The following is a 68695-nucleotide window of genomic DNA, read 5'->3' on the forward strand; positions in this document are numbered from 1 at the left end:
AGTCAAGAAAAATATACTTACAATGTAGCTCCGGAGCATACAATGAAAAGATAAGTTTTTTTAGATATATTTCTTTATATGACTGAGTGATTTGTTGACTTCAGCATTGGAATCCAGACTATATAGTTAACCACAGCTTCATTTGGGCCCTATTTTTTCTGCATAATGACCTTCAAATATCCTATCAGGTTTTAAAAAGACATTTTTCCAAGTGAAGGACATTCTTTGAGTAACCGTGGCCTTTCAGAAGCCAGTCACATTTTCTCAAAGGGTGTTAACTTCCCCGAGCTTGTAATCCGATCCCACCTGAACCAATGGCAGCAGCGGCGGGGGCGCACCTATTCGTTTCACTCGAATTGCTGATTTTGTAACACTTCCAAGAAGTCTACAGACAAACAGCAAAGGCAGGTGCAAACTGCACACCCACCAGTGTCTTATTAAGTTGAGAGAATGATGCTTTTATTAAAGCTGTGGTGACGTGGCCAGTGTGGGTGACACATCGTCAGCTAAAAATACAGCTGGTCCAAAAACCGACAGTTTGTAAGATGTTGCAAATGGCTGCTGTGGTTGTTCACAGAAGTGGGTGTGGGTGCTGTGGTGGGAACATCAGCCACTGAGCGGGGGTGGGGGGTTGCTTATCCATTTACTAATTCATGTAAAAGAGTCATCTTTTACATGATGAACTAAACGTTCATCTGAGCTGTTCAGGAGGGGCAGAGGAGGAAGCCCTTATAAAGAGAACTGAAATCTGACCATCTTTGGGACAGCATGATCAAGCTACTTCTTGTGCAGTTTCACTCATTTCCTGTCTGCTTGAATCATCTTATGAAACTGCAGGTCCTCTCTTTTCTTTATTGATTTCAAACACATTGTTATATGATAAAGTATGTCTCCTTTACTTATCTGAAATTGAAAATCATCAGTTTTACAGTGGAAACAAAAAAAAGTGTTAGGTTGTTACGCTATGATTTGGCTGCACGCAAATCCTTTTCGGGTACGTAAAGTTGACCCGGTCAATGCAAATCTCCCTGTTGCCTCTGCTATTGTACTCTTCTTTCAGGCCAAGAACAGGCTGGATCAGTCGGCAGATCATGTGTGACCGAGACAATCTGTCTTTCAATACGAAGACCAAACGTCAGGTTTCCTTCGGCTCGTTTGCTTTACGAGGGTTGCGACACAGTGTTCAAAAACTGTCGACAGCAAAAGGAAATGATGCAGGGGTCAAAGTACAAACTAGATGATGTGTGCGGCGATAAGAAACAGAACAACAACAAAATTCGGGACTAGGAGTACAAAGCAAATGTTTTACTTTTTTCACAACAGACAGATTTGTTTCTGTATACATTTGATAGTCTTCAGAGAAAAGTTTTTATCTTCCATTTTGCTCCCCATCTTGCATCAAATCTTAATTATTTTTAGACTGATGTCACAGAAACAGCTGCCTCTTCACAGCTCAGATGTTGCAGTATCCGTTTCTTGATCCCTTATCTTTACACAGAACACTTAAAATGGACAGCTTCACACATTTCACCGAGGCGGTTTAAATACATCGACTATGGAATGAAACTGAAGAGCTACAAGTGGTTAAAAAGTCGTTTGGACATACACAAAATTTTAATTCAACGCATATTTAGCTGGTGTACACATACAGTCAAGTATAGTCACTTTTTTGTAAACTAATCACACGTTTTAACGACAAAAACTTGACACATTAGGACGGAAGCGACTGGGAAGGTTTTTCAGTGCAGCTACAGAGCATGATAGAGGGGGCCGCTGAAAAATCTGCAGACAAACAAACATGATCAAACAGGACACATGGAGCGGATGTGTCCATCTGAGAGGATTGTACGTTTACACATCAGTTTCCTTCCTCCTTTTGGATTCTTGTAACTTCGGGTCCAGTCTGGTTTTGGAGAGCGTCTGACGCCTGAGTTTATGGCCAGAGACAGGCGGGGAGTTCTCGTTGGTCTCATCGTCGCAGATCGCGGCTGAGATGGCAGAGGAGCGGCGTTTCGTCCGGACAGGTTCCTCCTGCTGAGCTCTGGCAGGAGCCCCCTGCTGTTGGGCTATTGCGGTGCGCAGACAGTTGAGCCACTGCTGCTTGCGGTAGACGTCACTGACATGCAGAGTGTGGGACTGGCCGTGGGATGGATCCACAGAGCTCACGCGGAAAACATTCTTGGCTAAAGATGCAGAAAGCAAAGAAACAGGCCTGATGAAACAGAGTTTAGGCTGCATAGTTTGGAAAAACCTCCAAGAGAAAAAAAAAAAAAAAAAAAAAAAAAAAAGCTTCATAACCAAAAGCTGAAAGGATCATAAATTCTCAAATAACAAACAAGAATATGCTTATTCTTTCTTCGTGGTATTTATTGTTATTCTTCCCAGCAGCAGGAGGTCCAGTCAGCGCTCTGCAGGGTATGAGTGGCTCTGATTTTACAGCCTATAGCTTGACATAGTCAAAGCATTGCTGTCCTCCTCACCACTGTTGTTTTAATGGCACTCCGTGAAAAAGCTCTAATGAACACAGAGTACACTGCCTGCTCTGCACCAAACAGCAGGTAACATCAGTAACTGGCTGATAAACAGAAGCACTGAGCAAATGACCAGCTCAATACGCAAACCTCATTCACTGGAACATTTTGGACACTTTTGCGGCGTCTTTCAACATCTACGGCGCAGAATATCGTAAAAAGATTCAGGGAATTTCAGTGGGTAAAGGCCAAGGATGATAACTCCAGTTGGATGTTCGAGCCCTCACTGCCTGACCCTCATACTTCTGTTATCTGTAAAGGCGCCATCTCTGATGGTATTGGTGTGCATCAGCGTCCATGGCATGGACAACTTGCATATGTGTGAAGGTACCGCTGAAGCAGAGGCATATATTGGAAAATGGGGAGGTCCGTGGTTATTTCAGCAGCATAAAACCACATTTTGTTCTGCACGGCTTCCATCTACTGGCTTCATAGACACCGACTGTGTTTGCTGGACTGGCCTGTCTGCGGTCTAGTTCTGTACCCTATTGAGCATGTATTGCACATCATAAAGAGGCGAACAAGACTCTAAATAATTTTGAAGTAAAAGCAAAATGTTACAATTACTTTCATCAACAGTCTGAGAATCAGCAATAAATCCAACAGTGATCACCGACAGCTCTGTGGTTCACTTGATTCATTTGGATTGCTCAACAGCAAGTTTAACAATGCGTTTACTGTTGAAGTCCTTCCATCCCTTCATAACTCCCACTCACAGCTTAGGCATGTTTAGACGTACTGAGCGCCGGTTTAAAAAACACTGACAATCTAAAGCATGGGCAGGACACATTTATACTGTAATGATAAATCACGTTCAGGCAGAAATACGTCATTATTTCAGGGTGTGGATTATTTTTCTTTAGTCTTGATAATGTCAATGAAAAATCTCTCAGGGCCCAAGGGTACGTTTTAGGATTAGTTTGTCCAACCAACAGTCCCAATTCTGAAAGATTTCAGATTTAGATGGATGTATTACTTAGCTCACATTTGCATGTTGCGCTGGACCTTTTCTCTACTTCGTATTCTACAGAATGACAGACAGATCATGACAGAATGTTGTGCAGATTACGATAATGGCGCCGTGTAAAGCTGACCATCACAGAGGGACAGGGCACCACTTCTGTTTAATCTTGTGGAAAACCAAACGAAAATAGAACAGCATTAACTTCTGTGTAGAGCATTTCTTAACTCACCTTTCTCTCCATTGTTGAAAGCCCCCCTGAAGGACCCCCCCATGCGGACCTCTCCATCCTGCAGGTCCTCCAGAGCCAGGTCCAGCACCGGGATGGGCTGTCGATACACCTGGAAGCAGCTCCTGTCGTTACGCGTCACCGGTCGGGTCAGGACCAGCAGCTCAGAGAAGAGGAACACGTGTAGCCTCTGAAACAGCATGTTCATAGAGAATGAAGAACGGGGTTAAATGATATAAACAGCATGCAGATAATACATTTACTACATGATAATGGTGATAAGGAGAAAAAAAAACCCTAATACTCACAGAACCGCTCTTGGTCCGCAGCTCACCGTGACATAGCAGTGTCTTACAGTTATCTATGAGAGGGTCCCGCTGCTTATCATCCAGAAACTCCAATTTGTCTATGTAATACTGGCACTCAGACTCCCCATTTCTCACGTTGATATCAGACAGAATCTCCTGGATTATAGTGATCTGGACAATAAAAAGAGGACTATTTGGCACAGCACCAACAATCAAATCATAAAAGTAAAATGTGCTTTAAAATCAAGCTCTGTTGCTGTGGATTATGTGGGATATTGATAACATACAGCTCTCTCCAGACTGGTGACGTCGGGGTGATCGGGAGGAGTGTGTCTGAGGATCTCTCGCAGCAGCAGTGGGTATTTCACCAGGCGGGAACGCGGGATGTCGAGGAAGCTCCAGAGGTCCAACTTCCTGCTGAAGGGTGACTCCAGACAGCGCTGCAGGAAGTCCTGGACCCGCCTGTCCTGTTTTTTCTGGTCCAGCAGGGCTTTGGCTGCAAGCTGGTTGCTGCAGTAGTTCTTGTAAGCGTTCAGACCAGGCAGCTGAGAGGACGAGGTAACATTGGCAGAGTTTTTAAAAACGCTTTTGCATATGGTTATGCTAATTTACAAAGCGTCTGCGTTTTACAAAGCTGCTAATTCAACTTGGAGAACCCTGCAGAAACTCGGTCTCATCCAGTTTATTTGCTTTGACTGAATACACACCCAGTCTATTACTATCTGCCCGATCTGAGCCACTGTTCCATCAGGGCCAGTTTCCTCTGTCAGCTTTACCAGTAAGTCTGCAGATTAGAAAAAAAAACACAATCAAACTGGTTAGACGCACTGTCTTGACTATACCACTTTAAGGCAGACACCGGTGCGGAGCAGCTCACCCTTGTGCAGGGGGATGTACGCATCCAGGTCGCCGAAAATGTGGGCTAGTTCCTCCTCCGTCATAATGGACAGCTTTAGCATGGGATCATGGTAAGCCTGAATGGGAGAAACACAGCAGTGTGGTTGCAAGAAAAGTATTCAAAGGGAAAATTAAGTTTTTTTTTTGTTTTTTTTTTTAAATTAGATGTAATATTCCCAACCTTTCTTGCCAGCTGGAGATCCTCGATGAGATCATGCTCTCCCCTGAAAAGTTCATAAATTGCCTGGAAGATGAATGGGAAACACAAGAGAAGTTACTTTTTCCTGCTCTCATACTCTTCAGACTCTCAAAAACACTGAGCTGCGTGACCTCTTGTCTCTTGATCTCTTTAGTGGAGAAGGCGCTCTTCTGATGGACGTCCAGCGTCTCGGACCACAGCGTGCTGTTTCGGCGTTTGGTGGGAGTCGGCCCTGAAGCCTTGCTGCCGGTTTTGAGAGTCATTCCTGGTGACTTGGTTTCACCACGTAATGACATTGACTAGAAAGAATAATATTTTTTTTTAAAATCTGTACATTTTATGGCAATACACATAAAAAAATTCACGTTTTTAGACTAGGTGTCACACCAGCTGGTTATGTACCTGGATGGTCTGGCCGAAGCGCCGCACGGCGCCATTCTTTGAGGGAGATATCAGGTTGACGAGGGATGAAACTTTGGCTAGTGGGCGCACACGCTTGTTATTGGGTTCCTGTAAAGTACAATAACCTTTATTCAGTTAAACCTTTACTGAATAGTATAGTATCCTGTATTTCCACAGAAATATTAAATAATAACAAATAGAAAAACACTTTATTCATACCCCAGTGGGGGGAATTCAAAAACTGAGATGTTCCCAAAGTTAAGCTGAAAGAGTGATATTAATGAAAGAGGCACTGATAGGTTTTCATATATATGCAGTTTAAACTATATATTTTATTAAACTTCTTTATAGTTACGTTTTCTCCAAAAAGCACCGTAAGCAAAATGATCCAACCTCAAACAAAACATTCACGACCTCCAACAGATATCGACAGTGAGACCAAAAGTGTCTCGCTCTCAAATATTCTTTCTTTCCTTCCTTGGATGTTGCCAGAGATTTTAATCTGTGAAATAAGAATTTCGCCAACACAATTCAGGAACGTCTCGTGAACCAAACCGATTCATGAGCTGAAAAGCACAATAACTAAATAACCGAGCTTTAGTTTATGTGCCGAGGTCCTCAAGATTCCCCTCATACAGATTTGGTATCTCAAAGAAGCCTAAATGCCCGTCAGCTCAAGTTCACTCCCTCACAACAGGATAGACATACTTCCATGCTTTACTGTAGGGACGGTTCTTTTCTCAATCTACTTTGTCCTCTGTTACCCACCTTAAACTACCTTCATATCTGGGATTTATATAAGAAGCAGCTTCTCTTTTTAAAAGTGAATGCCCGACAGCTTAATGGAATTTTGCAGCCATTTGGTAGCCTTTCAAACAAATAACATGCAGCAGAATTGATTTGAGTAAACTTTTAATGCATTAACCCTCAGATACTCAGCAAGGTTTAATCATTTTCACTGAGAAATTATTATGATGTTGTAAAGCCCTGCTGTCTAGCTGCCTATTCAAATTCAAATAGTTTATTCCACTAATCTAAAACATAATATATATTTTCAATTTAAGATTTTTTCTTTTGCATTCAAGCAAAAATGCAAGTTGGTGATATTGTGAGGAAAGTGAATAAGCCCCTTTCGAAGATATACTGAGCTGAAACCTGGATTCGTCACAATTTCCGCACCAAGAGACTTGTCATAATACTGAGGGATGACGTGGCTCGATTTTTTTTGTCACCATATTTTTCTCAGACACGGAGCGCTTGTGCCAGTCTAAGAGACAGCAGGATTATCCTGAGCTCATCACAAACGAGAACACTCATGGCTGCCTGTGGTGAAACCCTGAGTCATGCAGAGGGATTAAAGTTTATTGTGCGGATGCGTTTGAGGGTGCTCGCTCGAGCTGCCGCGCACAGAGAGGAGGCGGTCTCACCTTGAGGTCGAAGCTGGAGAGACTGACAGTGTCGTCCTCCTTCTCTTTGCGCTTTCTTTTCTGCAGAAGCAAAAGCAAACACACCGGGTGAAAAGCTGCTGAATATTCAAGCAAACATTATGCAGCAATCCCAACACTCGTGGCATGACGAAATGCTGAGCAAACTCTAAAATACAGCTTCAAATGGAGAAACATGCCCGACTCATGGCAGTATTCCAGTTTCCAAATATTGTGTAAGACCACAATTATTAAAATCAATAATAATGGAGCTGGAGCATTAACTCACTAGGCTGAAATCCCACGGAGTCCCAGGTGTGAGAAAGGTGAAGGAGCTCCCCCTCTGCAGTGGAGGTCTACAAGAGATGAGATAAAAGCTTTATTAGCCTCGCACAGTGAAAACAAGTAAAAAATAAAAACTATTTCATGAGTAAACGGCTGCTTGCTGTATTCTGGTTTGTCAGCATCAGCAAGTCAATTTGATCTAAAAAGGACAGAGGCACACAAAAGAAAAATGTAGGCATTTCTATAAATTGCTTTTCACATCATCCGCAGGGGCTCACAGCAGTGACAGTTAGATTGAGGCCACATTCAGGACATTCTTCTCCCAGTTATTTCATGTTATGTTTCAAATATGACAGATACCGTGGTGTGACAGAGAGATTGAAACATTTGAATCCATATAAGGAGCTGCACTGCTGCAGGAAAAAAAAAGTAGATTACATTATATTGACGAAGCAATGAAGCTACAAAGTGTCACGACACACAGAGGGGGGTGTCAAGGCCTGCTGAACACACAGCTACACGACTTTATATTTGTGCTCATCACATGAGGACATGTGTGCACTTTGTACTTGCAATGCATACATTTCTGCCATATCTCAGCAGGGGACAGCACATCAGAAATTACTAGCTTCTACATCATTTGTGGCACACTGTTGATTTTCCAAGCCGCTCCATGTGGGGAATGCATCGATATCGCTAAGGAATGTTCAAACATATAAAGTATTTTTTGTAACCCATGTCTGCTGCACTGTTGGCATTGCTACAAGTCTGCAAGTACAAATACAACTGCAGGGCACATCTGAAAATAAAAATACATCTACCTTAGGGTGAGGATTGAAAAAGAAAAACATGTTAACAATGCAACTGTATTCAGCCAAAACCCCCATCACAACAACACATATCGCAATTTATATTTGACATGTTTAAAGGGATAGTTCGCCTCTTTTGACATGAAGCTGTATGACTTCCCATATTAGCAATATCATTAATGAACATTTTCTTACCCCCTGCTGCGTCCTGTGAGCCGAGTTCCAGCCTCGTTTTGGGGTCCACGAAGGTGGTCCGGCTAGTTGGCTGGGGTCACAAAAATAAAGCGTTTTGCTTCTCAAAACAATATGCGTTCAAAAGAGTAATACATTTGCATCACAAAGTAGTTATGCATGAAAAAGTCAGACCTCACATCGCTTGGCGCTATTTTTGCCTCCCTTGATATCAATGCGTGCAGCCACCTGCCGACAGCCGCACCTGTTACGGTGTTTGCTGCTCGGAAGCAGGGGACTGCTCGGTCTGCACTTCGGTCTGCACGGTTTACATTGGACTAATTGATCAAGGGAGGCAAAAATAGCGCCAAGCGATTGTGAGGTCTGACTTTTTCATGCACAACGATTTTGTGATGCAAATGTATTACTCTTTTGAACGCATATTGTTTTGAGAAGCAAAACGCTTTATTTTTGTGACCCCAGCCAACTAGCCGGACTACCTTTGTCAGCGCCAAAACGAGGCTGGAACTCGGCTCACAGGACATAGCAGGGGGTAAGAAGATGTTCATAGATGATATTGCTAGTATGGGAAGTCATACAGCTTCATGTCAAAAGAGGCGAACTATCCCTTTAAGTCTACATGATTTTATACTATTTCGATTTTATACGATTTTTATACTACTAATTTGAATTTTCCCCATTGGGGCATGAATAAAGTATTTTTCTAGTCTATGATTGACGTGAAATATGCTCAAATGAAATCAAGTCCATTTTCATTATCAAATGCACGTGTAGCACTTTATGACGCCTCTTTATGGAGAGACCGTGGTAAATTACTTTTCGGTTACTTTTTAGGGTAAATAAACATTAGGGTAAATAAACATCGGGGTAAATAAACATTGAGGTAATGGTCGCATAACTTATGCCTATAACTTCCGAGGTGTACCTGAACGGCCCATTTGCCGGTTACTACCAGCCCTGCCCAACAGCTTTCTGTGCATCTTTATCTCGTAATAAAACTGATTTTTACCGTCGAAGTATATCCCAAAGTGCTATAAAACGAAAAAAGATGTATTCTTTCTTCCACATTGACGTACTTCTTTGAGTTGTTCCTCCGTAATCTCTGAGGAGACGGCTCTGCAGTGACACTGGTATTAGACGTCCTCGATGACATCCTGCGCAGTTTCTGCTTGTTGTTTTCCGTCGTTACTCCGCCAATTTCTTCGCTTTCATCCATTTTTGCGGCTGGTTCCGTTTCGAAATCACTTGTACCGAAATGTGATTACGAGTAAATGAACAAGAGACGAAGCCCACACGGATAAAAACGGGCCTGATGTACACAAAGAAAGCAGGAGATTGATGACAACAGGGACACACACCACGGCGGAAGTTTGAATATGGCGGATTGTTAGAAATGGGCCAATCACGAGACGAGTCGGAGCTCAGCCGCTAAAATACCAGGAGGTGGGAGGAGCCAATGTGTGAAAGGACCTTGAAAGAAGAGCGCTTAAATTGAAAGTGGCCAAATGGGAATAATTAAAAATATGTTATCTGTGTGGTAACCTACGCTGGACAGTACGAAACCTGTTGCCTCATATTACTTCAGAGTGCAAGACTGGGGAGAATTATCATAAACTGTTCCTTGTGAAACTCACAAACACTTGTTTTTACTTAATTTTATATATGTAATTCCCCATAGTGATATTTTTATACCACAAATAGGATAATTTTGATAAGACAAAAGTGAAATAAAAGTCATATTGGCAATTGTGAAAGTTCTCTTTGGACAGTTTCAACGATAGCATCTCTTAATGTAGAGCAATGGATGGTTTCTGGTGCACACAGGGAAATCTAATGTGGGCTTTATGGTGAAATAAGAGACCAGGGCCTCAAAACATAAGCAAATTAACTGGTAATTATTCATACTATATGGTTTTCATCAGTCATCACTTACTTACAACCTTTGCACTTCTTTTTCTTGTTCTGTGGTCTAAACGTTTCACGTCTGTTTTATGAATATCGCTGCTTCTTTTGTCTGTTAAGGGACCTTGACCACAGTTGAATTCCTCGTATCCTTGAAGTTTGTTTTTGTATTACCTCAGCTGTGCTGAGCTCTGCAGAGCACAGTGAAGTTGACTGTGGGCCTACAGAGAGATGGAGGACAACACAGGCTGTCAGGGTTTACAAGCTAACCCGAAGGACTAAAGAATGGGCGTTTGCTGACAGACGTGATTTAATGCCAGAGGGTAAAATTTCTCACATACTGTAAGTATATAGAGTGGACTTATTTCATCTTAGAGACGTGGATGACATTTTAGAGAAAAATCTGAATGCATGAAGGACGCCAACAGACTGAGGAAACTCATCCGCAAAGCCAGCTAGGTTGTCGGACAGTAGTGTCAGACAGAAGGATGCTGTCCAGGATAAAATCCATGCTGGACAATCCTGCACATCCTCTTCACGATGTGTGGTCAGCCACAGAAGCACCTTCAACCAGAGACTGATTGCACCACGCTGCACCACAGAGCGCCACAGGAAGTCATTCCTGCCTGTGGCCATCAAACTGTACAATTCCAGTGTCTGACATTACTTCACCATGTGCAATAACAATAATAATTAGCCACTGATTAGCATTGTAAAGACTGTTTATTGTTTTTTTGTACATATTGAGATTTTTTTTTATTTTTTCCCTATCTTATTCTTATTCATCTTTTCTTTTTTCTGTAATGAGAGCACTGCAACAAAGGAATTTCCCGCAAGGGATTAATAAAGTAATTCTGATTCTGATTCTGATATCAATCTTACAGCAGGATTTTTAGCTGTGTCTCTTATTTAAATCTCATGCAGATGCTTTTCAAGTGTAACATCCACACACTAAACATGTTTAATCATATAGACAGGGATGTAATATTAAGAAAAAAGGGTTTTATCATATCAATATTACACAGATTTCCTATCTGAGACTCTACTCGTTTCATGCTTACCCTTTCCAAATATATTATTCATGAACTATATTCAAGTTAGTAAATTAAATACAAGTCAACTTTTGAATGAAATGATGAAAATAATCTAGGCATTTCTAGGCTTTTAGCTATACAATAAACAATCTTTTCACCTTCAGCTGAGAACCGAGATGAAATTTTAGGCACCCGAACCACCCATGTGACCCTCATCTATGGGGCATTTCGATCATCAGTCAAACAGGACTTGATGGGAACCTTGAACCTTGCATCTCTGTCCTTCAATGAGCACATCATCGTCTCGGTGAGACCACCAATTTTACAACATAGCCATCATGGGTTTTATAATGAATGACCCCATTGCTGTAGTGTCTTCATAACGTCAAGGTGAAGAGAGCTTTTGAAGTGATTCCTTATGAACAAGAGGACAACAGCCTTTAGAATCATAAGAAAAAAAAACATGAGGAAAACAAACGTAAAGACGTAAAATACTGGATACAGGAGAGGATATTCCTCTAAAAATAAACTGTTCTAATACTGTGCTCCTGGCCCACTGCAGTCTGATGGCCGCTAACTGCTAACCAGAAGAAGGAGGTGCTGATAGGAATTAAACTTTTTTTGAGCTGCTAATATATTTCCAACAGCTTATTGTCCGAGGTAAACCAGTCACGGAGCCAAGAAACTTGAAAATAATGCAGTTATCAAGGAACGTGTAAGGGGTACAGATGAGTAAAACAGTTGAGAGGTAATAATGCAGTAGGTGTTTTTCAGGACTTTATTGCGATTAAAAAAAAAAAAAAAAAAAAAAGAGAGAGAGAAAGACAAGCCCCGTAAAAGTTATACACTCCTCATTAATACAAAACAAAGGTTAATTTACCTTTTAAAAAAAAGGTGCTGCAACTTCAAATCTATTTTGCAGAATGCTGATGAAAGCAAAACAGTTCAAACGTCTGACAACACATTAAGATTAAAACAGCATTAAAAAAACCAAGGGGGGAACATTTCGTCGCAACACATTTCTGAGTCTGACTTTAGAAACTGAAGATAAATAAACAAAGATGGATTCATGAGAAAGGTACATCCGAGCTGAGACACAGGGAGGGAAAAGGCAACGAAGCTGGACGACAGCTGTGGGCAGTTAGTGACAAAGCAGTCCAGTGCAGTAATTCATACAAGTGTGACCTACTTTCAGGCATCCGTTTATTCATGTACAGTCTGTACATGCTGGTAGTCCACCTCCCAGAACACTGATTTCATGTGGTGCTAGAGACTGGGTACAAACATCTACGTCACCAAATGAAATCAGTTTCCGAGTGCAGTTCTTCACACAACAAGACGCACTAAATACTAAAAGCAGTTCTTCACACAACAAGCTCAAAACAGACTAAATACTGAGAAAGAAGCTCCCTGATGTTGTGTATCATGGACTGGTGAGCCTTAAGTGAAGGCAGATGTTAACTTAGAATTAAATGGAGGCACTGTGGGCTCATGTTATAAACGGACAGTAGATGGGGTGCTTCTGTAGTAAGCCACAGCCAAACACTCCTGAGGGTGAAAGAAATTCAATAGTGAACTTGGTGGGGTTCAAAGGGATATTTTTGGAGACACTGCATCAGCAAAGCTTGGTGGGAATTCCACTTCCTTGAGTCAGTTCTCCTTCTGCTATGGCACAAAATGGACAATGTAAAAAATCAGATCAACTTTCAGGATGTAAAAAATTAAGATGTGTTAATTTGAGTCACAGTAGTATGAAAACACTTTTGTATCAGCTTGATAGAGAGTACTTTTTCAATTTATTAAATATAACATATAGTTAAACAAACAAATAAACAAACAAATAAATAATAATAAAAAATAAAAATAAAAATTCACCTACCAGCACCTCTACACTTTATTGAGAAGCCTGGTTTCACTCCCAACATGTCATGTGCTTGGTTCAGACCTCTTGGATCAGATTTCAGCACCTTGGGGACCTTTTCACCCCATTTTCATTTCTGCCCATGGGTGTTATGTAGTAGTTGGTACAGTTTGTTTGTTGGTCTGTTTGTGTCTCAGCAAGATTTCTCTACAACTTATCAACAGATCTGTATCAAAATCATACCACTGACCCAACTTTGACGTCAATCCCTTGCGAGATATACTTTTTTCAATCGCGATTTCAAAGTTCCTTGCATTCCCCGAAATGACCGACTTGTCCCATCCATAGATGCCATTTCTTTTCTTCTTTTAAAACTTTGTATCCAACGATGTTGTGAAAAAACAAACAGAACAAACACATAACAATGAAAGGTACCAAACTTGATACTGTGGAATGTAGGGAATATGCTTTCCCTCTTTTTGCTTAGTTTTACTGAAAGGCAGTTGAAAAAAAAAAAAGCCAGCCAAGAACACTAAAGTAACAATAACCAGAGTGTCTAAAACAAACAAAAGAAACCATATGGAATACAAATATTAGAAATAGTGTTCACTTTGTGAGCTGTATAGAAGCTTGAAGGCTAATCTTTTGGTTTTGGGACAGCACGAGGCTAGCTGTTTGCTCTTATTTACTGTCTTTTTCGCACAGCGAAGTTAATCATTTGTCTGGGTTGCAGTAATGAGGTACATCAGTCTTCTCGGCTGGCTTTCTGTAACAGACTGAATGAGACCAATAGGTTGAGCTATTTTGGCAAGCGTAAGTATAGCCGATTCAAAAAAGAAAAGGACAAACTGAACATTAGCCGTTACAGACGTAGATTGAACACTTGTCTGCTGTTCTTCTCTTGACTGTCCGGCACAGGGACAATTGCTTATTTCAGTTCTGTTTATGAAGTTAAATACTGCACCATCCAAGCAGGGCACAAGGACATTGCTGGCATGAAATCATGAAGAATCAGATAAGTAACAGAAAACAAAACCCATTTGCATGCCAAGGTTGAATAATCACATTCGAGCCATAGGTAAAAAAAAAAAACCTTTAGGAGTAGCAGGTTGGTAACCTTGCTTCAACTGCAGGAGCAATGAGTTAGATTTGCTTTCAGATGGCTTCATTTCAATAGAAACTGAAAGGGTGAAGGTCTATCATCTGACAAGCTGTTTATCATACCTCCTCTTCCCTCTCCCTCCTACTGTGGTCCCTGACCACTTATTTAACGTATCAACAAGCAGAGAAAATGATCATGCTTGTTTTCTTTAAAAAGAAAAAAAAAAAAAAATTAGCCCCAGTGCATCATAGAAAAAAACCCCACAACAGATTAATTAAAAAAGAAAATAAATCGTACCCTCCTCTGGGCTTAATGGTAAATGCTCTGCATTACCAAACTGGGGTGATGACACTGCTAAATGACAGTTGCGGCCCCAGGTGGCATCCAAAGCACCGGTAGTTATCAATTTGTCTCTCATCGCTCCAATATTTTCAGCCTGTGTCATCAGCCGTCTGACACCTCTATGCAGGAGTGAGTCAGTCGGACATCACCGGGATCCAGGGAGCAGAACTCAGTGGAGGCTCACAAGGGAGGAGCAGGATATGAATCTCTTCCTGAAGGTGGTGTGCCTCCAGCCACAGCTTCATATCCTCATCAAATGTTCCACAACGTGTTTCAGAGAGTTCAGACATGGGCCAAAGCTAGCAGTTACTGTCATTGGCAGAAGGTACGACTATTGAATATATGGAAGCATGTGAGATGGCAGAAGGAAGAGACATGAACACAGAGGACTTGTTGACCCAACCAAAGACAATCTGATGTTTGTGTTCTTAAAGCGGGCACTGATGTTGAACTTGATCAGTTCATCGTCAAGCAGATGGGAGTACTTTGGGTTAGATACACTTAAATATGATTAATTAACTAATTATTTAACAGTATTAGTCCTTCTTATGACAAATTGCTGATAGGCAACAAAGCAGATAAAATATTGGTGGATCATTCAAAAAGATTTCCTTCTGTAACATGTGAGTTTGCACACAAGACATACACACACACAAACACACACACATCATGATCAAAGAGATTTCTCACAATGAACACCTTTTGTGTCATGTTCACGGTGAACAAAACCCGAAGCTGGCAAGTTGTGGTTTCAGTGGTTTGTAGATTAGAGTGTCACCTGATGTCTGCAGCGTCATCAATCAGTGTTTTCCCCAGCTTTAGCCACCGGCAGGTGGCTGTAGCTTCTTGTCTCACTCACAAAAAGACAGCAGGTAGAGGTGTTTTCCTAAATGTTAGACTGTTTAAGCAGTGACAGAGTGGGTTCTGGAATAGCAATCTGTGAATCAGGTTCCTTTTAAGACTCTGGACAGTCTAGGAGATGGTGAACTCATTTCTAGCTCTTTAGGAAAATAGAAGGCAATGACAAATATTCAAATCAGCTCTGTGAATTACAGTCCATGATCTAAACGCTTAAACAGGATGTGCGTCATATGCCCAGACAGCAGCACTGCTTCCTGGATTTAAAGTAATGAGCCTTGTGACAAATGATTCATAAAATGGTCTTTTTGTCATTTGTTTATGAACACACACACATATATGTGTATGAAGACCTGGTGTTGATGATGGTTATGTATCAGAATGAATGCAAAAGAGAGACAGTGATGGAATTACTTTAGTCATAAAATGAAAATAACTGTCACCATGTTTGATGCCCAGAGATGACTAACCAGGGGATTTTAAAGATGCGCCTGTCAGCCTTTAATTAGTCTGGACCTTTATCGCCTTGCCTGTGATCAGTGACTGTGCAGACAATGGAGGGTTTAATCACACAAAGGATTTAAAAGACAGAATGGGGTTTGCAGAGGATTCTGTTACCACTGTAATAAATATATATATATATATATATATATATACCTGCACCAATGTAGGACAGGATCAAGGTGTGGTCACTTGGCATTCACAGTTGGGCTATGTCCAGATAGAGGAATATGAAAAGATTATTCATGAACCTAAATACATAAAAAAAATTATTCAGTCCTGAAGGAAGGGCTTTAAACCTTGAGGCACAAACTATCCCGTCTTCTTGTGAGCGAAGACGGAAAGATTACTGTTTAGACAAAGTAGGACTAACTGCATTTGCAATCACAAGGTAGTAACTTAGAGAAACAAATTCTCGTCCTGCTGGTTCTCGTCTTGAAAGGATCGGTGACTTATTACCTCTTTATCACCACAGACTCGTTCTTCTCGTTTATGTTTTTAATGTAGCTTTTAATGCAACCGTGAGGGAAATACTTTTAAAAGTTGGATTTTAGTGGGAACAAACACTCATTAAAGCACGAGGCAGTTGACCACATGGTGGAGACTTATCCCTGGCATATATCAAGACATTGATCACTCCCCTCATTTTTAAGCTGGTGAAGCGACAAAAGTGACGGCAAGTGTCTGAAGATATGATCCACACAGTGTGTCCACAGGTGACTGACTGTGGTTCAAAAATAGACTGAAAGCGAAACTGCTACATTATGCAAAGTGAAATGGTGAGACAGTAAACAGAAGAAACACATTTCATTTCTTTACAAATGAAAAAAATAATAAAACACATCACAACAGTGATAAACACTAACCTGTTGGCAATGGTCTGTCATCTTGCTACAGCAGCCGTACTCCCTCCCAGAAGATGTTTCACACTTGCTGCTCCGACTGAGCACTGGTCCTGCTCCGTACTGCACGGAAGTGTCCTGTAATACTCTAAGCTGTATCTGCTGTAGATCTCAGGGTTGTCTTTGCTTCGTGAGTGAGCGTGAGTGTGTGTGTGAGTGTGTGTGTGAGCACGCTGAGCAGCCAAGGAGTTATGAGGCAGAGATACTGCTAAGAGCTCAGCCCTCTCGCCTATCTCTCTCAGCTCTTTACAGTCAGCATAAGCCTTTCATCCACTGCTCTGCTACAGTCATTATTGTAACTGTGAGTCAACATGCGCTCATGCAAACACACAGAGGCACACTAAAGTGCAGACAGAATGTGCTGTATCCATATTAGTGTAATGTATAGAGGATATAAACAGAAAGCAGACAACATCTGATGTTTTTTTTTTTTTTTAACAAGCTTTTGAACATGTTCCTATAAGATAAATTCCCAGAAAACACAGTGAATGCACAGTAGCTGCTGCCTTAGAGCTCACACACCCACACACAAGCAAACATTACACACCCTACAAGGAAAAGGACCACGGTCTCGTCATTATAGACAGGTAATAAACCCACTAACATCCCTTATCTATACAGTCCTCTATATTAGTTTTGTCCATGCCGCCACATGCCTTTTTTCTTAAAAACTAATTTAACAACATTTCATGGCTGGATTACATATTTAGAGAAAACGAGAACAAGGGTTTGTTAAAATTAGCTCAACATTAGCTATCTGACAGAACAGTCCAGTTTGAACAAACACAGCGCCTGTAACTTCCTCCCTGAGTACAACTGCACAAACTGGAAATTCCCCGGCTGAGGGGGAAAGGGAAGGCTGAAATAGTATCCAGATGGAGGTGGCAGGTGAGAGGGCACGACTCACAGAGCAGGAATCTCACTCTTCATTCCTTTAGTGACGGGAAATAGAATAATTGTGCCTCTGACGTGCACCAAAGGCATAGTACATCCGTACATGTGCAATCATAAGCCCAGCCCCCGTCACCAACCACGTGCTTTTTTTCCCAGAATCCGATTTTTAATGGCGAGTCATCTGACCACACAATGACTTGCTCTCTTTCCTCCTTTTATCTGCACACACCGAAGATGCCAAAGGAAGTGGCTATGAGGGCTGAGTAACACCAAAGTCTCGCCCGGATTTCTTCCCAAAACCCTCCTCTTCCTCCCTGTCATTACAGGAAACATCCAGAGTTCGATGCATGGTCAGAAACCCAGCTTCCTCCAACTGAGTCTATGCACCTGCTGTCACTGGCTCTGCTCTCTCTTTGCTACATCGCTCCATTTGGATGTGAATCGTCAAGCACAACGTCACAAGGATTTTCTCTCTGGATGTCTAAAGTCCCACAGCCAGCAATTTAATTTTCTCGTTTGAACAACAATGCTCACTAGCAGCCTCACCGAGCAAATTCCCATGAAGAATCAGAGATACTGTGAATATGTCTTCCGGCTCTCATTTCCTTCCTTCTTCCCTCTTTGATAGAAAACCAGCTTACAGACATGAAGTTTACTGAGGCCATTTCAGTGCAGATTTCACAGTCATGACCCAAATCGCCGAACTGACACACAATCAGTGCTTATTGAACTGTACCAGGACAGTGTGGATGCTCTTGAATTATAAAAAAAATAATTTGGTACAGAGTTAGATAAAAAGTTTTACTTTTTGCCATCATCCAGCAGATTTTCCAGCTTAGTTTGGCCAATGAACATATGTTTGCTACCAAGTTGCAGGGAACATGAAGTGTAGATAATCTTGTATTATGTAATTATGATGCAGATATAAAATACAATCCTTTTCAATTAAAACAAATAACGTAAATGAAACCAGCCATTAACAGCGATTTCTTAATGTGGACATTTATATGTGCTCCCTCATTTGTTCTTGTTGGAAAACAAGAAAATAAATCGTACATTTTCCATTTTCATTAATGCGCTTATTGATATTCTTGCCACACTTGCCATGTCAGGTGTGGGTTGAGGGTGAAGGGAATGTGGGACACGGATGCGGACTTTCAAAGCAAAAAACTGGATTTATTTCCCAAAAACAAAGTGACAACAAAAGGCGCGGCTAAGCCGGATTCAAAAAAACAAACTGTGACAAAATACGAAACTAAACATGGCATGAATGGAAAAATAAATAAATACTTAGCTTGCAAAAACGTGGAACATGGGGAAACAAGGCAGGCAGGGTCAGGTATCATGGGTAAGGGTAAGAATCTCACAATGAACAAAAAGGACTGAGAACATAAATAGGGAGTGAACGTGATTGGGGACAAGGTGCAGCTGGAGGGGAATAAACAGGTGCAGTGAGTGAACTAATTAACAGGGTGCAGGGAAAACTAAGACATGAACCGAAAAACTAAACATGGATTCAAACTCAAAAACGTGACCTAAAACTAAAAACAAGTCCATGGGCGTGACATGCCACAATTGAAAAAAAAAATTAAATAAAATAAATAAATCCACAACTCTAGTTTCAACAGAAACTAAGAAAAGTTTTGGTTGTGTAAGGGCAATAAAGCATAACAAATGCTACACTTTTTTTTTTTAGTTGTACTGGCAACTTCATAATTTCTAATGAAATATAAGGACACCACTTTTATTAAAAAAAAAAAAAAAAAAAAGAAACTTAAGAGTTAAGAGAGTAGCTGGTTAACACATTGCAGCTTTTAGCGGCTAAAGAGTAGAATATATCCTTTAAGAGTGGAGACTTAAGGAACCTTAAAAAGAATGAGAAGAAAAAATGGGATATGCGTTTGCTAACATGTTTGCATCAACAACATTAGCGGCCAATAACATATATCAGATTCGTTTGAAATCCGTTTTTGCCCCCAAGTGGCCCAAAAAGTCATGGCAGTTCCACAGCAAAATTACCAATGTCCAAATGCTGATGTCAACTTTTTTGGCTCATTGTGTTTTCTTAGAGTTACAGAATTAAGAAATTGTTTTCAAAAGTCAGTAAACAGATCAGAGAGCAGAGAGTAAAGTTAAGGTGCCTTTTCGGGGTTGGGGGATTTGGAGGTTGAACATATGGGAGGAATGACTCACAAAGACAGGATGAGATGTTGGTACAGACAGGGGGAGGAGGGTCAGAGACCATCCCACAAAAACAAACATGGATGTAATCGAATGTACATTTAACACACACTAAACAGTAAGCTGCAGAGCAGGCACAATTTCTTGTTTATTTCATGACTCATATAAATCCATTTGCATCTCAAGTGGATTTTAGCCCGCTATGTGCATGCCCTGTTCCTTGCAGAGTTGCTAAGGTATTATACAATCAGACAACACACTCACCCTTAGGTCCAGTGGGCAATATGACAACACAAAACACACTCTCACACAAAGCAGAGTTATGTAACTATCCTATTCTAGTAGTCTGCAGGTCTCAGATATGTCCTTGGTAATCACTATAGCACCAATAAAGAAAGGAGTGGATTGTATAACAACCTCACCTTCTAAAAGTAGCTTAATGTTGAATATTTCAATCCATTCGTTGCTGATCTTAGAATTTGAGTTTCTCCGTTTCACCTGCCAACATCACGATCAGTGTACTTGGGGCCCTTTAGCTTTTAAACACACTTTTGTTCAGCAAAGCCATAAGCACACCTCCCACGCCAACAGCAGAAAAGATGAGCAGTTTCCTTTTCAAGCAGCAATGCGTCCTTAGACCGTAGCTTTATCCGATGAAAAGTTGTCATATGCTGCTGTTGCAGACATTATATGTGGTTTCTGTGAAGACTAACCAAGTGGGCTATTATCTGTGGAATTGGACTCACACAGCACACACAGTCAAACACATGCCCCCTTTACCTTTTGTTGGCAATTTTATTTGGTACATCATAACGTGCTCTGCTGATATTTAAAAAAAAAATCTATTTATGCTTCACAACTCTACATTTTCATCCTCTGGCGAGCAGAGTGAAAGATTCTGTATATTCGTGTGTAGCAGCATCTTAAATGCTTTCAAGCGATCTGGGAGCGTAGACTATCAGAAAATGAAAAATAAATAAATAAAAAAAGGCAACCGAACATGAGGGCTTGTATGGACTATTTCCCTGAAAAAAAACTACTCTTCCATGAAAAACGTTTTTAGATGAACTCTGTGCACTACACGCCCCCCCCCCCCCCCCCCCCCCCCCATTCAAATATGACAAATCAAATTAATTCAGTTACTTCACATTGAATAGATAATGAAGCAAAAATAAAAATGTCAATTCAGTTTGAATATGTGTTGGTTTCAGTTATGTTTCCATAGCAACCGCCTCTATTGAGGCATCTCTTTTTATCCCCCCCCCAACTCTTGAAATTCCTTGTTGAGCCATCATATGCTGTGATCGTTTTTATTACCGTTTACACTATGAGAAGCTGAACAACGATCTGTTATTAATGCTCACCCACAATATTAACTTACTGTTGGGTGTGTTGTATCTCTCCACTTTGTATTTCTCAAGATAAAGACTGTGTTTTACAGCCTTCAGGGAATTCATTTACTTACACTGCTGATTTTTCTTCTTTTTTTCCCCCTCTCTCTCTGGGGCATCAGAGGAGGGCAAATAATGCAGCAACTTTGTACCCTTAGAACTATACAAATGCCTTTTCTTTTTTTGCCCTTTCAAATCATATTGTTTTCAGACAACATTTTTCAGACGTTACTGGGAGTGTGGTGAACTCATTGTGAATCAGAGTGTCAGTGTTGGTTACAGAAGTGCAAGAGAAGTCTTTCAGCTGAACAAATTGATAGAAACTGCAGCTTTGCACCCTATCTTCTGAGCAGAGATCATAAAAACAAAACAAAAAAAAGCTGGCTTTATAAGTTCAAATGAATTAAAAGAAGGCAAATTGATGGGCTGTTTTAGTTGCGACATATGACAAAGGCATCCAAGATTAAAGAGTCAAACCTCAGATCATCTGTTTTGACTCTTGGCTACATCAAAGTCGTGCCTGTCTGTTAACCAAGGACTATTTTGCCAAACGAAAAAGAACGAAGGTGCATGAAACAAAAAGACAGCAGAGTGACTCTCTCAGTAAAAAGGACGAGCCAGCACATGGATACCTTCCCTAATATCAAGCATGCATTTCTCCATTTTGTGTCTTTAAACCACTTTATCAGTGCACAAGTTGCAAACACATGCTTCAACTTCAACTGAATGGTCATAAACCAAAGCATGAGAGAAGTTATCATTCTTTTACCCAATTGTGCTTCGATTTGGGGCATTTCTCTCGAGTACAAATTGTAAACTTAAATCATGAAATTAAAGTTAAAACAAAAACCAGCTTAATGGTGACACTGGGAGCAAGGACATAATGATATTCCTCAGCATTATGATGCCTTTTCAAAATTTCATGGAAATGCATCCAATTGTTTTGTAGATGTCAAAGAATTTGAGTTCACTTTGAAAGTTATTTATTATTATTATTGTTATTTATTTCTCGTAGGTGTAAAATGTGCAAAGAATGGTCATTATTGTATCCACACAAACAGTCAAGCAGTGAGTCAGTCCGGGATCAAAGCAGAAATCAAGTGACATCAGAGAAACAGCTGTGCAGATAACCATCTGCAATAATTTACAAATGGTTATAATTTCCCAAAGGGAGTTGGAAATCATTGAGTGAGAATAACAAAAACAAAGAAGATCAAACACCCACAAAAACAGGCAGATCAGTGCTGTTATCTGAACCTGCTGCTCTGCACTCAAATGCAATTAGAGTATAGCCGTATTCATCCAAACAGAAAACCACAGATAAACTCTGTGAGCTGGTCACCGTTCCTCTGTGGCTGACCGTGACGTCAGGGCTGGTGTGCAGACCACAGCTTCACTTCTGTTTTTAGTCTTCACTGGTACGAGGAGCGGCTGCAGATGTGTGGAGCCTGCTGCTCTGCACTGCAGCAGGGTAACAAACACTTTGTGTGTGTCTCAGTTCATCAGATTCTGTGGAATTTTCTGAGAGGGCAGAGATGTGACAGGAAGCACTTGCAATGACTGATAAGAAAATGAATCCCATTGGCTTTGATAAACTAACAAAATCAATACATTTGGTTTTGAAGCAAAAAGAAAATTAAAGGGCTAAATGTTCAAAATTTTAAATTGTTACGCACGGTCTCAAAGCTATCATCACAATGGTAAAACATTAAAAACTGACAGAGCCTTTTCACCCGCACGCCACAATACAAATACAGACACCCACTTCCTCCTTTGACGAAGGAGGACACGGTGTACCTACAATCACATGACAACACTTACACATTAACACAAATAGTTCTCGACTTGCACTGCAGTTTTTAACTCAACTCGAGTATCAGAATGACATAAGATTGGAAACTTTTCATGTTGATATCCAGAGACTTGCTTAAATGTAACTAGGCACACCTCAAATTCTTCCGTATGATGCCATTTTGCTGTTCGTTTTCACACCATTACATCTCAAATGAAAATGTAACAAGGTGAAAACAGATTTTGAATGCTTGTTGCACATTCACTTGTATCTTAAAGGTGGCCTTTCAAGTCACTGTTTAGCTCATAGCTGAAGATACTAAATATAAAACTGGATCACTTTGTACATTTTGCAGCAACATATCTCACAATTTTATATTTATAACTTGCCAAAAGCATGTGAAACAGTGAAAATTGTTAGGATCTCAACAAAAAACAGTGTCTCAATATTTCCATCATGTTTATGAATCAGTAAAAGGAGCCAGTGGTACAACAAAAGAGAGCTAATAATGAGCACACTTGCTGAATTCTGCTCGTACTTTAAATCTGGACACACGTCAGAACTTTGTATTATTTTGTACAGTGTATTGACGAGTGATGGGGATATGAATACTTCTTCAAAGACTAAAAAACGTTTAAGTAACTAAACACTTCTGCATATGTACGGCTGAAACCAAAACTATTGTATTCAGCAACAAAATGTACAGATATTAGTAAGGGGACTCAGTTGGAAGTCATTGAATTAGCAACTCGTAGCTGTTGATGACCGTGTTGTGTCTGCAGTGTCAGAGTAATTGATGTGAACTTGGGCCCATATATACATTCACATTTACCCAGTCAGCAAACAATTTTCCTGAGACTAACGAATGATGGACCAGGGGCAGTATGGGTTAAGTATTGTGTCCAAGGACACCTCTATATATAGATATACACTACTCAAAAAGTTAGGGATATTTGGCTTTCGGGTGAAATTTCAGAATGAATCTAAAATGCATTAAAACCTTTACAGGTGAACTTCTGTAAACTATTGAATGCACATGTCTAACTGTTCAGTGTTTCAGTACTTTTTGCACAAGTTGCTGTTCTCTAACAAGGAGCTTAACGGCAAAATTCACAGCAGGTGTTTGATCCATGAATTGACCAAATCATTCCCCGGTTCAATTAGAATTGGTATTTAAACAGTCCTGTAATCATACGGTTTACATTTTGACATGAGACCAAGACAACACCTAACAACTGATGCATCAGTACATCGTCTTTGTGAGGCTTCAAACAGGATGTTCTCAGACGGATGTGGCCACTGAGCTTAGAGTGTCATCAGCAAGTTTCAATAGAGATAGAGAGACTGGAAGAGTCACAAAAAGGCAGAAGTGGATTTCCTTTGGCCACATCCCACACTGATGACCGCTTCATTGTGAACAGTGCCCTGCGGAACCGGATGATGAATGCCACTCAACTCCAGGCACATTTCGTCTTGCATAGGCAAGGGAGCATTTACACTGGCCAAGGGACCAGTGGGACTCAGTGCTGTTCTGATGAAAGTTGATTCACGTTGATCAGAAATTATGGCCGCCAACAATGATGGAGATGTCAAGGAGAGCGCTATGCATCAGCCACTGTTGTCACCAGACGAGCCTTTGGCAGTGGTGGTGTTAGAGTGTGGGCCGGTGTGTCTTGCCAGTACAGAATGGTACAGTGTAAAGCCCATACTACCTGAATAACATCATTAATCCAGTCATTGTGCCCTTGCATGAAAAACGTAAGCCTAATTTCATCTTCATGGACGACAATGCTCCAGCTCATCTAAGTCACATCATTAGGGAACGGTTGCTGGAGACCGGGGTACCTCAAATTGAGTGGCCTGGGCTTTCTCCAGACCTGAATCCCATAGAAAACCTAGAGTCAGCCGAGTCGCCGTGTAGAGACTCCTTACTCTGTACCCCAGAACCTCAATGACCTGAGGCAGATGTCATGCCTCAGCAGACAATAAGTCGACTTGTGAACAGCATGAGACGTCGTTGTCAAGTTGCAATTGATGCTCAAGGGCACATGACAAGTTATTGAGACATTGACATTTTGTCACGGTGGGTTGGTGTGCGGCAGGGTGAAGGAGGACCCGGATGCAGATATTTTCAAATGAAAACTTGATTTAAACAATCCAAACAAAAGCGCGACTTAGCCAGAATACCAAAAAACACCTAACTATGGAAAAAACAAAACAAAAAAAAACCTGACTATGACTGTGAAAAACGAGAACAAACCTGACTTGACATGAATTGGCTGCGACTTCAGTGACTGTGGCTTCGCATGAGGGATGGTGAGGATCCGGCAACGGGCATGACTTAGGTGAAGTTAGTTTTAAGTTGGATATTCGACAGACCTTCGTAAGCCACTCCAACATTTCAAGTGCACCCGTATTGCAGACTTTACAGTAAACACACGGAAAGGACGACTGCAGCGTGTTCCAACTTCCTGTTTTCAAAATAAAATAAAAATGAAAAAAATTTGATATTTAAAGCAAAGATGAGCTACTGTGTATAAAGTTATTGAAAATTATGAACAGAACTGAATTGTAAAAATAAAAGGTGTATCTCATGCAGCCAGTGTAGTTACATGACCCCTCACTGATTTGGAGTCAATTGATCACATGACCTAAGCTATTGAGCAAAAATGCTAATATTTACATGTAAAAATTAATAAAAAATATGAACAGATCTAAAATGTAAAAATAAAAGGTGTATCTCATGTAGCCAGTGTAGTTACATGATCCCACACTGATTTGGAGTCAATTGATCACAATTGACCTCTGAGTTGATCTACTCTGAGATAGAAAACCCTGAGTTTTCGGTTCCAGAAACGCTGATTTGAGTGAGTTTAATCAACTCTGAGTAGGTTCACCTTGAGTTTTGCTTGTGCACCACAACTTTAAAAAGCCAGCATCAATGGAGCCCCGATTGGACGAGTCACCATGGCAACGGGGAAGAGGAGGGGCTACGTTTTTCACCAACCTGGAATTGGAAATCTTAATGTGCTCATACGGCGAGTTTCAATACGTTTTTAGAAATAAGTGCAACACCGCTGCAGCAGCAAAAGTGTAAGTTTAAATGTAGTCCTTTGCAATCACAATAATATTACTGCTTGAATGGTAGCCCATTCATTTATTTAATTTAGGTGCAATCTCGCGGGGGAGAAGCGCAGTTGGCAGCAGTTTAAGATGAAATATAAAAACATTGTTCAAACAGGTGAGACCTCGGCATGGAGGTTCCTCATTTTGATCATGTGTTACACTGTAAAGTAAATATTAAAGGTAGGGTAGGAGATCCTGGATTTTGAGTCCAGCGAAGCTGCATTTTGAAAATACACCGGTAAAAAGTCCCAACCCTTTTCTTCACTTTCCCCCCCGAAGGCACGCCTCTAGAGTACATGAACGCGCACGAGCACGAAGGTGCACGAGCGCTGTTCTGACAGCAAGCATCGATCATTGCCGTATTTAGTATTTAGTTTATGCTAACTATACGTTTAATAATGCTAGGTGCTAGCCAAGCTGGCTCTAGTTTAGCTTCCTGCCAAGCTTCTGGACGTGTAATTCGTTCACGGAGCAGGGTACGCGCACAGGGGGAAGGAGGGGGAGGGAGGAGCAGATTGCAGTTTGATAGACGGCATCAGTATCCAATCATTGTGAACGGTCCGTTCACAATGATTGGATACTGTTTTTCCTAGATTGTACGTTCTAGAGGCCACTAAAACTTTTCATATTTGTGTCAAAACTTTTAATTAATTGGTTGCAATGGGGGTGTGAAGAGTATTTCAAGCAATATGTAAAAAAATGTTCCAGAAAAAGATCCCCTACCCCGCCTTTAAGTGGCTATTTCACTGTGCAGTTATTTTATCCCCAACATAATGCTGTTTTCACACACATAAACTATGTCTTGTCATCTATATCATGTTCTGTTAAATACTTATGCCTATTTAAACTAACACAGACTTCTACTGAGCCAACAGAAAGAAGGCAGATGCCCGTAAAACGGGTGGTGCCCAGCACCACCACCTCTAACGGGAGGGCAGTGGCTGAGGGAATCCACCCCCAAGAAACGAGTACCTTTATAAAATATAATAGGCCTATATATGTCTTTTTTTAAGCCTATTCATACAAATATTTATTTGTCTTTTATGTCTTTTTTTTTCTTTTGTCCCAACAAAATTCTGATGGTGCCGCTCAAAAAGATAATTGTCTGTAAATGCAAAAACATCTATGCGCGGTCTGATAGGCCTAACCATCTCCAGACGAATATTTAACTATCTGCGCAGTAATGCTGCACCTTCATCCACGGGATCGTTATCAAAAGGACATGCCATGTTCGTGAAAAAAGTCGTCTCCTACTGTACCGAATGGACTTCTAGAAGTAGAAGAACTCGCTCTGCTGACTGAATGAATGAGGAAATCAAGTGGCGTGTGTGGCTGAAAGAGGGCGGAGACACGAGACAGAGAGAAACTCAAGGTTTCTTGAATAAAACCTGGTCCCGACCAGGTTAGGTTCAGAGAGTCTGTTACTACGGCAACTGACCGAGAGCTTAAGTTACCTCCCCTTTGTGAAACGGAAAACTCAGAGTTTCCCTCATTTCAGGGTTAATCAACTCAGAGTTTTCACTAAACCTGCTTCGTGAAACGGACCTCAGATTTTCCTGAAAGTTTGAGGACCTGATCAACAGTGATCATCAGATTCTTGGTTACTGTCTCACTCTTACATTCTTCACAGCCAGTTTCAAGAGAATCCTGTGGCCACTTTTCTGGAAACCACAGTTACGAATCATAACCTGTTTTTATGTTTGTGGAAAAAAACAAAAAAAAAAACAAAACAAAACAAAAAAAGAAATATGCGAGAAACATGCAGATTGTATGCAAGTGTTGTATTTAATGTCAGACCTTATATCTATACTGTTTATTTTGAATTAAGTGATAAAAGCTTCACTTAGTTTGAGTTTACCGAGAGGCAACAACCACACATCATCACCACAAGTTTATTGATGCACAAGTTTTTTTGTTCAGGTTAAACGCTGCTTCCTGGACAGTTCTTTCATGCATCTGCACACTGATTAATTAGCTTTCACGACTTCAAAAGGCACACAAAAAGATTCAACCAACCAAAGTCTTAAATCTACCTCGCGTTTGCATTTACAAATCCCATTTGTACTGACACAGTTGGTTTTACAGTGATCGATATTTAGTGTCTCTTTATTTAATGCTAGACTGCGTTTGCGACAGCACAGCCACAGCGGATTACTACACCACACATGCAAGTCTGTGGGCAGGTGGCTCTTCTTCAGTTACATGAAAAGGCTGGATCTCACTCCTCCGTGACTCCTGAAACATGGCAGTCTCTCAGTTTCAGTCCATTTTTGTGTTTCTGCAGTAGTAAAACTGTCACCCTCATCAAGGGGTCCACATTAACCCCCAGTGATCAATTTACTCTGTGTGAGAGAAAAAAAACAATTAGGTTATGATGTTAGTGATTAAAAGAGTGAGCAGTATATTTCAGCAGTGCTACGATGTCAGCTCGTACTTTCTTGGCGTTGTCCACACACTGCATGTAAGCCGATGCGATACCCGAGCAGGACAGAGTCTTCCCTGTGTTCTCCCTGTAGCATTTCAGTATCTGACCCTGCAAGTCTCCACACACTGGCTGGATATCAAAACGCCTGAGAGAGAGAGACAGCAAAATTAAAGAAAAACAAAAACAAACATTAAGTTTAAACAACCCTGAATTTAAGAGAAACATTCAGATCAGCCTTTTATCCCTTATGTACTGCCAATCATAAAAAAGCAGCTTTTACACAACACTGATTACAGCTGTTAATGTACACAGACTAAAAAACAAACAAACAAAAAAAAAACAGGATGCAGACTTACGTAAAACGACTGTGAGTTTCTTCTTTGCCTTTCTGGAAGCTCTCGGCAGACACTTTATAAAAGTCTGCATACTATTGTGGAAAAAAAAACAGAAACAAACAGACACACACATCATCTTAAAAGGTAAAATGCCACAGAAAAGTTCAACTGTTAGTGAGGAGTGAGTTATTTATTAAATTTGCCTGTGGACATATTACTCATCTGCACTCTTTGATACGAGTGAGTTGAAGATTTGGTGACTTTACTGCCCCCCAGTGGGCATAAATGGCCACCAAGTCCATGTTTCTGAGTCTCAGCTAGAAATCAGTGGCACTACATCCATCTCTGTCCCAATCAGAATTGAGTGTAACAATTTGTGAAAATTTTACACCTGGAAAAAATTGGTAAAGACTGGTAAAGTTTTACTCTATTCTTTTTTTTTTTTTAAATAAGACTGAGTCTTGTCATTATTTTTTTTTTGCCATTTGTATTTTCTCTAAATGTTCAGTGTCAGAGACCACCAGTAAAGACTATTTTCCTGAATTTGATATGTTTTCTATGTTCTATTGCAAATAAAACATTGTTTTTTTTGAGATTTACAAATCATTCCATTCTGCTTTTAATTAACATTTTACACAGCGTCCCACGTTTTTTAGGAAATGGGGTTGTAGATAAAATCCATCTCAGTCTGATTTAAGCATATGTCATCAAGATTAATTTACCTTTTCTTCGAGTTTTGTAACATGTTCCTTGTGAAGTGCATCTCGCCTCTTCAACTCCTTCTCTTTCTCCTCCGCCTGATGAGCCTGCGCAAATTCAGCATTTAAGAACATCAACACCACAGTAAGCTCTAACATACAGTGACACCCAGGTTCCAAGTGCCTCCATGATACTCTTTGCTCCGTCTCGGGAGAAATTATTAACAGAAAGTGACATCAGCAAATTTAAGTCTGATATGAGCAAGCTGAAAGTAGAAAAGCCAGGCATGCATGTATGAAGTCTGTCCCGTCTTACCTTCAGCTCCAACCACTGAAACATCAGGGCAAGAAAGAAAAAGAAGCACAATAAGAGAAGGGAAGATTTCATCTTAATGAGAGAGATTCTGACACATAAAAAGCAACGCGTGTCTTCTTGTGCTTACATAAAGTTGCACTTTGAGCCTCTCGTCCTCTGAATTCAGGCGCTCTTTCGCGATGGACTCCGTCAGCTTCTCCACGAATGCCACTTTATCCGCCTCCAGGGCCTTCTTCACCTGCTCCTCCACCTGAGCCTGAGCTTCTGCCTTCGCCTCTGCTTGAGCCTGAGCCCTCATCTCCTCCAGCCTTCACAAGTTCAAACCACCATTGTTGTTTTACATTTGTTTATTTAGACAGACACATTTCAAATGCTCTCATTTAAGTCTCGTCTAGCTTTTTATATAGAGCATCCGCGGCAGAAACTTCTACTTTAGTTCCGTAAAATAAGCCCAAAAGAATAAAAGACTCATACATGATGGGACTGGATGGAAACTCAAGTCAAACTTTCAGCATGTACTTACTTTTGCTGCAGCTCCTGCCTCCTCTGGCTGAGCTCCTCCTCCAGACCTCTTTGCAGCTCCGCTTTGATCTTCTGCCTCAGTTCCTCCTCCACCACTGCAGGAGAAACTGTCTGGACTTCATGTGAACAGAATTTTTTTTTTTTTTTTAATGCAGACAAAAGAAAAAAGTATTTTATTCTTTTATTTACCGATTTAGAGATGTTAAATTTGTTGCAAACTTTTGAGTTTGCATGTTCTCTGGCGTGTGTCTGGGTTCTCTCCCTCAGTCCAAAAAACTTTCACATTAGCTTTAATTGGTGATTTGAATTGACCCTCGGTGTGAGAGTTAGCGTGCATAGTTGTTTGTCTTATTGGTCTCTGTGATGGACTGGGTGTACCCTGCCTCCCGCCTGATGGCAGCTGGGATAGTCTCCAGCATCCCCGCGACCCTGGATTGGATTAAGCGAGTATATAAAATGGATTGATGGAAGTTTGGAAACACCAACAAAACGTAGCGGTCATCTCAAGTTTTTCCATGTTAGATGTAGTTCCTTTCAGAGCAGCTGATGGAATTACCCGTGGCTAGAACTATGTACTTTTATTTTAATCTGAATGCAGAAAATTGTACAATTACCCTCGTGGGGCTGACATGTGAGGCTATGCTGCATTTGGAGCTCAGAATTTCTGATTACAAGGAAGAATAAACATTTTCTTTTAAAAATGCCACCATATGACGGATATCCAACTAGACAAACTGTCCACAGGTCATCCCATTCCCCCACTTGCATAGTGTAGAATTTCTTTGTCATTCTTTATATATATATATATATATATATATATATATTTTTTTTTAAAAAGGGGTACTTTTTGCATTTTTTTGCCCTTTCGTCTTCTCAGTTGAGTGAGCCGATGTGTGATGAAGAGCATTTACAGTTTGTAAAGAAGCAACAAGAAAATGAGGAGGCAGCCATCTTATTTTCCTGTATCCAATATGTGGGGGTGAAAAAAAAAATAAAGCAATAAAGCAAATTATTTTTTAAATACTTAGAAATAGTGAACGCCAATACGGCGCATTCCCATAGTCGATATATGAGATGAATAAATGCCCCTAGACTAATCGCCTCACACCACAGTTACGGCTAGTTTCTTGTTCTGGCAGATCTATGAATACCAGAGTTATCAGAACAACTATGGTTTTATTTACAGGAAAAATAAAATTCCTCCAAAGCTGATCCGTTCGATAAGAAACATGCACACCTTGGCGATTAGAAAAACAGTACAGGGCCAAACCCAAGAGAGAGCATGCTCACATGCACTACAGATTCACAGTGGACACGGTTTACTGTAGATCTAAGTTTTAAATGTACTCCTTCCAACCTCTACGTTGATATTTTCCATGAGGAATGCTCAAAAGCAGGCAACTGCAGGCACCTCTAACTGTGGCCAATGTGACGAACCCAACTCACTTGATACAGGTGGAGGCGGCGTTTTCACAACAGGGACTTCGTCTTCGACAACAGGGGGAGGAGGTGCGGTCATAGTGGGCTCCTCAGAAGGTGGCGCTGGATCAGGAGGAGGAGGTGCTTTGAACTCTGGGGGGGGTTCGATTGCAGGCACATCAGTGGGTGCGACAGACATCTCGTCACACTGACAGGGTGCTGCGCTTTCTTCTGAAGAGGGGACTGCAGCAGGAGTGGGCTCTGCAGGAGGTGGAGGTGGTGTTGAAGCAACAGCTGGAGCCACCACTGGAGGCCCTTCTTCGGTTACAGCAGATGGGAGTGCAGCCTTAATGGGAGTCATCTCTGCTTGTGGAGGCAAAACTACAGCTTCAGCTGGAGCTGAATCAACAGGGGTTGGTGGAGATTCACTATCGGGAGAAAGCTGAACCGTTTCTGCTGGTGGAGGTGATGGAGCAGCAGAGTCAAGAGGCTCAGCAGCAGCGGGCTCAACAGTTAGAGATGTTGGTTTCATGATTTCACAGGGAAGACCTGAAGGCTCAGATGGAGGCACAGATGCTGTGGACGACTCCACAGGTGGAGGGAGGATGACAGGTTCATCGATTTGCTCTGCTATCTGGGCTGTAGTCGGAGTTTCTGGCTTCGCAGGTGGAGATGGTGCTGTGGGCTCCACCGAGGGAGGAGGGGGGATGGGTTTTACAGGAGGAGCAGGTTCCACTGGTGGTGGTGTGGGTAAGGCTTCCTGGGGAGGTGGAGGAGGTGGTGTGGGCTCCACCGAGGGAGGAGGGGGGGTGAGTTTTACAGGAGGAGCAGGTTCCACTGGTGGTGTTGTGGGTAAGGCTTCCTGAACAGGTGGAGGAGGTGGTGTGGGCTCCACCAAGGCAGGAGGAAGGGCATGAAAGTTAACCGGAGGAGGGGGGGTGAGTTTTACAGGAGGAGCAGGTTCCACTGGTGGTGGTGTGGGTAAGGCTTCCTGAACAGGTGGAGGAGGAGTGGCATCCGGGATGAATGGAGGGGGAGGTGTCGTCAGAAGGGGCAACAAGTATTCAACAGACGGCACAGGAACTGGAGTGGCCACTGGCGTTTGTGGCTCAGAAGAGAAGTGAGGACATACGGCATCTGAAGATTGTTTCATCCGATTGATGACTTTGTCTGAAAGCTGATGAAATAGAAATGAAGAAATAAATAAGAACCATTAGTGTTATAAGCACCACACTGCTGGGCATAATGACCATCCATTCTAATTATCAGGATGTCTTCAGGCTTGCAGCTTTGTTTCTATCTAGGCTGAGGGGCGTTAGATAAAGCCGCACTAGTTAAACCAGCATCATTTCAGGAACTCAACACAAAACAGGTTTATTTAAAAGTATCTCAAAGATGTCAATGAAACTTAGTCCACCACATTTAATAAAGATGGTACAGAGGGTCAGAGGGGGTCAATCGGTCTTGAGTGACTTGAACAAGCTGAACCAGGATGAGTTGGTTTCACGCAGCCAAGGAACAGCATGTCAACAGAAGAGCACAGGAAAAAAAAATGAGCTAAACCGGTTCCTTCACAAAGCAGAAGGGAGGCTCTGGCAGCTTGTTGCTGGTCATCAGGGAGGTCATCGCAAACCAACAACAGAGGAGTTCGATCAAGTGCGGTTCAACTTTGTGGGATTGTTGTAGGATTCTGATTCTGAGCGTTCTTGAAAATCAAACGTTCAACTAAAACAAAACAAAACTCCTAGAAATTATTTTTAGATCAGCAGATAATACTTCTTAGTAAAATGAAAAATATATTAAAATGTTGAATCTGGTCAAAAATCAACGGATCAGGCTTAAAATCAAAACGAGCAATTAAAAAGGGCTATTGTGCATCTGTGAAACCCTGTTTTACTTTGCCAGAACGGCTCATCCATGACAGCAGAAAACGTCCATCTTCAAAAAGTTACCCGTTATGTCACCAGTAGAGGTGATGCGATTTTTAACTGCCTTTGATGGCAAGATCCTTCTCAATACACTTGATTAATGGACTTAATTGTCTTTAGGCATGTTGGGGAGTTGGAGTTGAATAAAATGCACAGATGTTAAAGAAACGTGCAGTTTTCCCCTCAGAACTCCAAATGTTCCATGACAGTGACAACCAACCATGTTCCGTCTATATTTATCCCCGGGGTGCAGCCTCTAACATGGTGCAGAGTAACAACAAACACAAGGGCGAGCAGCGCCGGGGTTCTAAAGTCTCATAACCAGGACAGGTAACGTGAGAATGCGAAATCTGCATGAAGCAGCAGTTCCGACGCGCTCTGCTTCAGAGTGCATCTGCGCTCGCATGCTGCTGCAGCTGCTGCAGACGCCTTTAGTCTCCCGCAGTTCACTCACCCGAATGCCCTTCACAAAAGCAACTCCCCCGTCTTCATCCTCCTCAGAGAAGTGACTCGGGCCGTTTCCCCCCATCCTCTCCCGCTTCCGCACACTTTTAACCGGGACTCTGTCAGCACCGAAGTTATTTAATTCACTTCGGATGGGCGCTCGCAGAAATCAACTCCTCGCAGCTGCAACGAGCGGCCCCGCCCACGCGCGAACAACAGCAGCTGCGATTGGATGTAGCTGAGCAGCGCCTCCGCGGATTGGTCCCTGAAGCCAAGCATCAACAAACCGTAACAGAACAAAGTGTCCCAGCAGTGTGTTTCGAGTAAAACTTCAGCACGTAGTGAAATACAACTATTTTGAATGAACATCACCACAGTGGTTTTAGAAACTCTATTTGGAGCCTGATTCAAGTGGGCACGGAGTGTAAAGGTTTATTGGTGACAAAATACTACTCCAACACACCTGAGACAACATGACAAGGACACAGTCACTACATAACCAGCATCAATAACAAACCTTATGTATATCCTGGCTCCTCCAGCTGCTCCTTAAACATGAATGGCCTCAGTTTATTCATCATGAAAATACTGAGCTTAGTGTAATCCTACCGATGACACGGAGCAAGTTAGCTGAAACTTCTAAAAAATAAATATCTATTCAAGATTACAGATATTAGGACAAAAAGTTGCACCACCTGTCAGTGTGAAGGCTACTGAGGTACTACGGCTTAAGAATGGTTAATCCTGGCGAGATTTCTATTTTCTTTTTTTTTTGCCAGCAAACCTTATGAAAAGTCCAAAACCAACCATGAATATGTAACCCCTTCCAAAAAAAATCAATTAGTTACCTTTGTAGTATTTTAGATTAATATAGGGTTTAAGTGATTTTCAAATCTTATTATCAATATCGTTGTATTTCAATCGCAATGTGTTACATTTAATCAATGTTCCAGCTTTTTGGAAATGGGGTCGTAGCGGCAATACAAACATATCAAAAAGGCATGAATCATTTCATCTCAGTACAAATGTACTGTCACTCTTAAAACTGTAAAATGAAACTGTGCTTTTGGTTGGGAGCATAGAGTGCACTGAGGGTCGTTGTAAATCAGTAAGAGTTGACATGATTCGCAGAGTCGGTCGGCCGGGTCCGCTGATCGAACACATTTTGCTTGTAATAATGTATTACCTTTAGATTCTTTCAAGATTTGCATCTGGAGTAGGGTTTGAGGGGTCCCACAGACTGACGTAAGGCAGTGAGAAGTAGATTAATAGCCCACGCATGCATAGGGCTACAGACGTCCAGGACTGCTGTTCTCATTTGTTGTGAATGAGATGAGGCTTTTCAGCCCAGAATCTGAGCGCTACACATCAACGTTAAAACCCTCCGATGCATTTTGAGTGACAACCAGGCCAGGACCAGAGATCAATTTCAGCTCTGAAGCAGGACTGGAATACCGTTCAGACATAACTTGGGTGCAAATATCAAATTCTAACACCCCCACCCAAACTACCAACTAATGAAAGGCCACAACCATTTTGCAGCCATATGCGTCAACAAAGCATAACATTGTGTTGGTTTTGGTCTTTTCATGGGATCTGTTGACGGTTTTTTAAAAACATGTTAAAGATTGTCACCGGGTCCCTCCTTTTAACTGTTGGGTGTTTGTATTTGTGTAGATCGCGAATGACTCGGTCAAGTATGAAAACAAAATGGCCCTGAATATAAAACCACTTCAGGAGAGTTAAAAACAATCTCAAAGTCCAACACAGTGGGATGTTTTCTCGCCATCCAACAGTCTGTGCTCCGTCACTCTGCCTTCTTTTCCTTGGCTCCCCGCAGAGCCGCCTGAATGCTACTCCACACCTCCGTGTACAGCAAGGTGCCCGCGAAGACCACGGCTGTGCCCACCCAGTGCCAGGTAGTGAAGGGGTTTTGGAAGTAAAGGATGGAGAAGATGAGGCTGAAGAACTTTCGGAGTGTCACCACTAGGGTGACGGTCAGTGAAGCGCACTCTGTCGTCAAGATGAACACCCCGCGGATGCACACATACCTGCAGAAATGGTTAAAGTCTGCAACAAGACTCAGAGGAAAATAGACACACTAGTCATTTAAGAACCACAGAATCGTTCTTTTGGGGAACTTTCACGTATAAAGCACAAAGCATGCGCTGTATGGTCTCTTTAAACAACTATTAAAGCACTTTTTTCGCCCTCTAATAATTTCACACGTTAATATGATTTTGTGTGCTTTTTGAGTCTAATCTAATCTACTCTTAAGAAAAAGGCACACTGTAGTCTGACAATGAGAACGAATTGCCATTTTGTTTCACTTAAACAGTTACTTGCTTGAAGGGATATTAAGTGGCAACTATTATCGTCACCAATCAATACTTTTAGTAATGTCTCAAGGATAAATCTTTCCCCTTTGATTGCCTGGCATCTAAAATATCAAGGATATAAAATATCAATCAGAGGCAGACTTTCATAAATCCATACTTTTTGTACAGGATACTGCGTGATGACGTTGATCAGCAGGTAGAGCCACATTATAGGCACAGTTCGTTCGACCACTGGGACGATTACAGGAGCTGTCAGAAAAAGAAAAAAAAAACAATGTTGTTTGCGTCTGTGATCAGTGGCACAAACAGAAGTATCCCCCACCGATTGTTGGAACTCACTGCTCTGACTGAAGAGGATGCAGTGGTTGTAGATGTCTGTGGAGAAAAGCAGGAAACCAGGCAAAGGAAGGAAGTGCTGCAAAGACACCAACAGACTTCTCTGTGTTATTCGACTTACATTATAGGCATGTAAAACATTACGATGCAAATTCCTGAGAAACCGTCAATAAGGGGGATAAACTCCCTCCCACATAAAGGCTAAAACGAGGGTCTGAGCCGAGGGAAAACTCACATTATAGAAGAGAGCCTCTTTGGAGTGTTTTCCGTACTGCTTGTACAGCGTCTCCTGGAAAATGCCCATCCTCGCAGACATGAGCAGAGCAAAAGTCAACATGGCGATGCCTGAATGAACAGCACCCAAACAAAGAGAAGATGAACAGAATCAGCAAAAAAACAACACGAGCTCATGGCGCTGTTTGGTAGCTCTTATCAAGGTTCATTTAATATCAAAGACAGGGAACAATACTGAGTGGACAACCGATACCAAATACCAACTGATTTACCGATCTAGCTCTAGTATGTGCGTAGTCACTTATTTATCAATTTAGTCTTTGCACCCCTACTCACCTATAAGCCAGTGCATAAAGGTGTAGAAGCCTTGGTCTTCTGATCCCTCGCCGGACACATTCTGCACAAACAAGCCAGGAGTATATATCACCGCTCTACTACAAAATTAAACTGATGTTTTGTTAAACAACGTTGTGACCACCAACAGAGAACACGTTCGGCAGAGCACTCACCACTTGTCTGGCAGACATGATGGTGCAGATGAAGATGCCAGCTGAAACTAAAGCTATAGACAGATATTTGCTGGCCGAATACCTGCAGAGAAAGAACGTGAGATGCATTCAATCCGCACAGAGATGCACTGTAAAGCGGGCATGACTTATGCAAGTTCCGGGAGGTGGAAGTTACCTCTTCTTTAGGATGACTATTCCGAGAATCATGTTAGCGATTAGGGATCCCTGAGTGGAAGCAACAGAGCAGTTCAACCGGAGGTCAGACTGAGGTGGAAGAACAGTTATGCCTGGTGTTAAGGAGCAGTGACACTTACAGATCTGAAGATCATGTGTAACGGCATGGCGATGTTGAAGTTGAGAGCGTAGTTGTTGATGACACTGACAGTGAAGAACATGGTCACCATGATGACATAGTTACTGGAAGAAACAAAAAAAAAGACAAAAGACAGAAATGTTGATTTAGCTTTGGCCCCTTAGCTCACCTGAATCAGAATATACAAATCCATTCACCGGACAGGGATTGCTGGTTTCTTCCTCCCGAGGTTCGTTTCAAAGATGAAACCTTCTAAGGCGATGAACACAAACTGAGCGAAGGTAACTATGTTGCCGCATCCTGGAAAATCTCTGAAAGACAAAAAAAAAAAAACAAGCGAAATCAAGAAGGGAACCACCCAACTTTAACAACTTGTGATGGGAAGATTAGAAAAAAAGATTTGGATTATTAGTGAAACAGAAAAATGACCATTTTAAACAAAACCAGGCGGAGACCTATAGTTTACGGCTGTGCCACAAGTGTTCACTGAGTGAAAGTGAGGTTGGTTTGTTTCAGGTAAACTTGGTGTCTGTAATGAGAAATTAGGGATATTCGCAGCCTAATGCTCCACAACTACAATGCTGAAAGGCTCGAAAGATAAAAACAAGTAGATGTCGCGACAGGTCTGAATGGATTATTTGTCTTTAGAGATGCTCAGACTGCCTCTAATTTTTTCTTTTGTTAAAACACCAAAGAAAATACCTGGTCTCACAGGCATACAATCATTTTTTATTTTTTTAAATTGGATAAATTAAATAACTGTTGAGGGGCCAGAGTCCAAACCCAGAAATAAAAATGAACATCCAGAAGTTTTACACCACCTTACCTCTCGAATTAAATCAAGAAACTCATCTAGATAAGTTAGATCGAGACAAACAAGATAATAAAACATCGGACTTCTGGATTAAATCGGCTATGTAAAGAAAGACACCACAACCCAGTGAAAAACTACCAACTTAAGATGGAAATTCTCACTTGAAGGAACGTGTTAAACATCCAAACCTGTTGAGCCACCACAAAAACTGCAGCTGTAGTAAAATATATGAATGTGGGTCGCGTCTACATGGGAAATGCGCTCTGAATTGGTGCATCAAAAATGTGTTACGTGTGCTTTACATCTTTCTGGATTTTCCAATAAATACGGTGTATCAGCTTGATGATATCAGATTAAACACACATTAGAAAATAAATCAGTCTAGGAAAATGTTCAATCAATAAAATTCCACTTTGGTCATGACTTATGTGATTTCCATGTTATTATGGAACAGCCGAAGAGCCAAATGTGGTTTTTAATCAAGCTAAAAACGTAAGAGCTTAATGTGCCGCTCTCATGATTAAAAACAGCAGGCATGTATTAAAGTACTAATTTGCACAGCCAGCATTTTCTGACAGCAGTCCACAAGTTACAGCAGCTATTTCCTTAAAAATATATATTTTCCCATTCATAAAACTTGCTCTTCTTACGGATGAAGTTTTTAACTGTGGGTTTGTTAACAGTTCCCTTCGGTTTGTGACTGAGCTGATGAACACTAATAGAACCACACACAGTTTCCTAATGTGATTTAGCGCAATTGTAACCAAACATAAAAACATGTTTGTGCATTTTCTGCATCACCATGTGGGGAAGATACGGAGCTTGCAATTCTGTGGCAACACACGCATACCAAATACTGTAATTTGGTCTGGTGGGGTTACTGATGTATGTCTCAATGGATCGGCAGATACAACACACACCCCTCTGCTAAGAATCTTTTTTTGCGAATAAGATGAGATGGACCTTTATTCGCCCCACAAGGGGAAACTCTACATACAAAGGACAACCATGAATCCAAAACTCCTCGGCAACACGTTATATCTACAGAACATGTTATGCTGGTGATCTGGCCACAAGAGCCACCTTTAAAACTGTAACTTCAGCCTCAGCCTCATTTCCATCCCATAGTGGTTTCACACTATACCCATCTGAGCAACACGTCTCTGTTTACAGTACTGAAAGGAAGTTGGAGGACTCATTCTACACACTTTATCTTTTAAACTCTTTTTAAGAGTGAATTCAAAAGCTTAAAAGACTGCAGATGTGGATGTGTTATAAGGTGTGGCATGATGATTTAAAGGGGTGTTTACATCATAAAAGAAAACACCCACTGTAAATACACCAAAATGAAAGAGTACTTTAACAACACCTCCCTGCAAACATGCGGCTAAGGTCAGTCCCCGTAAACACTGTTGCAGGTTCATGTGAAATCAGAAATGTGTTGCATTTTGAGAACCTTTGTACTGTAAAGTCGACATGAGTTCATAGACAATCTAAGTTTGTCACTGACCTCACAAGCAGCTCCAGAGACACCACATTGCTACAACATCCGACAAAAACCAGGACAACGGCAAACATGGTCCCCATGATGGTTTTCCTGCCCAACAAACGCGGCTGAAAACGCGTTACTTATGAAAGCAAATGGTCGAGCGGTGCATATTTGAAAATGAGCCGCGGTTTGTGTTTCAGAGGAGGTCTTCTTGTCTCTACAAAGTACTGTATCAGCTGAACACGTCTGAAACTGAGCTTTGACTCTTCCGGTCTCCACGTGCTCGTGGGAGTTGTAGTTTATTTTAGATCACTTCAAAGCTTGACGTATGCCGGTAAAATCGCCGTAAACTGACAATATTTGTTGGATCCACTGTTGTGAAGCGCTTGTAACATCCCAAGATAACGATATACTGACATCTTCGGGAGAATTACGAATTAACGTTCCAACAGCGCATTTCCTGCGCAATAATGAGGCACTTGTAGGTCTGAACGTGCGGGTTGACGTCGATAAAGACTTGAAAACGGAATGACCTGTTACTCTGTCTGAATTTCAGGGTACGGGGAGGGACTAAAAAGTAGTTCACCTAAATCTACTTTTTTAAATAAATGGATGATCGTGACTGGTAGCGCATACAGTTTGGATATAACACATACGGGATGTCAAGAACTCTTGAAATTTGTCAAACATTACCAATAACAAATTGCATAATAACACGTTTTAATGGAAATATGAAACTAGCAAAGTGCAGTATGAAACGTGTTATTTCAAACATCTGACTTTAGTCAAATTTGCTCATTCATCACTGTTTTACTGCTGAATTTTCCCATTTTGGGGGAACTTTACTGTGACACCACTCTTCTCTCAACAGCTGAGAATGCGTTAAAAACTTGATTTCACATCGTCCATTTACCCAGAACTGAAGGAAGCGGAAACCTATTTTTAGATCAGCGCTGTGACTGTCTGCATAAACGATCTCTGATGGAATGCGTGTGTACGTGGCTCCATTTGACGTCATGGCGTAACAGACCGCTAGCTTTGCCTCCGGTGCCACCGCTGCCGTGATAGCAACAGTTTAGTTAGCCTAACATCTTTTGTTAGTTGTAAATTTGCGACGTTACGGCCGTTGTGTGAGTTGACACGTTCTTCAGCGGCTGTCAAAATGATTTCACTCACAGATTCACAAAGTAAGAGCCGTTTCTGTTTTCCCGCTGTTCTTTCTCTGTTGCATCAAACCTGTTTAGCTGAATGTACGAGGCTAACAGCTCAAACACGATTGGCTTAAATCGTCTATACGTCATCGTAGAGTATTTATGATGAAAAGTAAATCTTCGGTCGGTGCATTTACATTATACAATATCGCGATAGCAAACTTAAAGTTTTAAACAGTGCTTCAGTTTGTACTATTGATTTGCATTTCAATGCTAATTTTTGTGATAAGATCCCAGTGTCCTGTTTTTGTTCCGTATTCTTCACTAATGTCACAAGACACGTCAACCACAGTGAGTGATGATGTGATACAAACACATGATTAAAATGTGTTTTTCCCCCTTCAATTCTGCAGAAATTGGGATGGGGCTCACGGGATTTGGTGTGTTTTTCCTCTTCTTTGGGATGATGCTGTTTTTTGATAAAGCACTCCTCGCCATTGGAAATGTGAGTTGATAGAAGTTGTGACTCTGCATCAGAGTCTCTCACATGGCTCGAAAGCTGCTAAGCTTGTGATGTTTTGCGCTCCCTTGCAGATCCTGTTTGTCTCAGGCCTATCTTTCGTCATAGGCTTAGAGCGCACCTTCAGATTTTTCTTCCAGAGACATAAAGCGAAAGCCACCGGCTTCTTCCTGGGAGGCGTCTTGGTGGTTCTGATCGGCTGGCCGATCATTGGAGTTATTCTAGAGATCTACGGATTCTTCCTTTTATTCAGGTCAGCAGAAGGGAAAATGCCTCTTTGTTATCATTATCAGTGCTTGTATCTCATCCCAGTATCACCTCTGTTTGCAGGGGATTCTTCCCAGTGGCGGTGGGATTCATCAGACGAGTACCCATACTCGGATCTTTGCTCAGCTTACCAGGAATCAGTGCGGTAAGACAGTCAATGAGACCAACTCAGACTTTAAACCTTCTGGGCATTTTTAAGTTACCACAAATACTTATTAGCCACCTTTTTAGATACTTGTATTGTTTGCTAATGTGGTTGAGGGACTTCAGCTTTATATCCAGCCTCATACAACCTAACTTCCGTAAAAGGGGACACTGACATAAAACAGCAAGACGCCAATAAACTGCACACATGTAATCATTATAACTGCACTTTATCGACCTTTGTATTTCTTATGATGATGTATTATTATCAAATGTAGTAGTAGAACTAGTAATAATAGTATTGTTATTTTTACAATCATTATTTTAACTTTCATTTAACTTGGAATAAGTCTCACTGAGACCAGAGATTTCTTTTGCAAGAGCGTCTTGGCCTGCCACAAAAACTCAAAAGCATGTAGTCCTTGGAGATACGGATAGTATCAGCTGAAAGGTAGCTTGAGCTTGAAAGGGGCCAACGGCAACAGATTTCATTATAAAGAGTGTGAAAAAGAAGCAGGAGTGAAAACATAGAAGATAGCTTCTCTTGTCTTTTCCACCTAAGAGCAAAGCTAAAGGACCAACAACAGCACCAACGCGGCTGAGAATAGCACTGAATGATACTTTAAACCATAGTGTTTTCTGCTGCTTTCCATACCCTTGTTGATTTTGTGGATAGAAAAAAAATTGATAATTGAATGATAATTTATCCCCAGTTCTGATTCGGCCTTACGTGTAAATAACTCTCCTTGCTCTGTTTCAGCTGGTGGACAAAATTGGCGAGAGCAACACCATGGTATAACAGAGAGCTGTTAACGCGACGGAGGACAGTTCCAGTGTTTATATGGTTTCTAAAGATGACTGTATATTCTGACCATTGCCAATCCGCAGCTGTGAATCCAAACATTTCTCTGCACAAAAGACACAAGTGTGTCCCTGGACATTCCACTGACATCATCAAGTCTCTGTTCTCAGACCGAAATGGTTTCTGACCACCACTGGACAAAAACAAAAGACGGGCCCCCCCCAGACTCCCCCTCCTTTATATATCATTCCTTTGTAATATTTATGTACTGTTTACTTTGGACCGCTGGGCCCGCTTAAAGGGGAGTTATGAGCTTTTGAAAGCGTCCGGCTCTCCCCTGAGTGCGTTTCTTTTTGGGGTTCTGACATGATGCGTTACTGGAAATTTTTTACTTTCATTAGATATGGTTGCGCTAAATTTTACAGAAATGTGCACTGTTGTTAAAAAGAAAAAGAAAATAAGTCAGTCATTTGTGATGGAGATGCTTTACTGTAATTTTTCTAAGTGCATACTTGAAATAAAGTGTTTTTTTTTTTTTTTTTTGTAAATGAATTTGATGTTTTCTGCAGTGGAGATCATCCAGCAGGATTAGTGACAAAGTCGCCATGAAGTTTTGATTTAAATACCCACAAATTATTCTTTCTACTACTGTCTATGGACACAGAGATTTTATTATTCTTTTTATTTCAGAGTCTGAGTCGGATTGAGATGTTCAGATTGCTGCATACAAAACACACGAGGACGTTTTCTTGTTTTTTCTGTTATGGCTTCATTTGTTTACAGCCTGCGAGCAATACACAGGCAAATGACGTTAAAACATTTAACAGCTACTTAAATTCAGTTTTTTTTTGTTGCTTATAAGCATCTTTTCTGACACTTGATAGTCAGATGATGAGAGCCTGAGTCTAAGTTGTTGATGTGCACTCTTGGAGACTGTGTTTAAAGAGAGACAACACCTCTCACCGGGGGGGATTTTTCAGGCAGTCTGCTTTTAGAACAAAAACTTAAAGTGTTCAAGTGACGAAAACGTGTAACAGTAACTCCATCATGGAGCTTTTTTCATTTTATTTTTCATTTTATTTTTTTTAGAAGGCATCAGCACTCTGCTTTACACCCTCAGACCTCCTGCAAGTGTCTGCACCCACACTCTCACTGACACGCTGTCACCATGAGACTCATTCACGAGGTCTCGCCAGTGTCGTCATCCTGCGGTGACCCTGTGAAGACGCTCTGCTGCTCACGAGAGGTTTAAAAGTTCAAAGTTCTCTCGTGGGTGTGCGGCGACAGATTCAACAGCACCCGTCACTCTAATCAGCAAGAATCTTCCCGTCGGTGCGATGTAATTAAATGACCCATTAGCCTGATCAGCGGCGCTCTATAATGAGCTGACATATTTGCTGGGCTTTTTTTTTTTTTAAATGACACGGCTGCAGTTACAAAGGAGGATGGAGGATTGATCCAGCGTTACAAAGGGTGCAACCTGCAGGAGAGCAACGAGGAACAACAGTAAGCGAATATATCGTTATCATTATTATCAGTCATGGTAGTAGTAGTAGTATTCTAATTATTGTTGGTAGTAGTAATGGTAATAGTCGTTATGTGTTGGCAGTTTACTTTTCTCTAAATGTCCAATTATTCAAAGATAAATTAAAATATTTTACAGAATGTGAATTTAAAAATGAATAGCAAAATAAATAATTTACAGCTCACTATAAGACAGAATTCAGCGGGCAAACATTTTAGCAAATGTAACTTATCTGATCAGGACATATTTCCTGTTGTCATGAATGTGTTTCACTTTATTGTAATACAGTTTGCGTTTTTACAGCCTGCACCTACAAGCTTTCTCATACGGAGATAAAATTGTTGACAAAAACTGTTATTATTACCTAAACTTGACCAACAGCTATATTATATAAGGGCTATGAACCACATAGCAAATTAATATATTTATTGCTCGGTAAAACAAAGAAACCTTAAGTATTTTGGGCCAAAGACTGAAACAAGTAGCATTGTTACTCTTCTACTTTAAATTATTAGTGGTACACTTTATTAATTTGTCATTGCAGACGTCAACAATGCCTCTAAAAGTCACTCCGCTTGTGGTGTTGATGTTATCTCAGTGCTGGGCTGCTCCGCAGGTGAGACCATGCTGAGCGTAAATTTGCCATATTTAGAAACATAAAACTGAGATCAAATTGCACTTTCTTTCTGGCTTTCCAGAGGAGACACTGGACTCCTCAGGCCATCTTATATCTTAAAGGAGCACGTAAGAGCACATTGACAGCAGTAAAGATTGATCCAGCTTAAAGCTGTCCGTCCTGTCAGATCCAGATAAAACATTTTGTGTCTGTTGCAGAAGGGCACCGCTCAGCGTTGGAGCGCAGCAGCAGAGAAGAAGGGGACACGTTACATTTAGGTGTGTTCAGTGTGTTTCAGCTTTGTGATCAAAATATGTTGTTCATGGTATGATGACCTGAAAAAGAGTTTGTCATCATTCATACTGATTTGTAAAACTTAAAAGTGTTCCACGCATATATCATATTTAAGTTATAAACCTAACCCTGAATTAAATCACCTTGTTAACATTTCTTTTCAAAGAGCTCTTTGGTTGAAAATTGTATTTAACAACTTGCACGATATCAGTGTGTCGGCAGGTTTTTATCTCAACAAAGTTAGCTCTCAAAGGTGACACAAATGTTTTTCATCAGAGAGATGATGAGGATGAAGATTATCTTACATACTCTACACTTCTCTTTTCCACACTGCTTTGTATTTATATTTCCTGTCTTTCTAAGGCCATACACTCGGTTTCTTTCCCAAACCTCTCTGCTCTGCTTCTACTCAGTGAATCAGCAGATCGATGATGGACGTGGATCATCCTTGGATTCATTCATTCTTCTGGAGCTCCTGCAGCGAGCTGTGGAAAAAGGTAAAACCTCACTCGTCATCACCACACCTCTACCTCACCACCATCTCAGCTGTTTTAAGGTCTCTTTCGATTTGTCTTCCTCAGGTGGGGGGCAGACTTGATAACTACCCAGATGATGAAGAGCTGAATTTGGACCATTTGTAAAGGCCATCTGTGACAACGTCTACATTTTTTTTTCTTTTCTCATATTGTTGTGGCTATATTTCAAACATGTTTCTATATAACACGTAACTTGTTGATGTTTGGGCTTTTCTTGTAATCTCTTCTATATCAGTGAAAAAGAATGGTCTGAAAGCCGTATTTTTAAATTGCGAGCGGGATGATAAGGCCTGGTCTCCATGTGCTGCTTCTTCTGTGAAGCTGACATAGTGTGAAACTTGGAGAGGTTTTACTTTGGCCATAATTGTGAAGTAATTAATAAAAATAAATAAATAAATAAATAAAGAAAGAAAGAAAGAAAAGCCCCAGGCAGTAATTATACCACTCACTCATTTACACTGCTCGCTGATTAACACCAAGTAATACCACTTGGCTGACGTCACTGAAAGAGTCATGTCTGGGTCAAACAGCTAAGGCAGCAGCTGTGATTTAGAGAAGATGAAGTTTCATCTTGTTTTAAGACTGTCAGAAGGCAGGGAATGATTAAAAGAAAAAGAAGCTAAACCTCAAGCACCAATAAGCTTGTTTTATTTTTTAATCAAAGCATCATAGGTGATACACGGTCCCACACTGCAACACAGCTGAAGACAAATGAGCCAGAGCATCTCACTGAGTTTGTGGCACCTTCGGTCTCCTCTTCAGTGATTACAAGAGTGCAAACTGACACCTACAGCTAAATCTGACGGATTAAACTCCCAATACTGTGAATCTACGGAGGAATGTGGGTTGAAGGTGCAGCTGTTTGGTGTATGAGGGCAGAATGATGAAACCGTAAATGACAAGCAGTCATGAAGATGCAGCTATGCGTCCCCCTGGTGGTCGGTTAGACATCCTGCAGGTCCTTCTGGATGTCCCACAGCGTGCTGGCACTGGCCTGAAGCTGGGCCACTTCCTCATCTGTCAGAGTCACGTTGATCACACTGGCCACGCCCCCACCGTTCAACACGCAGGGCAGACTCAGGTACACCTCGTCACTGATCCCATGCATGCCCTGTTGATGTAGAACCATAATGTAAAGGGCCACTGTCACAAACAAGACCCACAGCTAGTGTAGTGGAAATGAAAAGATGTATGTTTTTATGCCTATATTTTGAGTGGAGTGAGAGGGTCAGAGAGAAAATGCAATAGTTATTTTCTTGATCAAGTAATAATACACGGTCTGTGAAATATAAAAGAAATCACAGTTTATTGCAGCCAAACATCATTATGTGACAAAAAGACATTTAAAAGAGCAGAAATTTACATCTTCACTTGAGTGTCAAGTTTCCACCACTGCTGACTTCACATTAGCCAACGAATACCTGTGACAACAATAGAGTCATTTGACTTGGATGTAAATGCTTATTGTGCCCTTTACCGCTGAAGACAAAAGTCAGATGTAAGCAGGGTTGTTCAGTACGTTCAGTGTTCCAGCTGACAGGTTGCCAGTCCATCACACAGCCACTCTCCTAGGGTCAATTTAGAGTCACCAGTTAACCTAACATGCATGTTTTTGGACAGTAGGAAGAAGCCGGAGTACCCAGAGAGAACCCAGGTATACACAGGGAGGACATGCAAACTCCACATAGAAAGGAACCCTCTTGTTGTGAGGCAGTGGTGCGAACCACCACACCACCGTGCAGCCCGGGCATGCAGACAATGAATGAGTGAGTGCGTACGTGTGACCATCCCTTACCTTCACCATGGTGGAGACAGGATGAATCCTGTTCATGTTCCTCATGAGGCTCTCTGTCAAGTCAGCCACACTCAGACCGATGGCCCAGTTGGTGTAACCTTTCAGTTTGATCACCTCGTAGGCACTGTGAGACACAACACACAGCTTAGATACTACGCGGTAATTTTGCACCTTCGAGCTCACTCACTGATTACCTTTTGGCTTAATTCTATTGAATAAATATAAACTGTATGAGAGCAAAGATGTGAGGTGATAGAAATAAACACAATGTCGTTAAAGGCGGATTTTCCTTTGTGACTGCAGCTTCTATCTCTACTTTTACTCTGTTTACAGAAACAGAGAGAAAGAGTGTGACAGAGTGCAACAGAGGAGATGACAGAGTTTGAGAGTCAGATGGAAAGGCCCTATTGAGTACATGAGGAAATGTATATCTCTTCTGTAAACATGAAACAATCTCTTGTTCAATACAGCGGTAGTTGGTGCCGGTGTTGGGAGTGGGCTATATGAATGATTTAGATTAGAAAATGTAATCAACACATTTACCACATATTATATGGCAATAAGAAGGTTCTGGCCCTCATCCAAATGACTTCAGTTGTTAAACAAATCAAAAACAAAATATCTACCCCATGGAATGTGATGTAAATGCATGTTGCACAGCCATTATTACCAGTAGTGTACTTTCCCATTTCCGTCATTGCATTGAGTGACTTTTTGCGCTTATAAACAGCCTGAGGTAGAGTTACAAAAGTCCAAAGTCCACGTCAATAATGGCATTATTCTCTTCCACAGAAGACACTCCTCCTGACATCACAAAGCATGAGCAGCTGCCTCGCAGAGTACAATTTCATTTACTCACTAGAGCAGTTTCTGCAAACTGAACTGTACAAACTGACTACTTTCATTTTTGATGGCAATGTTGTTGCAAAGCTAATATGGCTAACGTTAGCGTTAGCTTTGACATCATGTCCAGACCTCAGAACAATGTTGAAAAGGTAAGGGACAGATGGGATTAAATGTTTTTAAATGTTTTGCTCTTTGACTCCTACAGATGTGGGATTTAACAACACTGTCATGAACACAAATCACTCCGTGAGACACAACCACACACACGAATGATTTAATACGTTGAAGAAGCCAAAAAGATGCTATCAAAAGCTAAGATAAATGTTGAGTGACCGTAAAGCTAAACGGTGTGTTGCAGGGCTGGAAAACAAAGTTGTGAACGGTGGTATTTTTTTATGGTTAAGTGTTGTTTTAACCTAATCCACTTTATTTGCTAGCGTACCCTGACACATCTCTTATGTGGAAACGACAGCACACAAAATCTGGAACTGACAATATTGACCGAGCTTTCCTGCAAAGGAGCCTTAAAGACACAGGAGCTAAAACTGAACATCATGGACAGAGGGTTACAAGAGGTGCTGTTACTGTGTACACCGTGTGAGAAAAATATTGTGCTTTTTAAACACTGAAGCATGTGAACATGTTCTGTTAGACCACAACATAACAAGACTATAAATGAGCTAATTATGGGCTCTTTAAGGGACCTGTAGCATACCTATCCACAACCATTTTGTGGGTTTCTTTCCAGTTCTCATCGTCAGAGTCTGTGCCGATATCTGGGTTTAACGTCTGCAGGTTGACTCCAGCCACATTTGTCCCGCTCCACACAGGCACTAAACACACACGTTAAAACCATCAACCTTCACACAAATATTGTACACCTCACACGATCATTTGTTGATGACATTTGTGCGATGTGTTTTTGTCTGCAGCAAGCTCAGAGCAGAAATTCCACCATCCTCACCACTGGTGTCTCCATGCTCTCCCAGAATCCACCCGTTGAAGCTGCTGGAGTGGATTCCCAGCTTGTCGGCCATCAGGAAGCGGAAGCGGGCAGAGTCTAAGTTGGTGCCACTGCCAATGACGCGGTGCTTAGGAAGGCCGCTCAGTTTCCAGGTCACATAGGTCAGAACGTCAACTGTTGATTGGATATCAGCGACATTAAAAGATGAATACTGCCAAACTTTGCATTTGGGAGTAAAACTCAATTTTAATAGACAGTACCTGGGTTGGAAACAACAATGATGATGCAGTCAGGACTGTATCTGACAATTTGGGGGATGATGTGCTTAAAGATGTTGACATTTCTCTGGACAAGGTTCAGCCTGCTCTCCCCTTCCTGCTGACGCACTCCAGCTGTCACCACAACGATGCGGGAGTTAGCTGTAACCGAGTAGTCTGACAGAGGAGAGAGAGAAGGCAGCGTTTTGAGAAAGAAAGAACAGGGAGAAAATTACTGGTTAGACTTTCAGGTACTATTCCAGGTCTTGATTCATTTCTAAGTAAATGATGCTAGCTGGTTGCCAAATAATGGATCTATATTCCATTCTTTTTTCATAAAGGCGTTACAGTGTGATGCTGCAAAGATGACCCCATTTTTATGGCACCATTGGGACAATAACAGTGTGTGCCTTCAAACTGCTTGTTTACATTGTGTGTGAACGGTTGAGTGATAACATCATCTGCAGTTAGTGTGGCATGTTCCGCCATGCCAGGCCTCCCTTTCACTTCCTTTCTGTGACTACCTTCACTGCCGGCTCAGAGGCGTAAAAAACTTTGACTCCCCATTTCCTCTCTGTACTTTACAAACAGGAAGGTGAAGTGAGTCGAAGAAGCAACAGTCCTGACTTCAACATACGGAACATACGGAGAAAGGAGCTTGCGTCAGTCGAAGCTATGACTGTGTTATATGCCTGAGTTTCTTGGCCATTTTTGAGATACAAACTTGCCTTTAGATGCGACTATTTTGGGTGTTTTGAGGAAGAGGCTGCCATGCTGCAGGTCCATCATCTCTCCTTTCAGCTTGTCCTCCACCACGTCCACCAGGGCCAACTCATCAGCCAACTCCTGCAGCACATGAGAGACCATCAGAACCATCCACTCCACACTGCAGCTGCTTTTGCCAACTGAGGTTTAAATAACTAAGAGATGTTCAAACTGTTTAATCTTAAGCTCCAGTGTGTGAAATGTAATGCATTCTATTGACAGAAATACAACATCATATGTAAATTATGTTTAAATTAACATGGAGTCATATTTTCATCACCTTATTGTGTGCATTTGATACTTAAGACAGTGAAGGTTGCCTTTCCTGTTCTTTCAAAATGGCAAAACAGAAACCTTGGTGTTTGGGACAAACGAACACCGCTTCTAGAGAGGACCTTTTACATTTTTTGTGGTCACTATAGTTTGAAGATAGGTGGATGGTATTCAGTTGGTTGCAAATTTCTATTTGAGCCAATAAGAAGTCACTACTTCCTATTCACTTGCACAATAATAATGGGTGGTTCATTCTCCACTTCCTCGTGTCAGTTTTGGTATAACAGGATGCTGACTTGGTGTAATGGGTGTTTCTTTGTAAGTTAAGGGAGTTTGCACATTGGGGTAAAGCTTGCTGCTCTTATTACTGCCATGATAGAGCTTTACTGCCCATATCAAATAACGACTTATAAACAGATTTAGTAGAAATTCAGTTTAAGTTTTTTCCTTTAGTTACAATTACATATTTCCATCTTAACAAGGACAGAAAGGGGAAAAGATCAAGTTCTGATACCATGAGATCAGTAATCCAGTGTTAGTCTAGGAGGATCCAGGGTATTATCCCACAGTGTGACAGCAGCTGACCAGAGGGTAATCTGAGCAAAGGGATAAACACTGGAACTCTTACCCTGAGAAGGATACTGACGGCACAGGCCATGCCAACCTGGCCCACACCCACAACGGTCACTTTATTCCTGGGGGGCTCAGGTGGACCACTGAACAGTGGGGTGATCAGCTTTTGCAAGATGGAAGCCATTCTCAGTGCTGATGAGGGTAAATCAAAGAAATGAAAGAGATTAGGCAATCTGGGTAGGCAATATGACAGCTGATAGTCGGACAAATGATGGATGATAAAGATTCCACACGGACACAACTGTTCAAACTGTTCTGCATGCAGCCTCACTTGTTCAAACTTCATAAATACTGCAGTCTCTCAAAGTGTAGCAGGGCAAAAAAATTAAGCCTCACATTCATCCCGCCAGCACTCACGAAAGCATCATTCTAAGTAACTCTGAATCCATTACATCTAAAAAAAAAAAACCAAGGCCTGAGCTCTGTGCCACACATTATCGCTCTGCAGAGTTCACCTTGAAACGACATGCAGCCAGACACAAGAACACCAGCAATACTTGCTTTGATCGACGAAGCTCCGAGCTGCAAGGTATAAATACCACCATGTAATCAGCATGGCAAACTGAATGGATGCCTATGATGCGTCTCCCAAAGAGCTGCGTACCCCCTACATCCACAACACCTAACACAGTCGCTGCAATCCAGAGTTAAGGCAGGTATCCGGTCAGCTGCAGCAGTAGCACAGAGAACATGTGACTGAGGGCCGGACGGAGGAGCTGTGAGCTGCTCAGAGCTCCTCTTCTCTTCTCTCCCTCCACCCTCCTCCCGTGATGGAGGACGAGGCATTGTAATCCTATGTCAGACTTGTTTAAGGAGTTACAGTAATCCCTTAACTCTGCTTCCATCTGCTGCACCTGCACTTCAAATGAACACCAACTTTGCATGCCATAGAAAGTCTTTGAATAAGAACTGATTTCTAATTTCAGCCTTAAGAATTGAAACTGCATGTATTATGTCTTTGAGGTATGCATAGAATAAAAACATCTATCATGATACTATGATTAAATAATTATAGGGTGAAGAGACTTTGAATTACACTTTTGGACTCATTATAAATGCTGTTGAGCACATGGCAATGACTCTTATGCCTGAACAAAGATATCTACACAAACAACCCATCTCTAAAAGGACACCAGAGGCACTGACAATACATTCTCATTGACAGTGCAACGGAGAGACTGTCCATTCACTGTCCCTGAGTGAAACTGGATTACCAGCAAAGCATGTAAACAATAGCAGATATCTATTTGGCTTAGCATCAAGGTCAGCCGAGAGGGGGCACAGTTTTCATAAGGTTTTCATGAGCACGATTGGTACTGGATTGGCAAAGAAACTTAAGTATCACCGGAAGATTTCCTTTTTTACTCGCTCTGTAAACAATACATGTGACAAATATCTGTCTGTCAATAGAAAACAATTCAAATTACCCAGAAGATGTTATTTAAATATCTGATGGTGCACAAATGATGCCACACATGGACAAAGGGTACACGAATATACAAAATAAACTCAGTTCAACTTTAAAAAATAAGTCATATCGTAGGGAAAATGTAAAGTTTTAAATATTTTGTTGTTTGCTTCGTAATAAATTGCAGAATTAAATATATTTTGTAGTAACTCATGCTCTACTCTAACGCTAAGCTATCAACAATTTGCTTTCAGTAAATCATTTAGATTAAAGCAACTTTATTGATCCCACAGTGGGAACATTCAGTTGTTAGGGCAGCTCACAGGAAAGAAAGTATAAAGTGCAAAGACAGTAGTTGGAATAAGAAAAAAACACTAGAAAAAAACCATCTAATATCTTGTCAAAATAGCGTATCCTAAGAACATGCTGTTGGTGATGAAGAGGATGTTCCATCTGTGCATCTGGAGATGAGCGAAGGATGCTGTCAACATCCACTTTAAAACCAACTGGAAGTAGACCCACTTACACGTTTGGATGAACACGCGACTCAAGGAAAATGTGACTCGTGTTTTTCGACAAACTAAAAAGGACCAGCGCATGAACACAAGTAGTGAAGAGACATAAAGACGATGGTTCCAAATCAAAGCTGAGCATGTTCTGCTGTCAGAACATGACCAAAAAGATATAATTCCATATTTATCACAAAAAACTGCTTTAGCATAAAACCTGTTATATACCTCAAGTCTACATGAAAACATGGCTGTTTACCTTCTGTCTTGAGGCTCCGGCTACTGTAAGTATAGCTGCTTGTCCTTCCTCAAAGCCACAGATGGACTCGCCGGTGGTGTGCCGTAATGTCTGTGTCCTCCTCTTCCTGCTGGGCTGTCAGCCTGCAGCCTACTGGATTTAATTGACTAAGCCTCTCCATCCCCTTCAAAGTCTCCGTTTGGCACTTCCACAGGTCACCTCAGTCAGCAAGAACGACATTCAACACATATCTAGCTCATCGCTTTTTAAAAACGAGAGATGGTTAAACATTCAGAACAAACTGCAAATTGAGAAGGGTTATAAATCACAAATAGAGCACCAAAGGGAAGTTGATGATGAAAAGGAGTCGAGCTTTTTTCAAATGCAGAACATGAAATGCTCAACTCAAGGCAGATACTACAGGGAGGATGTTTGAGGAGTTTTTAACTTGTGCTTAAATGGGAGCGTTTGTCATACAGCAGAAAACCAGCAGAGGGACACAAAATCTCACAGAGAACATCAGACTGTCGGCAAGACTGAAGTCATTGTAATTAGCCATTGGGAGGAAGCTACACTGGAGACTGTTATTACGGGCAGTTTCATTCTTCCTGAGTTTTAATGAAGTTCAACATTACCCCCGACTGGTTTAAAAGTTGTAAAAATGCTCCACAGAGAGCTGTAACCGGAAGCTTTATGATGTCCTGTTGTCCCGCTGAATGTCAGCGATGACTCTTCTTCAAGATAATTTAATCCCATTTGTTATGAAACTCCCCTCGACTCATGGGTCAAATCCGCCAGGAGGAAATGTAATTACATCTGTCACAGATGTTCACTTAGACTCAAGGATCAGCTGACTGGAATTTAGCTGTCAAAGCACCAGGTGACCTAAAGAAAACATTGGCTCCGACTTACAACTTTCTCATACAACTGTGGCAAGAGCTCGCGTAACAGTCGAGTTGTGCAAATGATGAACTGTGATTTTAAACCCAAGTCTACAGTCAAGTCGTGGATTTAAGAGCCGGCAAAATACAACCACAAGGCAGTAATTCCAGTTTCTCCTCTTGAGACTTATTCAAAGCCAACTTCTAATTCTCCCAAAACCTCAATTATTATTGGCTGAGGTGCTAAAACTCCTAGAAAAAGAATCGATTTAATCGAATTACAATTAGTAATACATACACACGTCACAAAAAAACAAATAAATACAATTTGGCAACATGTAAAAGCACTGATCTTTTAAGGATCCAAGAAGAAAAAAATCATAAAAAATAAAAAAAAAGCTGGTAAGAACCAAGTTTATTTCATGATACACAGTCTACATTATTATCATAAATTAAAACAGATTCAAATCCTTACCCACATAACCCCTGTCATTTCTGTCCTTTGTGGGAGAGCTGCCTGCTGAGGAGTTAAGTCAGCAAAGTTCAGATTGAGATACAGTATTACATATTGCTTTGAAATGTGCTATAAAAAAGTTGAACCCACCACTTTAGAAAAATATCAAAATAGAAATAAAACCCCCTCAGAAATAATTCAACCCCATCATCGCCTGCACCCACCCAGTTCAGAGTGACCTACACCGTCTTCACCTGTGGTAATTTTGTCCAGGTAGATGTATGGTACTGACAAAAATACATTGGGTTAACTGTCCCAAAGGAATTACCCACCCCTCCCTCCTCCTCCCCCCTATCTGTGTCTTTTCTGCAGATCTTCCAAGTCTGGACATATGCAGTCCGTGAGGTGGGCTATGTGGGTGCACTACAACAGCCAGTCCTACGCCGAGGACTGAAGGATCTGAAATCTTTGAACATAATCAAACAAAAGCAAAAGCACAACGGAGCACTAAAACCCAACACATGTAAACTTAATTGGGCATACTGGTAATGATGGAGAGAAAAAAAGAAAAGGGGATATTATCAAATGCTGCTTTAGTTTCCTTGAGGTCTTTCTCACATATGGCAGTTACTTCAATTTTGATACAAAAATTCACAATTTCTACTTGGATAACTTGTCAGTTCGGTGATAAAGATGCTGATTTTTTTTCTTTAGGTCATATTTCGAAGAGCTTTGTATGAGATTTGAGTCATGATCAGAAAGCTGAAAAAGAAAAACAGAAAAAAAAGACCTCCCTCTCTATAATCAGCTGAATTTCCTCATGCAGTGATGTGTCCTGATTACACCACGTGTCTCCTCCCACCACAGACCACGTTAAAAAAAAAAAAAAAAAAGTTGGGGCTGAATCAACCTGAGCACCATAGAAATAATCAATCACTAACCCTAAAGCTACAAAGCAAATTTCGAAGTTCACACAGAAAAATGGAGACATTCTGGCATTAGTAGAAGCGCTTTGTGCATAATTAAAAATAAAAAACATAACACGGGAGGGCACTAAGTGCTAACAATTGTCCAGGCACTTCACCATCAGAAAAACACCTGGCACAGAGCGTTTGATAAAAACTACAGTATGACTGTCAAAAACTACAACCATGCACGGATAAACTGGCCTCTTCTTGCCGCACTCATTTCTACACTTATGGGTTAATACACACAAAGACACAAACAATTCACAGGTTAAAATCGACATCAAATTAGTCTCTCTTGACTGCCACGAAACAGTGTTATCCAGAAGCTACCGAGTACACCCTCCTGAGGAAAGCTGGAGTCTGGCAAATGGAAAGTTTATCATTTCAATTAAATGTGTCCTTTGTCCAAATATGCAGGAAAAGCAGACATGATCCAAGTTTGCTGTTCGAAGTTGGGGAGTGCTGTGGCAGGGAGGTGGTGTGGGTATGGTGAGGAACTGCTGAGGGTCTTTAATTGCCGGTGCTCTTTGTGGCACCTCTGCTACCGATTCCCAGGTAGGTGCCTGCCGTCTCCGCAGCGCTTTGGAGTGGGACGATCACGCTGTCCAGGAGGCCTCTGAGGGTGCTGATCTGATCAGAATCCAGGTTCTGGTAGGCGTAGTAGAGAGCACCACACACCACCACGAGGAGCAGTAGCTTGAGCAACACGGACAGGGCGCCTCGCCGGACGGGTGCTTTGCTTGAGGAGACGGAGCTGCTTGGTCGGGACAACGCCTCCGAGTAATTGCGGGTCTCGGTGTGGACTGTGCGCTGCACGCGGGACTCATCCAGCCAGTACTCGCTTGGCTTTAGGGGTCGACCGACCGCCCCTCTTATTGGACGTCTGCATGTTGCACTGATGGAGCATAATATGACCAATTAAAACGTTCCCCTTATATTCACAAATAATTCAAATGTGTGGGAATCTGAACACACGAAAAAAATAAAAATAAATTGGCGCCAAAAGCACAATCAAGTGTTACCTGAGGCCCGTCGGTGTGCTTATTTCATTGGCAAGAATATCTTCAACCACACTCTCGTTGGCCTTTTTGGGGGTCTCTTCTGTAATGAACTCCTCTGCCACCTGCCAAGGTAATGCACAACATGTTCATGCAAATTCAAACTAAACTCTAATTGTCTAGATTAGGGAATGATAAAAGTGCTTTACCTTGGTTTGCCGTCTACTGCTGGTCCTGACGGTGACAGGAGTTTTCCCTCTGCTCCTCACAGGCTTCTCTACCACAGGAACTGGCTCGGGTTCGGGGGCAGCAATCTCTTCTGATAAACATAGTTCATGCGACCACAATTCAGCAACACGGCAATGTCGTTGCACAAATCAAGACCTTTTATTTCCCACATCTACCTCAGGGCCAGATGCACCCGATATGTGCCCAGTAAGAAATATCTCGACCAAGTTTAAAAGCATCACAAGTAATGCGATTAGAGCTCACCGTCTTCTTTATCACTATACTGGTCCGAATTTGTGTTGCCGTTCTGGTTACTGTCAGCCTTGGGGAGAGTTGTGACATCAGTTGGAGCTTCGGGTTCAGCCGCCGGCTCGACCAAAAGCTTCTGCAGCTTCTTCTCGTACACCTTACGAGTAGAGGCTGAGTGGACAGAAAAAAAGAGCATACGAGTTAAGAAAAAATACAAGATATGACATGCTTTACTTTTACTCCAGTAGTATGCAAACATTTTAGTGAAGTTGCTTTAAACCTGACAAATCTGGTCCATGCTGTGCTGCCTCAGTGATACTTTTTTTTTTTTTTACAACCATGTCTAACTGCTTATTTCACCGTTTTTCCCATGCAAGGAAGTGCCCAACTTCTCTGTTTGTTATGCATTGCTTACGGGTAAGTACCCTCTATACCTGCACATGATCAGCTCATTATTATTACACTGAACTTTTAAATGTTTAAGAGTGGTTATTGCATCATTAAAGTTTGCCCATTTGAACTCAAAAGTTTGGGACATATCTTTAGAGTAAACCAAACTGTGTGCTACAGCTAAGCGGGAGCTAGCAGAGAAAAAGGCACGAGTAAACTTGTACTAACCGATTAGAAATGATCACAAATACAGTCAATCAACAATGACAATTATTTTACTTTTGTTTTTTTTAAATCAAATTTTTTTTTAAATGTCTACATTTTGGGGATTTTTTACTTGGCATCACGCTCACTTTGTTTTGTTAAGAGTTGAATAGATTAATATGTACAAGTGGGTGATTTTCATCAACGTTATACATTTGAGTTTTACTGTGAAGCTGTAAACCCTGAGGAGCAAAACTCTTTTAGTCGCAGGAGTGGAAGACGCGCACCCGGGAACTCACCAACAATGGGCCCAGTGTCCACACCATGCTTTGCCAGCTGTTGTTTTAGATCTTCGTCTGTGAGATCTGTCACCTCCACTTCCTCTGTTCGAGGCTTATCAGTCTTTTTGGTAGCTTTCTGAAGAAATTATGATGAATCCAAAAAAAAAAGAAAGGAAATCAAAACTTCCAACTAGCTCAAACAGATGCACAGCGACAGATATAACAGAATCAAACAACATTTGAAGATCGATGTGGCTTAAAAAAACCCCCAAACAACTCACTCTTCCAGAGCGGCTTTTGTTGGACACCACGGGAGCAGGTAACTCCTCATCACTGGAGAAGGTGTCTACGGGCGGACTCTTCTTGTTGTTTAGTATGGTCAGGTTCTTCAGATACAGCTGCACGTACACTTCTTTTTTGTGCTCTCCGCTGGGAAGTAGCACATTGTTTGCCGTAAGCTCGTTTTTCAGCTTATCTTTCGTGAGAACCGACGGATCTTCGAGGAATTCTGCCATGCTAACTTATTTTAAAATCCCTGGGAGGTTTCCTTCGTCGCAGCTAACGATAATGAGCCAGCTCAGTGAACCGCTACAAAAAGAAAAACAACTACACGGGAACGTGAGCGAATAGCGCTGTTGTCAAACAGAAGTGGCGCCTTCCCGCTGCCTATTCAGCTAGCAGCTCAAACGCGGTTTATCAAATTAAACGTCAAGTTGTGGTTCTTAGCCGAAGAGCGAAACCACTTACAGATAGTTTTGAATTTTCGAAAACAGATCCGAGCATGTGCTGGTGATTAAACTCGTGTGGAATTTTAAAACAACTAGCTACAAAATAAATTTAACTAGCTTAGCTTCAAACCGGTCCACTTGCTTCTCTCTCCGCGGTCGCGACAGGGCCAACAAACAAGCTTATCTGCTATTGGATGAAAAGCTGCAGTAAAGCGCAATCCGATTGGCCTGCTATGAATGGAACGCTTTAGAGTCCCCGCCACAAAGAAACCGGAGGTTGTGTTTCACAGAACAGTTTTATATCAAGTCTGTTGAACATTTTTGGAAAAATGTTTTAAATCTATTGACGTCACAGGCCTCATTATTGTATGAAGTCGACAAATGGCAGTTCAAGTTACTAATATGAATCGCATTTGAGTTTGAGAGGAATGACAATGACGATTTAATTGCACTGAATTGTAAAGTGATCCATATGGCTGCTCCTCCAATCTGTCGGATTCATCACAGGATTTAGGTCTTATCCTAATGCTTGATAAAAGCTAATTTTGAGAGGAACCACATTGTCTTAAAGGGTTATTTAGAAAAAAAAAGCAGCGACGGGCTCTGTACAGTAATTGAATTAAGTCTGCCTCCGTGACAGGAGGGGGCAGCATAACCACGTGTTTCTAAATAAACAGGGTTTTGCCCACGTTAACTTGAAAGTTTTTCTATTATAAGCCAGCAATGAAACAAACCTCATAAATGGAATTAGGTATTTGATATGCAAGGAAGGTTTTCAGGGTTGTTTTAGACATATTCCCTGATTCTCTGAAAATATGTGAGTTCTTATCCCAGTTTATGTGAGAGGGCTGTCCATCAGCATTGCTATCAGTTTTAAACACAGATGCTGTTGTACATCAAGAGTGCAGCTCTCCAGTCAAGAGGACAACGGGAAGAAGGACACATGGTCATTGCCTTTTTCAGCTACACTTCACACACAAACACACTCAGATGGTAGTTGTCAAATGGGAGTAGTTTGGGCTTTTCTGTGTTTTGTTTAGAAAAACGAGTATTTTTATGCTTGGAAGACCTTGAACAACTACAACAACCAAAAAAGGCATTGAGAAACAGTGCTGGACATTATGTGATAGCCTGGGAATCAGACTGAAGAGTCATTTTATTTCTTTTTTCTCGATTCTCTTTAACAAATATGTGATGACAGCAGCAATTCAGAGGTCTGGAACGAGGACCTCTTCAGAATTATCTGTCAGAGTAAATTATTAACTAGGAAAATGTCCTGCCTGTCTTGTGTCTTTAGCCACGCTGGTCTCTAACACTATGCCCTCTGGCTGTGGGGACAGTGGTTTGAGGTGGCACCATGCGGTTCCCCACCTGTCCTTCAGACCAGCCTGTTTTGGGCTTTCTGGGATGCTGCTGCAGAAACCAAGATATTGATCCCCACCTCAGCCCCAAACCACACTAAAACACAGTACTTCAAGTATCGTTCAGCTTTTCCATAGTGGATTTGCAAATGGAGTGTAAGCGTAAAACATGTTGAGCCCTGGAGAAACACCTCTTAAGCTTTCTTTGTATGTAATTTACACAGAAAATAAGGCTCAGGCCAAGAATCATAGAGAGTGCCTCTTTAAGCATAACAGTCATGCCCTCTGAAAAATGATCAAAGCATACTCTTTAATCGTCAACATTCCCATTTTCAGAATGAGTTCATTTAAAATATAACTGCTCCACCTGATGCCGTCCAGTCTATATATATTTGACGACATTTCTTGACAGACGACTCTTCAACAAATCAAACAACAGGCAAAAGCAATTTATTTGAAAATAACAACCGGTGAGCAGTCACAGAAACTTGAAAAGCCAATTGAATTGTTAAATGCTTTGTTGTGTTTGGAAAAGGTGGCGCATCTCAAATGACCACAAACGTCCACGCTCTAAAAGAGGATTTCTGATCATTTAGAAAAATGTTGAACACAGACTCCTCAGTTGAGTTTATCTTGGATTTTTAGACATTTCTAAATCCCAGTTGAGCCAACCACAGAAGTACCTTAGGAAAAGTCAACCTTTACCACCCAGAGAATGTCTGATCCAATTCCACTGACACAACAAAATACATACTTGTGAAATTAATCAATGCTGCACAGTTTCAGCACACTGTAAGATAACAGGCGTGTCTCCTTTTGGGTATACCTCAGTTGCTTGGTCCAGAAGTATTTTTCCGTTCAACAAAATTTACACCTTAAGATTCTTACATAATCAGAGCATTTTGTATTACCTCGCACATTTTTTTTTTCTTTCAGAAAGTCAGTTTTCCTGCACTAATTTATCACAACAATCTCTAATCCTCCAAGGATGTTATTACTCACTGCTAAACTAATTCCAAGTCCGGGGCAGTTTCCTGTGTAAAAAAAAAAAAAAAAGAGAGAAAAAAAAGGAGGGTAGGATGCGGGCAGAGGGAGCAGCGTATTTCACCGGAGTGGAGATTTGTGTGTCCTAGGCTTGGAACAGCCATCTAGTAATTCTCACACAGTATATTTTCATCTGTTGACAATCCAAACTCTACTTAAAGGACACACACTTAGTTGTAGACATTTCTGTCAAAAGGAAAAATGAGACGAACTCTCTGGCCTTGTTGATGCCCATTTGGCCACCTGCCTGTTTGTATCAAAAGCGCTCCTTCATATATTTGTATTACTATTATGATTTGGGCTTTTCCCGTTTTATTTGGCCATTGAGTTAAAGACACACTTGCTCATGTCCTCACTGAACTTAAGGCAAACATTATTGTATGTGAAGTGAATGAAGAAGTCCACACTGAGGCACCCACGGAACATCATGTTGGATGCTCTGAGGGAAACTTACTGTAGGCCATCCATCTCCATTATATCTATGGCAAAGACATACAAGGATTGACATATAACTTATCTTGAAGAGATTTACTGAGTTTCCCGCAGTTGCTGCCGTATTACGTTTCGAAGCTGTATTGTGAAAGTTCTTTAACTGATTATCCGATTAAGATCTTTCTTCATTTGAGCATAGTTAAAGCTGCAATAATTAAATTTTTCCATTTGGAAAAACATAATTAAAAAAAAGAAAAGGCCTCTGATGTATTGACAGAGAAAGAACATTTAGTTTCCTCAGCTCTACCAAGGGTTTTCGCATTTTTCAGTTGTGTTAGGGTTTTACAGCTTAAAGCACAAAGAAGCTGGGAAAAAAAACAAAAATATATAATAACAAGAAATGGATATAAAAGTTGGTTTAGCAACCCTTAGCATATTACAAATAATTCCAAGCAGGTTTCTTCCCTACACAATCCCTGCATGGTTTGGTCTGTGGATTAATAAAGAGGTCTTATGCACTTGATGATTTGACAGTCGAACAGCCCTGAGCTTTCATACACTCACAGTGAAGGTCCCTTAAAATATGACTGTTGAAAAATAATTTGACATAATTGTTGACATAATTTAGATGCAACCAAACCTCTTTTTCAACTAGAGAAGTCTCCCCCTGCTGATCATTGGACAGAATGCAAGTTCGGCACACCAACAATGGCTTTTTTTTCCCAGACACCAGGCATAACCCAAGTCACATTGATTCATATATTTACTGGCAGACAGTATGAGCCCAAGATATCTTATTCTTCAGATGAATTTAATTTGTTACATACACATCTTTTTGTACTTTATACTTGCAGCACATTTTTGTGAAATTGGGATACTTTATCTTTAACCATTTCGTAATGTTGCTATTCCTTCTCACAGCACTTAAAAGACATTGATTTTCCAAAAAGGTATAACTTACCCATAGATATTATTATTATTACTATTATTTTTTTTTCAGCACACTGTCCCAACTTTTGCTGATTGAGGTTGTGTATATGTGCAGGACTCGCTATGTGCCTGCACAACCAATAAGGTTGACCGCTGTCTTGTGAACGTAATAATAAAATTGAAGCCAAATAGATCATTGTTAATATTGTATCTAGATGTAAAGATAAGTAACTTTTGCACTTAACTATGTCCCAAAATGAATTCTGATAGATAATGCCATGTTTACAGCTCATTCTGCTGCTTCCCAGAGGTCAAAATGTATCCACTGTTCCCAAGCGCCCAAGTCCTCCCAGAGTGAGTGATACAGGCACGTTGCAAAATTCTATACTTTCCCATTATGGGATTTCATAGGGTCCAAAATAGCCAGTAACATTAACCTTTTTTCATACATATGCAAAAGGTGTATTAAATGGCACATCCCAAGTGTAAAATTTTACAACAAAAACCTACTTGACTTCCAAGGGTTATCAAGAAGTGGGTCTTTTTGAATGTCCCTGACATGGCTGAACCGAATGGCTGATGGTTCACGACTAAAAAGAGAGGGCGACCTCACACAGGTGAGTGCCAGACTCTTGAATTAACAGGAAAGAAATATTTCCGTGCTTGACGGCTGAAGCTCTCCACAGATCTGGCTCTGCTAGTTTTTCTGTCTGCATGGCTGAGCACTGGTACGTGACCAGTATGGGAAGAGCCGAAGACTTCTCACAACACTCCTGTGGTGTGTCACCTGTGACATCACCATGCCCCTTGACAGATTCATCTTTTTTGTGGAATGTCAGGTCATAGCGAGAAGTTACTATTTAGGAGCATAAAGCTAATGTAATGATTGAGAAATGAACAATTAACAGAGACCCAACAGCACTCATAGGAACAAGAGCCAGATCAGAGAACATGCCAACAGCTCAATGCATTCAGCTTTTTACTGCAATCGTTGGCAGGACTTGAGCTCAATTTACAATTAAGTACCAAAAAAGGAAATGGAGTGGATTTTATCAAAGCTGACAACAAGAGACCTCTTTGGGGATCTTTGTGTGAGGTGCCTCCATAGACTGACATGACTGTGCTTGTAATTTCCTTACTAGTCAATATGGGGGCTTTCTGGTTTCAAGTTATTCTAAGTAATAGCTCTCAGCTTTATATCCACTGCAGCCAAGACAAACCTGGTACTTCAGCTGACATCTTCTTATCTTTTCAATCTTGAAAATGGAAACTTTTGGGCCTCAGTGTCTTGCTGGCAAAATGAAGTGCTCTTCAGCTGGACCCTCCTCAGAAACACTTGGTGAGTAACCAAGGAGGTGCATCATGTGGGGAGAAAGCACTTGCCTTCATGTTTACCATTCTTCCAGGAGGCAGTCTTGAAGTTTGGAATCTTGTAGCAGCTCATAGTTTTGGGCAGTAAAACACCGGGGGCCTATCGATGCTCTGAAGCCTCGCAGCTTGGCTCATCCGTGCCAGCGGTAAAGGACAAATGTGCCAAAGTCTGCTAGGTTTGGCTCTTTTCTCACCCCCTGGCGTCCAACACTGATGTATCCAGCTGAGGTACAATAATTTGACACCTCTTAAGCAGCTGGACCCTTTAGCGTGACAACCGCTGCTTTGTTTTATATTCCTGCCTATTTTGAACGCAATAAAAAATTACAGTCAGCAACATCTAAACTGTGTTTTTATCCACATTGGACTTCTGCCCCTCCTCACCCCCTTCAATCTCCTTTATCCCTCCCTTTCCTATGTGGGATTTAACGTACACTTTGTGGTAACCTTGCTAAGTTATCAGTTTTTTCTATGTTCTCTCACACTGAATAAAGGCTTGTTTCTCTGTGCCTGCTTGTTAAGACTTCAAGGACAGCTCCCTCCATCTGGTATTAAGTATTGCTGGTGCCAGTGTCGTGTTAACTGACACTCCTGCACTTAAACTAATGGCAGCGAACAGTCATCTCCCATGAGGTGCTCACCTTGGAAAAAAAAAAAAAAAATCACCCAGCTCCCTCATCCTCAATCACAGTTGTGCTCTCGCCACCCACTGTATGAGACCATGGGCATGAAAAGGAGGATTGTTTCACTATTCAGGCATATATAAGGGCAAATGAAAATATGTAATACGCATGTCCTGTGTTGGATTTGCTCCCCCCAAGTTCAATGAGAAGTGAGAAGAGAGAAGCGAAAAGAAAGAATCAGCAAATCATCATTTGGTGCAGTGTCATAGAGAGGTAACTTTTCTCTGTCATTTTTTTGTTGTTGTTATCATTAATAGTCTTAAATGTAATGAAAAAAAAACTTGATCATTTTGTCTGTCATCAGGATTAACCTGATTTATTATTATTTCCAATCTTAGAAATCATCATATTTGACAGCCTGTTTCCATTTCAGCTGCACGTTTCAACATAATTGTCATGTACAGGTGAAACCAGAGCACAGAGAAGCGCCTCTTAGACCTCAGGAGAGCAGCATCATCGCTAGTCCTCCTCTGAACTCCCTTCTCAATGGAAACCTAAACAGCTTTTTAAGAATGAAGTTTCTTATTTTGTTGCTAAATATAGACCACCTGGTGGGAGGTGGCAGGTTCCAGAGCCATTTTCAACAAAGATGAGCCCCAGGTCCTGGCCAGCGCCCGGCGGGTGGTGACTGCCGGTGGTCCAGCTTTCTCTTATGCACCGGCTCTTAAGTAAACACTGCAATCCTGCGGTCAGCTACAGCATGGCAACGAGCGAATGGACTCACTGTGCAGTTACACACAGCTATGGTGTGTTGTCTCTTCTGGCCCACTCAGTCTTGGCCCCTCCCTGTCACAGAGGCCTGGGCTGGGGTCGAGGGCCAGCGACAGACCTTGATGTGTGGTTCCAGGACCCTGCTGAGAACCCCTGGTGGGGGCGGTGTTGAACTTCACCTCCCGGACCCCTCTGACCAAACATTTCAGAGGGGTCCAAAGTCTAAATTAAGAAGCTTATCATATTCATTGCTAATTGATCCTGTTGATCGCAAGGTTAGTAAAATCTAAAAGGAAAGTACAGCCATAGTAAACTATGATCATCTTCCACCAAAGAGAGAACATGCTTGTATGTTTCATTCAATGTTTTTTAAGGCACAATATATAATTCCAAATGTCCTGTAAGTTTAAAATAAAGAAAAAAAGTTTGTTTCAGTTTGATTGTGTTTACACTGAGCCAAGCATAGGAGGAATCACAACTAATATCTACAGGGAAACAGTTTAAAAGGCTTAGCAAGCAAAAAAGGAATATTCTGTACGTTTAAAAGGTCATTTAGTTAAAGTATAGGTACAGGTCCAGTCAGGAAATATCTGAAAACTGAACACTGTTATCAGAAGGGCAGGATAATATGCCATTAATCATCACGATCATTTCCAATAAAGAGCTAGATTAATCAAAGTAGAGGATAACTGACTGCCCCAGACCTTATCCACTGAAGGAAATAAGGGGCAACAGGTAAGCCTTTATCCATTGAGCACTGTTCTCGTATTGCTCTCCTATACACGCATATCATAATCTAGAGAGTCTCAGTGGCTACCTGTGAGGACCACAGGGGTGGCAAATAGCAGGGCTGCGGCTTTCTGAGCTTCTTAGTGGTGCGAGCAGAAGGATTTACGGTAACTCTCAGACAAGCGTTCACAGCTTGGACTTTTGGCATGAATTCGATATTGTCTCTGGCTGAGCATCAAACCCACTGAGCCTGAGGTCCAAAAGTACCTACACAAAACCCGAGGATGTTTGAATGATAAATCGCCGACGTTTAGTGGCTGAACAAAAAATATTGGCCTTGCTGGGGATATCAATTTTAATCTTAATTTACAGTGAGGGCGCAGGCTGGGTGGCTTGATTGACTAGAGATCGGCTTCTGGTTTAATTGACACGCTCTTCTCTTTGTGGTGAGGATATGAGTTTTCCTGCAAATTCAGCACAGGTGTAATAGTAGAAAGCAACTGTGCAGTGTAAGAAGTGCCACAGTAGCCAGTGGGTGTGATATTGAATATCAGTAACGATTTGAAGAATATTGACCAAGTTATCTTTCATTTAATATCCAGTCCTTTCAGTACATGCAGTTTGATTCTCTGTGTAACTGGACCTTCTCTCAGTGCCTGCTCCTCTCAGGAAACTTCTGGTTTTGATAAAGAGAAACCACCTACAGGAGATTTCCTGAGCAATGTTCAATGATAAAACCATATGGCTACAATAGCTCAAGCAGTTAACATATCTGACATGTCTAACATAATGGATCAACTGTGAAGTATACTCTGTTAATAGGGACTCATGTCAACATGAGGATATTTAGTAAATATTTGTTATAACTGTCTTCTGTGTTATACTCAGGTAAAAAGCATCACATATAAGGCTAATGCTGTATCCCATTAAAGTGTTGCCTTCTGATGGTGCCAAGAGGTGCTTTAAACAGCCGCAGGACTTAGCTTAAGGTCAGGGAGGACGCACTGAGCCAAACACACCAACTGCCACCCCGGAGAAAAAAGCTATGGTGCTAATATTAGGGGGAAGACTGATTACAGTGCCACTATTAGGTTTTGGCATCCATATTGGTCCAAAGTAGGAACGCCCTCAACACTTCTCTTTGGTGTTCATGCCCTCGGCCCTCAATGGCACACTACATGATATTATGAGGAGCCAGACCAAACATGCCAAGGCAGACCACAGGGTTACTCACAGCCCCTGCACATTCTTTTTGAGGCTGAAATGCGACCTGGTCCTATTTTTCAGCAGCTTGTCAGACTCAGTGTGGTGCAGGGAGGTAAACTAGGAAGGAAAACTGTTGTCACCTCTCTATTGCTCTTTCTATTTCAGATGGCAGCCTCAGGTGTCAAAATGAGAGGGCTGGCAGTCACCACATGTGTGGAAACAAAAGATGTGCTTACAACATCAGCAGCAGACATTAAATTGAAATGAGTTTATTGGTGAAACTTTGCAAGTTGATGGACACACTCTGGTAAAGCAATAAATGTCATAACCACATGTGCTAAGATACACAGCGCCACATGTGAGACTGAAATTGAAGTGACAACATAATGATTTGAGGCAATTTTAAGAAAAATCTTTGCAACGACTTGAGGAAACTGCATGTCCAGCTGTGTGCATGATGCTGAAAGCATTTCTTTCCTGGATTATATTAACTTTGTTTCCAAGAACATCTTTTTCTATTTCCTCCCCCTATAATGTTGGAGAGAAAGCTCGTGTTGGACAGCATCATCAGAGACTTGGACTGAAAACACCGTAAGGCATTCAATATGTCAGAGTTTGTCATCAGATGAAGCTTATTTTTAAAATGCTTGTTATGACTGGCGCTAACCATATCCACCAACTCTGTGCCCAGCGAGAGGGGACAGAGGAGAGGAAGTCTTATGGTCAGTTAGATCACACTTAATCCAAGCGTTCCTAATCCAATTGGTGGATAATGGTCTGGGAGAGTAAAACAATGCACAGGAGCTTTTCTAAAAATGTTTGGATAGGATGGCTCTCTCAGGCTACAGCAACAACAATCCTGCAGGAACCTTCATATAAGCAATCCCTCCAAATAAAATGTTGTGATGTCACAGAACCTCCCAAAAAGTGGATCTGGATCAGACCACTGAAATTTGATGGCACTAAGAAGAGCCCTAAGAAGAGATTTGTTCATTTATTTCCCAAATGCCAATACAAAAAAAAAAAAGACAAAGAAAAAATAATAATCCATCCATCCATC

The 68695-nt window shown here is 41.3% G+C and overlaps 7 protein-coding genes across 11 annotated transcripts; 2 read left to right on the forward strand and 5 right to left on the reverse strand.

Moving 5' to 3' along the window:
* Nucleotides 1-1293: 1293 nt before the first annotated feature.
* On the reverse strand, nucleotides 1294-9627 carry LOC142384176 (neuroepithelial cell-transforming gene 1 protein-like). The gene is made up of 12 exons (XM_075470203.1): nucleotides 9314-9627; nucleotides 7241-7307; nucleotides 6955-7014; nucleotides 5528-5635; nucleotides 5257-5424; nucleotides 5108-5170; nucleotides 4907-5003; nucleotides 4737-4813; nucleotides 4317-4574; nucleotides 4030-4200; nucleotides 3725-3911; nucleotides 1294-2183 (listed from the first exon to the last, which is right to left on the reverse strand). Exons 1-12 carry the CDS (start codon nucleotides 9451-9453, stop codon nucleotides 1852-1854), a joined length of 1728 nt encoding a protein of 575 aa, XP_075326318.1. The 5' UTR covers nucleotides 9454-9627; the 3' UTR covers nucleotides 1294-1851.
* An 18374-nt stretch (nucleotides 9628-28001) lies between these two features.
* On the reverse strand, nucleotides 28002-34426 carry LOC142384177 (uncharacterized). 4 transcript variants are annotated; one of them, XM_075470207.1, is made up of 9 exons: nucleotides 34221-34426; nucleotides 31866-33015; nucleotides 30421-30514; nucleotides 30025-30205; nucleotides 29898-29912; nucleotides 29606-29689; nucleotides 28905-28975; nucleotides 28558-28693; nucleotides 28002-28465 (listed from the first exon to the last, which is right to left on the reverse strand). In XM_075470207.1, the coding sequence occupies exons 1-9, from the start codon at nucleotides 34293-34295 to the stop codon at nucleotides 28442-28444; spliced, it is 1830 nt and encodes a 609-aa protein (XP_075326322.1). In that variant the 5' UTR covers nucleotides 34296-34426; the 3' UTR covers nucleotides 28002-28441. The 4 variants fall into 4 exon arrangements, with proteins under 4 accessions (XP_075326322.1, XP_075326320.1, XP_075326319.1 ...); XM_075470205.1 differs by having other exon boundaries at nucleotides 30421-30526; XM_075470204.1 differs by having other exon boundaries at nucleotides 30421-30535; nucleotides 34221-34425.
* A 190-nt stretch (nucleotides 34427-34616) lies between these two features.
* slc35b4 (solute carrier family 35 member B4) lies at nucleotides 34617-40718 on the reverse strand. Its single transcript, XM_075470208.1, has 10 exons — nucleotides 40266-40718; nucleotides 38139-38252; nucleotides 37943-38045; nucleotides 37804-37853; nucleotides 37629-37710; nucleotides 37456-37516; nucleotides 37121-37230; nucleotides 36889-36964; nucleotides 36723-36798; nucleotides 34617-36261 (listed from the first exon to the last, which is right to left on the reverse strand). The coding sequence occupies exons 1-10, from the start codon at nucleotides 40340-40342 to the stop codon at nucleotides 36018-36020; spliced, it is 993 nt and encodes a 330-aa protein (XP_075326323.1). The 5' UTR covers nucleotides 40343-40718; the 3' UTR covers nucleotides 34617-36017.
* A 548-nt stretch (nucleotides 40719-41266) lies between these two features.
* On the forward strand, nucleotides 41267-43664 carry golt1bb (golgi transport 1Bb). Its single transcript, XM_075471030.1, has 5 exons — nucleotides 41267-41431; nucleotides 41809-41900; nucleotides 41990-42168; nucleotides 42246-42327; nucleotides 43087-43664. The coding sequence occupies exons 1-5, from the start codon at nucleotides 41407-41409 to the stop codon at nucleotides 43123-43125; spliced, it is 417 nt and encodes a 138-aa protein (XP_075327145.1). The 5' UTR covers nucleotides 41267-41406; the 3' UTR covers nucleotides 43126-43664.
* Nucleotides 43665-44287: 623 nt separating this feature from the next.
* Nucleotides 44288-46427, forward strand: LOC142384731 (spexin prohormone 1-like). Its single transcript, XM_075471031.1, has 6 exons — nucleotides 44288-44634; nucleotides 45198-45269; nucleotides 45352-45397; nucleotides 45488-45547; nucleotides 45977-46060; nucleotides 46145-46427. Exons 2-6 carry the CDS (start codon nucleotides 45207-45209, stop codon nucleotides 46159-46161), a joined length of 270 nt encoding a protein of 89 aa, XP_075327146.1. The 5' UTR covers nucleotides 44288-44634; nucleotides 45198-45206; the 3' UTR covers nucleotides 46162-46427.
* Nucleotides 46428-46745: 318 nt separating this feature from the next.
* ldhbb (lactate dehydrogenase Bb) lies at nucleotides 46746-53878 on the reverse strand. Of its 2 annotated transcripts, none has more exons than XM_075471033.1 (8): nucleotides 53809-53878; nucleotides 51628-51764; nucleotides 50690-50807; nucleotides 49965-50138; nucleotides 49705-49878; nucleotides 49456-49573; nucleotides 47895-48018; nucleotides 46746-47210 (listed from the first exon to the last, which is right to left on the reverse strand). In XM_075471033.1, exons 2-8 carry the CDS (start codon nucleotides 51754-51756, stop codon nucleotides 47043-47045), a joined length of 1005 nt encoding a protein of 334 aa, XP_075327148.1. In that variant the 5' UTR covers nucleotides 51757-51764; nucleotides 53809-53878; the 3' UTR covers nucleotides 46746-47042. The 2 variants fall into 2 exon arrangements, with proteins under 2 accessions (XP_075327148.1, XP_075327147.1); XM_075471032.1 differs by lacking the exon at nucleotides 53809-53878 and adding an exon at nucleotides 52134-52317.
* A 1178-nt stretch (nucleotides 53879-55056) lies between these two features.
* tmpob (thymopoietin b) lies at nucleotides 55057-59324 on the reverse strand. Its single transcript, XM_075470209.1, has 6 exons — nucleotides 58722-59324; nucleotides 58459-58576; nucleotides 57581-57736; nucleotides 57298-57407; nucleotides 57113-57213; nucleotides 55057-56985 (listed from the first exon to the last, which is right to left on the reverse strand). The coding sequence occupies exons 1-6, from the start codon at nucleotides 58953-58955 to the stop codon at nucleotides 56601-56603; spliced, it is 1104 nt and encodes a 367-aa protein (XP_075326324.1). The 5' UTR covers nucleotides 58956-59324; the 3' UTR covers nucleotides 55057-56600.
* Nucleotides 59325-68695: the final 9371 nt, after the last annotated feature.

Source organism: Odontesthes bonariensis, chromosome 7 (assembly GCF_027942865.1).
Source record: "Odontesthes bonariensis isolate fOdoBon6 chromosome 7, fOdoBon6.hap1, whole genome shotgun sequence".
In the NCBI taxonomy this organism is placed as follows: Eukaryota; Metazoa; Chordata; class Actinopteri; order Atheriniformes; family Atherinopsidae; genus Odontesthes; species Odontesthes bonariensis.

What these genes read in the sequence shown, in the direction of transcription:
- ldhbb (XM_075471032.1), bottom strand. Translation starts at nt 52,188, where the DNA reads ATGCTGATTACATGGTGGTATTTATACCTTGCAGCTCGGAGCTTCGTC. An exon ending in TCGGAGCTTCGTCGATCAAA is followed by an intron (nt 51,765 to 52,133) that starts GCAAGTATTGCT and finishes TACCCTCATCAG; the next exon opens with CACTGAGAATGGCTTCCATC. An exon ending in CTGTCTCCACCATGGTGAAG is followed by an intron (nt 47,211 to 47,894) that starts GTAAGGGATGGT and finishes CTACATCAACAG; the next exon opens with GGCATGCATGGGATCAGTGA.
- LOC142384731 (XM_075471031.1), top strand. Translation starts at nt 45,207, where the DNA reads ATGCCTCTAAAAGTCACTCCGCTTGTGGTGTTGATGTTATCTCAGTGC. An exon ending in AGTGCTGGGCTGCTCCGCAG is followed by an intron (nt 45,270 to 45,351) that starts GTGAGACCATGC and finishes CTGGCTTTCCAG; the next exon opens with AGGAGACACTGGACTCCTCA. An exon ending in CTTATATCTTAAAGGAGCAC is followed by an intron (nt 45,398 to 45,487) that starts GTAAGAGCACAT and finishes TGTCTGTTGCAG; the next exon opens with AAGGGCACCGCTCAGCGTTG.
- LOC142384177 (XM_075470204.1), bottom strand. Translation starts at nt 34,295, where the DNA reads ATGGGGGGAAACGGCCCGAGTCACTTCTCTGAGGAGGATGAAGACGGG. An exon ending in GAAACTCACAGTCGTTTTAC is followed by an intron (nt 28,694 to 28,904) that starts GTAAGTCTGCAT and finishes TCTCTCTCTCAG; the next exon opens with GCGTTTTGATATCCAGCCAG. An exon ending in GTGTGGACAACGCCAAGAAA is followed by an intron (nt 28,466 to 28,557) that starts GTACGAGCTGAC and finishes TCTCTCACACAG; the next exon opens with AGTAAATTGATCACTGGGGG.
- slc35b4 (XM_075470208.1), bottom strand. Translation starts at nt 40,342, where the DNA reads ATGGGGACCATGTTTGCCGTTGTCCTGGTTTTTGTCGGATGTTGTAGC. An exon ending in TACACATGATCTTCAGATCT is followed by an intron (nt 37,854 to 37,942) that starts GTAAGTGTCACT and finishes GCTTCCACTCAG; the next exon opens with GGATCCCTAATCGCTAACAT. An exon ending in CTGATCAACGTCATCACGCA is followed by an intron (nt 36,262 to 36,722) that starts GTATCCTGTACA and finishes CCATTTCTGCAG; the next exon opens with GTATGTGTGCATCCGCGGGG.
- LOC142384176 (XM_075470203.1), bottom strand. Translation starts at nt 9,453, where the DNA reads ATGGATGAAAGCGAAGAAATTGGCGGAGTAACGACGGAAAACAACAAG. An exon ending in ATCTCCAGCTGGCAAGAAAG is followed by an intron (nt 5,004 to 5,107) that starts GTTGGGAATATT and finishes TCTCCCATTCAG; the next exon opens with GCTTACCATGATCCCATGCT. An exon ending in GGCAGATAGTAATAGACTGG is followed by an intron (nt 4,575 to 4,736) that starts GTGTGTATTCAG and finishes TCGTCCTCTCAG; the next exon opens with CTGCCTGGTCTGAACGCTTA.
- tmpob (XM_075470209.1), bottom strand. Translation starts at nt 58,955, where the DNA reads ATGGCAGAATTCCTCGAAGATCCGTCGGTTCTCACGAAAGATAAGCTG. An exon ending in GGACACTGGGCCCATTGTTG is followed by an intron (nt 57,737 to 58,458) that starts GTGAGTTCCCGG and finishes CTGTCCACTCAG; the next exon opens with CCTCTACTCGTAAGGTGTAC. An exon ending in AGCACACCGACGGGCCTCAG is followed by an intron (nt 56,986 to 57,112) that starts GTAACACTTGAT and finishes ATGCTCCATCAG; the next exon opens with TGCAACATGCAGACGTCCAA.
- golt1bb (XM_075471030.1), top strand. Translation starts at nt 41,407, where the DNA reads ATGATTTCACTCACAGATTCACAAA. An exon ending in TTCACTCACAGATTCACAAA is followed by an intron (nt 41,432 to 41,808) that starts GTAAGAGCCGTT and finishes TCAATTCTGCAG; the next exon opens with AAATTGGGATGGGGCTCACG. An exon ending in GCTTACCAGGAATCAGTGCG is followed by an intron (nt 42,328 to 43,086) that starts GTAAGACAGTCA and finishes GCTCTGTTTCAG; the next exon opens with CTGGTGGACAAAATTGGCGA.